A 60,948-nucleotide genomic window follows, 5' to 3' on the forward strand; every position below is an offset into this window, starting at 1 on the left:
CACCACATGTAACGAGATCCATTATAACTTTATAAAAATCTAAAATATCAATAATTTTTTAGCATAGTTGACGCATCAATAATGTGTTGGGTGTAAAAATAAGGCTTATAAATGGATCTTCTCAAATATTTTCCAAAATATTTAGAAACAATATTTATGAATTCTACAAAATTTTCATCTCTCAATATATATTTTGTTAGGTCTTGTATGGTTTTACAAATAGTCCCAACTTATCTTATTTCATCTCATCTCAATATTCAAATACTATTCAAATACAAACACATCTCAATTTTTCAATTTTAATTTTTTTTAACTTTTTCTATCTAATCATTATAAAATTTCCAAACTTCCAACAAAATACAAAAAAAGTGTTCAACTTTTTCATATTGAAATAAAAGTTATATTTTAAGAATATTTTAATTTTATAATAATTTTATTCAAATTTTTTTCTCTAAATTTTCAAAACTCTATAAAACATTTTAAAAACAAGCATGAGAGTGTAATGTGATAAGAATTTTGTGAATAATAGTGAGATAGAGGTGTACATAAAACTGATCAACAGACCTAAATAGAACAGAACCGACCTTAGGACGCCGGAACCAGCTGAAACTGGAGAAGAACCAGTCAGCGGTCGAGAGAAATTTATATGAACCACAGTCGATCGGTTCGGTCTTCAGTTTATCTCTTAAAAAATCACTGAACTAACTGACCGAATCATTTATATAATTTTTTCCTTTATATATATATATATATATATAAAACGATGTCGTTTCATTTAAATGAGTGAAACGGCCTCATTTTGTGATCTTTAACTCTTAAAAAGAAATCTAAACGGTGCCATTTGGTGCCGTTTTGTATTAGGGTAAAACCTACCATTTCCCACTTCGATTTTAGTCCTTTCCTCTCGGCTCTCACATTTCCCTCATCAGCTCCTCTACCTCTGCCATTCTGCCTTGCCAGTTGCTGTTGCGATTCCTATTTTCCAGCCTCTGCTGTCCTCCCCTTCCTCAGTTTGAAGCCTCCATCTCGACTCTCCTTCCTCAACTCGATGCATGCCCCTTCCTCAGCATTTAGAAATGTAAATTTATTTATCTATTGATTTGAGATTTCATCATTTCATGTTCTGTATTGTAAGGAAAGATTGTATTTTATTTTTCTTAATTATTTAATTGGCAAAAATCATGTACTATTTCTCTATATTTGAATGTTTCAATTTTTATTTAAAAAAAAAAAAAGATCATAGGTCTCAAACTCTCCAAAATTTACTTTGCAGTTTGGTGTGTTTCATTGGTGTTGAGGATGGGTGCAGGGTCAGACTTGGTAGCCATGAGTGTTGTAGAACAGGAGGAAAAAAAAAAAGAGAGATGAAAATGGATCGGCTTAGACTACTTATACCATATCAGATTGAGAAAATCAATTCTACTTTTTGTATACATTTTGTAGCAGTTAAATACACATATGGGATAATAAACACTTGTTTGAAATCCTAAAATATAGAGCAGTTTGAAATTGCTTCCTAACTCTAAGGAACAACTATTTTGAATAAATTCAAAATAGAGAAACTAAGGGCTGTTACAATTTGTACAACTATTTGAATGAATTCAAAAATAGAGAAACTAAGGGACTGTTGATGTTGGCTGAGTTGGTTAAATTCTATTAACATAAACATTAAACATCGGATTCTGTTGATGTTGTCTGAGTGTTTTTACCTTAAATGTTAAATATGTTTGTTAATTAATTTTGAATTTAATTTTTCACATTTTAGATGGATTCCTTGTCAAATCCAATTGATCTTGATAATGATAATAAACCGTTAATTTGGAAGTGACCCAAACACCAAAACCTCAAGCGCCCCTAATAGTACTTGTCCACTTCCTAGGAAACGGAAGGGGAAGGACCCGTCAATTGTTTGGGATTATTTTACGAAAGTTGAGGGTTGTCCCGTAGACGATCCGAAGCCTAAGTGTAACTATTGTGGCAAGATTTACACTGGCTACTCAAAGAGGAATGAGACTTCGACTATGCAAAACTACCTATCTACATGTCAAAAAAATCTTTATAAACGCAGGCCTCCAGATAAATATCAACAAATATTGGCGAGTGAGACAAGACTCAAAGAGGGGATTGGAGAGAGTAATAGTAGCGCGGTAAGGAATCTTGTAACCCATAAATATAGTGAAGATGCAGTGAGGTTGGTTATTACAGAAATGATAATTATTGATGAATTGTCATTTAGAATTGTTGAAGGACAAGGATTTAGGAAGTTGGTTTGGTTGCTTGAACCAAAATTTAAAGTATCATGCCGTGTCAAAGTTGCAAGAGACTGTATGAAATTGTTTACATCTGAAAATGACAAGCTTAAAAAGTTGTTTAAAGAAGGGAATATGAGAATTTTATTGACTACCGATACATGGACATCAATACAAAATCTGAATTATATGTGCCTAATTGCCCATTTCATTGATAATGATTGGAAGTTAAAGAAAAAAATCATTAATTTTTGTTTAATCCATAATCATCAAGGGGATACAATTGGGAGATATATTGAATCGTGCATCCTTGATTGGGGCATTGATAAGATGTTTACTGTGATTGTCAATAATGCTAGCTCAAATTATACTGCAATTTCTTACTTGAAGTATTTCTTTACAAATAATGTTTTGGGTGGGAAGTATATGCACCTAAGATGTTGTGCTCATATTTTAAATCTTGGGTTTAAAGGAGAGTAGTGACACCATCACAATGGTTAGAAATGCAGTTAGATATGTGCGCTCCTCCCCTGCTAGATTAGACAAGTTTAAGAAATGTGCAGAAAAAGAAAAAATTGATTGTAAAAAAATGTTGTGTCTTGATGTGCAAATCCGATGAAATTCAACTTACATGATGTTGGATGCGATTGAGAAATTTGAAAAGGATTTTAGGCGGATGGAGAGTGAGGATTACAATTTTCTATTTTACTTTAATGAGGGACATATAGGGCCTACTAGAGCTTATGAGTGGGAGACAGTGCAGGTTTTTGTAAACTTTTTGAAGATGTTCTATGATGTCACTTGTCGATTTTCTAGGTCCCTTCATGTCACGGCAAATACAAATTTTGTAAAGATTTGCATGCTCCAAAAAGAGTTAGTTAGGCCGAGTCAAAGTGACAATAGTTGTTTGACGAACATAACCATAAGCATGAGAATGAAATATGATAAGTATTGAGATTCATTGGATAAGATGAACTTGTAACGCCCATCCTTATGGTGGGACCTTTTCAGTTCGATTTTGATAAAAATCGACTGGAATTACGATTCATTTGAAATTTTTTTTCCATTCATGATAGGATACAAAACACTCAATGTCATAAATAAAATTCATTTTTCTTAATTAAAGATTTTAGTGGAAAACATTACATTTAATAATTAAAGTTTCCAATATAAAACATCTTGCCTAGGCCTTCGTGCTCTTCCTCTTTGGCTGTGCCCGTCTTGACCTGTCATACTCATCTTGTACCTAAGAGGGCACACATAAAAACTAAAATGAGTCAATGACTCGTAAGAATTACTTCATACAGTTAAAATATAATAACATAGATTTTCAGTCATGTATTTATCATTCCTTACATACATTTGTACTTAGCATGCATACGTCTTCTTTTCATTTTAAAAGTGTTGTGAGGTGAGATTTTTCTTTTAAAACATGCTTCATTCTTTAAAATAGTTCTCCACGCATTGCTACTTTCATTTCTTAAAGAGTCTTTTCATGCATTTATCTTTTACATACGTTCATACATACATACATACATTCATGCATTCATCTTTTTTAACTTACGTACATTCATGCATTCCGTTCATCCATACATATATGCATTCTTTCTTAACATGCATATGTTCATTCTTTTCACTTTCATTAGCCATGTAGCACACTGTTACGCCCCGTGTGCTGGGGTTAGCAGTATTTTGGACATGATTCCACCCGTGGCTACGGGTTGGGAATCCATTCCGTCAGGGTGCAGCACTGGATGCACTACCAGTACTACTTACTCGGCATTGCAATCTGTCCCGTCCAGTCCATTCATTTGGTACCATTTCCATTCCAGTCCATGTGGCTCTTACGTATTTTCATACATCATACATTCAGTCCATTTATTCCTTTACAATCTTTTCTTTTCCTTTACAGTCCATTCTCTCATTTAAGTCCTTACAGTTTTTACATTTTTTATAATTCTTACGATTCTTCAATTCTTACGGTTCATAAAAGTTTTAATTAAGAAAAATGGTTTTCTCTCCTTTATTTTGTAAAAGTCGTTTTAAAAGAAGTTTTCTCTTCTTTTAAGAGAGAGAAAATAGTTTTCTTTCCTTTACTTTAAGAAAATTGTTTAGAAAGAGTCATTTTTAGGAGAGAGAGTATTTTTAAAAAAGTCTGTTTTCTTTCTTTTCTTTTCAGTTTCAGTCCTTAAAGTTTCATTTCGTTCTTTTCATGAATATACAAACAATATGTACTACTTATAGCATCCATTCACATGCATACACGTACATACTTTGGGTGTGTAAAAAGGGGTTGACAAGAAGGGCCGCTATGTACTCATACTTGAAAATTTACGTTTTGTTTCTTCTTCTTTCGTAAAACATGTATTCGTGGAGAAAATAAAGTTTTTCCTTTTAAAGAAAAACTTTCGTCTTCTTCTTCGTTTGTATATAGAAAAACTCTAGAAAAGTATAAACGTAATACTTACTGAGTTTTACTATATATAATCAAAGTCGCGTACTAATCTGCATACCAATACTGATTCTTCCATACTCAAAATTTAAATTAACACTATTTTTAATAAAATCTACTTTTTGACCAATCACAATAAATTGGTACACATATTAGTGCATAATTGTGCTTGCAACTAGATTTTTCCATACTTACTTGGACTTCATGCCTTAGTCAATCAATGCAGTCCATTTGTGTGCGTGTCAGATGACAACCTACATGCATACACATAATCTTACATCATCATCTATCTAGTGTTGTGAAAAATGATGACAATAAATTGAAAAAGAATATGGAATGAGAAAAACAATCACACATGATACAAGATTTACGTGGTTCGGCAAATTGCCTACGTCCACGGGAGCTGCAGAGGATTTTATTATTGAGGAATATTACACTACAATGATGGATCAATCCCTGTATGTCTATAGTGTTTCCACCATACGACCATATGACATAATAATCATATCTATAATCAAACGGCAGAAAAAACCCTAGAGCTGTGTAAAATGCATGTTCACTCGAGCGGCGTGTCGAACGCGCGTCGAGCTCACTGTTGAGCTGACATCGAGCAATCAACTTTGCCTGATTTTGCTCGAGTAGCTAATGCCTCCGCTTGAGGGAAACTTCCTTCCGCCTCCGCTCGAGCTCACTATTGAGCTAACATTGAGCATTCGAATCTGTCTGATTTCGCTCGAGCGGCCAATGCCTCCTGGACCAGACTCTATAGTATTCAACAATTCTCCCACTTGGAGATTGGTATACTCGTTGTATCGCCGTCTTCCTCAAACATGATATCCTCCACCTCTGCAACTCACTGCCCCTGTCTTCGTGCTAAAAGACCAACTGAAGTTGTGCACAACTTTAGTTTCTCAAGTGTAACACCCTTTGTCAACATATCAGCAGGGTTCTTGCTTCCACAAATCTTCTCAAGTAACAACTGTTTGTCATCTAATAATGATCGTATGAAGTGATACCTGATATGAATATGCTTGGTCCTGAAATGAAATGCTAGATTCTTGGTAAGGAATATGGCACTCTGACTATCACTGTAGAGAGTGCCTTTCTGATTCTTTTTACCCAATTCCTCCAAGAAGCCTTATAGCCATATCATCTCCTTTGTAGCCTCTGACACTACAATATACTCAGGTTCTGTAGTAGGCAAAGAAATTGTTTTCTGTAGATTAGAACCCCATGACACTGCAGTACCACCAAGTGTATAAACAAAACCGTGGTACTCTTTCTGCTATCAATATCTCTAGCTAGATCAGCGTCAACATAGCCCTGCACCTCTAAGCTCTCTCCAGAGAAACATAAACAGGTTTCTGAGAAGCCCTTTAGGTACCTCAAAATCCATTTCACTGCTTCCTAATGTTGCTTTCCTGGGTTACTCATGTATCTACTAACAACTCCTACTGTATGGGCAATATCCGGTCTTATGCAAACCATAGCATACATAAGTGAACCAATAGCTGAGGCATAAACCTTACTCATGTAATCTTGTTCCTCCTCTGACTCAGGTGACTGATTCTTGCTGAGTCTGAAATGACTGTCCAAGGGTGTGCCAACTGGTTTGGCTTTGTCCATATTGAATCTGCTAAGTACCTTTTTCACATACTCAGCCTGTGAGAGTCTTAACGTACCTCTGACTCTATCTCTGACAATTCTCATGCCAAGGATTTGCTTTGCAGCTCCCAAATCTTTCATTGCAAAGTGCTCTGACATCTGCTTCTTCAGATTATTGATCTCATCAATACTAGCCCCTGCAATAAGAATGTCATCCACATACAACAGAAGAATAATATAAGAATTGTCAAAGTGCCTAACATAGCAACAGTGATCTGCCTGACATCTAATGTACCCTGCCTGACATCTAATGTACCCTGCACTGTGCATGAAGTTATCAAATTTTTTGTACCATTGTCTAGGAGCTTGCTTTAGGCCATACAAACTCTTCTTCAGTTTGCAAACTGAACCTTCCTTTCCCTGTACCATAAACCCCTCAGGCTGGTGCATGTAGATATCTTCTTCAAGGTCTCTATGAAGAAAAGCTGTCTTCACATGTAATTCAAAGTAGGTGAGAAATGCTGTGGAGGACGTATAGTCCTAACTGACCTGCGAACTACAACTGTAGGAGTGGACGGTTTTGAAACTGCCTGCAGAATAATAGGAATAGGTGCACTGGACCCATTCTCCTCGTCACTCACATCTCTGCACTGCACTGTGACCTCTGGTAGGTCATCCAATCTTACAAACTCGGACTCCTGAGGAGCTACTACAAAAGCTGTATTAGACTTATCCTTCTACATAAATTTCTTATTGAAAATCACATTCCTGCTTCTTATGATCTTCCGACCCCAATCATTCCAGAAACGATAGTCAAATGCCTCGTCTCCATAGCCAATGAAATAACATTTCTTTGACTTACTCTCAAGTTTACTACGAGCATCAGAATCAATAAGCACATAAAAAAGACAACCAAAAGTTTTAAGGTGAGAAAATTTGACATCTTTCTCACTCCAAACCTCTTCAGGCAATCCACAATCCAGTGGAACTGATGGCTCTCTGTTTATCAAGTAAATGGCAGTGCTGACTGCATCTGCCCAGAAAGTGGGTGGTAGTCCAGTGTACAACCTCATACTTCTAGCACGCTTATTAATGGTTCTGTTCATATGCTCAGCAACTCTATTTTGCTGTGGTGTCCCAGGAACGGTCTTCTCCATTCTGATACTCAGAGCTGCACAATACTCCTTGAACCCACCATAGACATACTCACCACCATTGTCAGACTTCAAACATTTTAGTTTCAAGTCTGTCTCTGTCTCAACCATGGCTTTCCAAATTTTGAACACATTAAATACATCAGATTTATGCTTCAAAAAATAAGCTCATACCTTCCTACTATGGTCATCAATGAACGTGACATAATAGCGAGAACCTCCAAGAGATGCCACTGGGGAAGGACCCCACATATCTGTGTGCACAAAATCCAGTCTTCCTGTCTTATACGTCCTGTCACTTTTCAAGAAGCTGACATTTTTTTATTTCCCAATAACACAACTCTCACACATACTGAGATCAACTGACTTAAGTTCTGGTAGCTTGCCTCTAGACAGAAGTTCTTTCATACCCTTCTGACTCATATGGCCAAGCCTGCAATGCCACAAATCTGTTATGCTCTCTGCAACGGTAGTAGCAATAGTGTCAATCAAACCAGTAGTCATATATAGTGTACTAGTTTTCTTACCCCGAGGCAGTACCAATGCCTCTTTTGTGACCTTTCAGGTGTTATCTGAGAACACTACTGAATGACCACACTCATCGAGCTGCCCAATAGAAATACGGTTCTTCTTCAACTCAGGAATGTGCCTAACCTTTTGCAAGGTCCATTTGTTCTTGCCAAGGAGTACAATATCAATGTCTCCCATCCCCACTACGTTCAAAACCTCTCCATCAGCCAAATACACCTTCCCAAAATCACCTGCAATATAGTTCCGCATTAGCTTCCGGTGGAAAGATGTATGGAAAGAAGCCCCTGAATCCAGTATCCAGTCATCAACTGAACTATGAACTGCAAGCATTAGTGCATCCTATACTTCTTCAATTACCACATTAGCACTATCATTCTCGGTCTTCTTAGGGTTTTTGTAGTTCTTCTTTATGTGGCCAGCTTTGCCACAATTTCAACCAGTTGCCTGCTGACTAGGTCTCGACTTGCTCTTGCCCCTGTACTTTAATTTTGATCTTCTTTTGTTTGAGTTCCTATTTTGTGATCTCCCTCGAGAATCAACATTTAAAGTTGAACTCAAACCTGAGGTCTCGCCTGAATCTTTCCTGCGCACCTCCTTGGCCAAAATCAAATCACGAATATATCATATTTCAATTTAGATTTACCAGCAGAATTACTGACAGCCATTCTCATGGCTTTCCAACTATTTGGCAGTGAAGCCAATAGTATCAGTGCACGTAATTTATCATCAAATTCAATTTCAACAGACGACAATTGATTTGTGATAGTATGAAAATCATTCAGATGTTGTGCAACAGACGTACCATCTGCCATCTTCAAATTGAATAACTTTTTCATCAAATGTACCTTGTTATTCACTGACGGCTTTTCATACATACCTGACAAAGCCGCCATGAGATCCGCAGTCGTCTTCTCCTTGATGACATTGCGTTGTGTGCAACGAATCTCGACAGGGTTAATCGAATAACCCCTAGAACTTGTTGATCCAATAAGTTTCAATTAACATCATCCATATTTTCCGGTTGCTTTCCCAATAATGGAAGATGAAGTTTCTTCCTATAGAGGTAGTCTTCTATTTGCATCCTCCAGTATCTAAAATCCGCGCCATCAAACTTCTCGATCCTTGATGCCTTCAATTCATCTCCAACCATTGTTTTTTCTTAGACCCGAACCTTGGCTCTTGATACCAATTGTTATGAAAAATGATGAGAATAAATTAAAAAAGAATATGGAACGAGAAAAATAATCACACATGACATAAGATTTACGTGGTTCGACAAATTGCTGACGTCCACAGAAGCTGCAGATGATTTTATTATTGAGGAATATCACATTACAATGATGGATCAATCAGTGTACGTCTATAGTGTTTCTATTGTACGGCCATATGATATAATAATCATATATATAATCAAACGGCAAAAGAAATCCTAGAGCTGTGTAAAATGCATGTTCACTCGAGCGGCGTGTCGAGCGCGCGTCGAGTGAACTTCCTTCCCGCATCCGCTCGAGCTGATATCGAGCGTTCAACTCTACCTGACTTCGCTCGAGTGGCCAATGCCTCTGCTCGAGGGAAACTTCCTTCCGCCTCCGCTTGAGCTCACTATCGAGCTAACATCGAGCATTCAAATCTGTCTGACTTTGCTCGAGCGGCCAATGCCTCCGCTCGAGCGGTGTGGACCAGACTCCACAATACTTAACATCTAGTGCATTAGTAACTATTCTAAAAATAGAACTATATCTCACTTGGAACACTCTCCATCCATCCCTGGGCTCTTATATGCCATTTATTATGCCAAAAATTTCCTAGTCTTATTCCGTAAAGTGAACCTTTATGATTCAGCTTAGGGTTAAGACACTAAGACCTCCGTCTCATTATTCTATTTCCACGATCCGATACATGATTCCAACCGACAGAGTCATGCATCCCAACCTTAAACTATACACTCATCACTACCTTCACGTATCCTAACCCATACTAAATCCTTATTCTCATCCAGACAGGCTACAGAAATTCAAGCCAACTCTGGGGTTAAAACACCATGTAACCATGCTGAGGACAAATTACCCATTTCATATAGTAAACTTATCTAGCACACATGTCTCGCCAGAGGCACATGTATCTCATACCCTTTTATCACCTAAGAATAACTTATAATTCCAATGAACGTCCGCTTGTATAAACAAGCTTCACTCTCCAATACCAACTTGCTCAGACTCGGTCAATATGACTCTTTCTACTTCCTGGCCCTATACAAGTTCATCCCAACACTTGATAGGAGAGGATTGTATCCACAAATGCACCTCTGTCACGTCATGTAGTTCGAGACTAATCCCGAGTCACGTCACGATACCCATCATGCTTCCGCTGCACGCACTGATACTTTTCCACCACTTCCTTATACTCTTAGTTATAGTCAACCACAAGGTGACACCCATCACCCCGGACTACATGCCATAACACCATTGTTTTGGGACACTGTTATACAATTCCCGTCACTTAACAAGAGGATTGCATCCAGAAATGCATTTCTGTCACATTATGCAGCTCAAGACAAATTCCTGAATAACAACACGATGCCCATCATGCTTCCGTTGCACTCTCTGGTACTTTTCACCACTTCACACTTACTTTCAACCACAAGTCAGCCTCAAAGCAACATCCGTTACCTTGGACTATAGCCACATCACCACTGCTTCGGGATACTATTACACAGTTTCCCGACGCTACACCATACACTCCATGCTTCTCTGCTACGTCATCCAACTCTTTGTGACACTCCATCCGGTGTATCACGACGTAATATAGAGTACACTCACGTGAACTCTCTTCCATCCATACTACAACACACCGCTACGATACACACCTCACGATGCATCGCTACGTGACATGGAGTACGCGCCACACGTACTCTCTTTGCTACAACACTTATTGTCATGATGCACACCACATGGTGCATCACCATACAACATGGAGTATGCTCCATGCGCACCCCTTACATTCTACGCCACACGTCACTACAGCGCACGTCACACCGCCCGTCGCTGCACTACATAGAGTACGTTCCACGCGTACTCTATTCACACATCACGCCGTATCACAACTACGACATCCATCTCATGCCCATACTTCACAGCACAGTCTACAATACTACACAATCAAGCTCAACACTTCACAACTGCACTTCACTTCACAACTACGCAGCGAACTCCCCAATACTAACTACATAGTTTACAGTCTAACCAATCAAATACTTTAAATGTAATAACTAGGGATACAGGGTTATACCATCGATGGGAGAACCCGTGAGTCGCTCGCTGCTCGTCACGATCAAGCATCGAAGGAGCGTATGTGGCGATAACATCGTGTACTGGCTGTCCACCACATAAAGTGGCGGTTTGGACTTGAGGATAGCTAGGCATGACCTTGGTGGTAAAAGGTGGCGGAGCACAGCGGCATCACACCGGGAACAATGAATCCAAAATGGTGGGAGTTTGCTTGAAGTGGAGGAAGGCCATAGAACTTCATGGGAAGTTAGGGAAAGGTAGAGGAAGATGTGGTGGAGTTGTGGTGGCGAGGTGGTGGCCATACGGTGGCTCACGGCGGCGGATCGACCACTTGAAGTGGATTTTGTGCTGTGGAAAGTAAGGGAGAGTGAGAGCTACGTTCATCTCTGTTGGCCATAAAATTTGTTGGAGAAGGTTGTGGTGATGAGAGGAACAAGGTGGTGGTGGTGAAACACCATAGGTAGCTGTGTACGGTGGTGCACGGCGGTGCACGGCGGTGCAACCGTACATATATGAGTGGAGACGTATTGGAGAAAGAGAGAGAGTTAGGGAGAAAGGAGGACATGGAGAGGAAGCCCATGATGTGGTGAATCTATTGGTGGTGCTTGGTGGCCGTTTTGGCCGTGTATGGTGGCTCAAGGAGGAGAAAATGAGTGTAAAACCCATTTTGAGGGTGGTGCCATGAAGGAAGGAGGAGGGCACGTGGGGGCTCACCGGTGGGGAGGAATGATGATTGGAGGGTGGTGGTCATTTGCTGACCAGAGGTGAGACCATAGCTGCCATGTACGGTAGCGTGGAGGTAGAGAATGGGTTATTACCCATTTCGGCTAGTGGAGAGATAGAGAGAGCGTATGGCTTGGCCGACGGAAGGAAGTGTTGGCCGGCATGTGGGGAGTGATCGGTGGCCGGAGGTGGCTGGCTGGAGGTGCAACCCGTACAATGAAGGAGAAGAATATGTGTATGTCGAGCATGGGAAGAGAGAGAGGAAAGAGGAGAGAAAAGGAGAAAGGAAAAAGTGAAGGGAAAATGGTAGGGGTTTGGGTATTTAATCTCAGTCCTATGCTTCGGGATCCTCAAAATGATTTAACGATAAGTTTAAATACTGATTTGAAAATGCGTCAATGTTTTATTTTATAAGATACAGAGAGGAATTAAGATATAATATTATTTTATAAACTAAAATTTATAAAATAATATTTCTTCATTATTATTTAAAATGATAAAGTATCGTTAATTACTCAAAGATGATAAAACTATTTAAATTAATTTTAGAGTTTTCAATTTCAAGTTAAACCTCTCAATATTTTAAAACAACTAAAATATTTAATTTACGTAATTATCCACAATTATAATATTTTTAGAGCTCATTAAAATATTATAATTGTGTTACTTTAAAAACAAGCTTATCTAATAATACTGGAAATATTTCCATTATATTTAAAATATCCGTAAGTTTTAAAATATCTATCTTACTTTGAAATCCGCTGGATAACTTTTGGAACACGCCATCGAGGTATAGCGCTCAGGATAAGGTTCAGCACGTAAATCGAAACTCGGCACATAAAACGAGACTCAACGCATAGACCAAAATTTGACATGTAAATCGAGGCTCATAAATAAAGAGAAGAAAAAATGAGTGGATATTACAAAACTTTTTGTTGTTGGTTGCCGTTGTGCTCGATCCTCGAAATAAGTTAGGGTTTCTCACCCGCAACTTGAAAAAAATTTATGATGAGACCCGAGGATTATATTTGGTGTCTAGTGTGAGATAGTTACTATTCGACTTATGCGATAAGTATAATGCTACGTTTGGTTTTACTTCGAGTAGCTGAGAATATGTGCCCAATTCGACATCTATACCTACAAGAGAAAGTGAAAACTATCAAGAGTCACAATTGTACATGGATTGGTATGAGCTAGATAACGAGATTGAATTTGCTGCTTCTAAAACAGAGGTGGACCGATATTTATCAGATGGTTGTAAAACACTCAGTTTATCTTTTGATTTGTTGATCTGGTGGAGACAAAATGAGGTTAATTATCATATACTTACAATGATTGTACTAGATTTGTTAGCCATGCCTATTTCCATTGTTGCCTCAGAATCAGCATTTAGTACAAGAGGGCGTGTACTCAATTAGTTTTGGAGTTCATTAGCTCTGAAAACAGTTGATACACTTATTTGTGATCAGAATTGGTTACGACATTTGTCGGCACCAATTGATCTTTGAGAAGCCATGGATAATGTAGAGAGTTTTGTGGTAGAATCTGGTAATGTTTTTTTCATTCAATATTCATTTATTTTTATAAGTTAATTTAATTTATTTTTTCATTATCCAAATTTATTAATATTTGATGTTTAATCTTAATTTTTTTCTATATTTATATGGAGTTGGAAGCACTATCAGGCGTCACAACTATTGAAGATTGAAGATTGTTTTTGAATATGGAATGAAGAATTGAAGATCTAATATTTTAATTTTGGCATAATTTAATTTTAATTTGTGTTAGTTGCTTGCTTATTGCTTAAAACAAATTGTGTTGATTTATATTTGTATTAAACATCTACTCATTTAGTGGATATTTTTATTGATTACTTAGTAGTTAGTAGTTAATGGTTATTAACTTATTAGATTTTAGAGTATTATTTAGTAATTACTAGTAGGTCTGTTCATCCGGGTTCCAACCTAGAAATCCGGGTATACCTAACCTGGAACCCGGATTTCAAATCCGGGTCGGAACCCAGACCGAGTTAACCCGGGTTAGAAACGGGCCGAAACCCATATGAATCCGGGTTTTCCGGGTCCTGGATTGAACCCGGATCGTTTTTTTTTTTTAAATGCACAAAGGGAAATGGTAACAGGAAGACAACGCGAAATCAGGCTCACTGTCTCGCAAGACCTGAAAATAATTCTATACATGCTCTTCACACAAGGTTCCAGAGGATATGTAAGAAATTTTAAAATTATAAAAATAATAAAGACAAGGTGAAACCCGAAAATCTATGGGCTTTCCCCTATCTATCCCTAGGTAAGAACCAAAACACAAATAAAAGACCATTCAGAATCCAGCAAGTTCTTTCGTTTTATTTTCCAGGCAACCAAACACAACATAATAGACCAGAAAAATACCTAAAAAAGACATATGGGTTCTTTGAAGAAAGAATACAAAGAGTAGATTGTCTTCTGAAAATCGCAAATCTCAATCTCAAGGCATCGATCAAAGAAGAAACAATCGTGAAAAGAACCGAACCTGAGAGTCCTGATCTTGGATAGAAAGGCTGCGAAGACCGTTGACTAAGTGCTCACCGTCGATCTAGATAACCGAAGAAGCCATGGAGCAGAATAAATAGAATTTAAAATCGGAGGACGCTAAGGCAAAATGGGAATGAGAGAGAATGCCGACAAGAAAATTTCTTGATCTAAAGTAACAAAACGTTATTTGCAAACGCAGAAGCAGAAAGTAACAAGCGCAATTTGCAAACCGATCTTTCCTTTTAAAACCCGGGTACCGGGTTCCGGATTTAAAATCCGATACCCGGTTTGGATTAATCCGGTTTTCTAACATCGGGATTTCAGACCGGATTTGATTCGGTTCGATAACCGGAAATCCGGTTATCCGGGTTCCGGGCTAATCCGGCCCGTATGAACAGTCCTACTTACTAGTTACTATTACTAATTACTTAAGTAGTAATTAGTTTTATTGTTTTTAGTAATGAATTTTAAAAATACAAGAAGAAAAGTCTAAAATATTGTGAATATTGACTAATATATTCACTAGATTGAGTAAAAAAGTCCAAAAAATAATTGAAGTGGATCAAAAAAATATTCTCAAAAGGGTCTCAAAAGAGGCCCAAAACTGCGGAACTGACCGTAATCCAGTCGGTTCGACCCCCATTAAATGGTCGGTTTCAGTCGGCAAAACTAGTGTTTTTTGGCTATCGGTTGGTCTCAATTCGGTGTCAAAATCGAACTGGCATGGTTGGTTTTCAGGCCTACATAGTTTAGGAGTTTGTTTTCGCAGATGAGATTAGTTGAGATAAAAGTTGAAAATTGAGTAAAATATCGTTAAAATATTTTTTTAATATTATTTTTATTTTGAGATTTGAAAAAATTGAATTATTTATTTTATTTTTTGTCAGGATTTAGGAAAATTGTAATGATTAGATTAGATGAGATGAAAAATTTTGTAAAAGTGAACAAGAATGTTTTATAGGGTTTTAGAAAATGAGAGAAAAAAATTTTAATAACAAATATTATAAAGTTAAAATACTGTTAGAATATAGGTTTTTAATATTATTTTTGTTTAGAGATTTAAAAAAGTTAAATTATTTTTTATTTTTTTGTTTAAAAATTTGAAAAAGTTGTAATGATGAGTTTGAAAGTATTTATATTTGAGTGGTATTTGAGAAAGAAATGAGATGAGATAAGATGAGATGGGAGAACCTGTGAGTCGCTCGCTGCTCGTCACGATCAAGCGTCGAAGGAGCGTATGTGGCGATAACATCGTGTACTGGCTGTCCACCACATAAAGTGGCGGTTTGGACTTGAGGATAACTAGGCATGACCTTGGTGGTCAAAGGTGGCGGAGCACAGCGGCATCACACCGAGAACAATGAATCCAAAATGGTGAGAGTTTGCTTGAAGTGGAGGAAGGCCATAGAACTTCATGGGAAGCTAGGGAAAGGTAGAGGAAGATATGGTGGAGCTGTGGTGGCCACACGGTGGCTCACGGCGGCAGATCGACCACTTGAAGTGGATTTCGTGCTGTGGAGAGTAAGGGAGAGTGAGAGCTATGTACATCTCTGTTGGCTATGAAATTTGTTGGAGAAGATTGTGGTGATGAGAGGAACAAGATGGTGTTGGTGAAACACCATAGGTAGCTGTGTACGGTGGTGCAACCGTACGTGTATGAGTGGAGACGCATTGGAGAAAGAGAGAGAGTTAGGGAGAAAGGAGGACATGGGGAGGAAGCCCATGATGTGGTGAATCCATTGGTGGTACTTGGTGGCCATTTTGGCCGTGTATGGTGGCTCAAGGAGAAGAAAATGGGTGTAAAACCCATTTTGAGGGTGGTGCATGAAGGAAGGAGGAGGGCACGTGGGGGCCCACCGGTGGGAAGGAATGATGACTGGAGGGTGGTGGTCATTTGCTGACCGGAGGTGAGACCATAGCTGCCATGTACGGCAGCGTGGAGGTAGAGAATGGGTTATTACCCATTTCGGCTAGTGGAATCGTGGAAGAGGAGAGAGAGAGAGAGAGAGAGAGAGAGAGAGAGAGAGAGAGAGAGAGAGAGAGAGAGAGAGAGAGAGAGAGAGAGAGAGAGCATATGGCTTGGCCGACGGAAGGAAGTGTTGGCCTGCATGTGGGGAGTAATCGGTGGCCGGTGGTGGCTGGCTGGAGGTGTAACCCGTACGATGAAGGAGAAGAACATGTGTACGTCAGGCATAGGAAGAGAGAGAGGAAAGAGGATAGAAAAGGAGAAAGGAAAAAGTGAAGGGAAAATGGTAGGGGTTTGGGTATTTAATCTTAGTCCTATACTTCGGGATCCTCAAAATGATTTAACGATAAGTTTAAACACTGATTTGAAAATACGTCATTGTGTTATTTTATAAAACACTGAGAGGAATTAAGATATAATATTATTTTATAAAATAAAATTTATAAAATAATATTTTTTCATTATTATTTAAAATGATAAAGTATCGTTAATTACTCAAAGATGATAAAATTATTTAAATTAATTTTAGAGTTTTCAATTTCAAGTTAAACCTCTCAATATTTTAAAACAACTAAAATATTTAATTTACGTAATTATCCACAATTATAATATTTTTAGAGCTCATTAAAATATTATAATTGTGTTACTTTAAAAACAAGCTTATCTAATAACACTGGAAATATCTCCTATATATATTTCCATAATATTTAAAATATCCGTAATTTTTAAAATATCTATCTTACTTTGAAATCCGCTAGATAACTTTTGGAAGACGCCATCGAGATATAGCGCTCAGGATAAGGTTCAGCACGTAAAACGAGACTCAACGCATAGAACAAAATTTGACATGTAAATCGAGACTCATAAATAAAGAAGAAGAAAGAATGAGTGGATATTACAGAATTTTTTGTTGTTGATTGCCGTTGTGCTCGATCCTCGAAATAAGTTAGGGTTTCTCACCCGCAACTTGAAAAAAATTTATGATGAGACCCGAGGATTATATTTGGTGTCTAGTGTGAGATAGTTACTATTCAACTTATGCGATGAGTATAATGCTACATTTGGTTTTACTTCGAGTAGCCGAGAATATGTACCCCCTTCGACATCTATACCTACAAGAGAAAGTGAAAACTATCAAGAGTCACAATTGTACATGGATTGGTATGAGCTAGATAACGAGATTGAATTTGCTGCTTCTAAAACAGAGGTGGACCGATATTTATCAGATGGTTATAAAACACTCAATTTATCTTTTGATTTGTTGATCTGGTAGAGACAAAATGAGGTTAATTATCATATACTTGCAATGATTGTACGAGATTTGTTAGCCATGCCTATTTCCATTGTTGCCTCAGAATCAGCATTTAGTACAAGAGAGCGTGTACTGGATTAGTCTCGGAGTTCATTAGTTCCGAAAATAGTTGATACACTTATTTGTAATCAAAATTGGTTGCGACATTTGTCGGTGCCAATTGATCTTCAAGAAGCCATGGATAATGTGAAGAGTTTTGTGGTAGAATCTGGTAATGTTTTTTTCATTCAATATTCATTTATTTTTATAAGTTAATTTAATTTATTTTTTCATTATCCAAATTTATTAATATTTGATGTTTAATCTTAATTTTTTTCCATATTTATATAGAGTTGGAAGCACAATCAGGCGTCACAACTATTGAAGATTGAAGACTGTTTTTGAATATGAAATGAAGAATTGAAGATCTAATATTTTAATTTTGGCATAATTTAATTTTAATTTATGTTAGTTGCTTGCTTATTGCTTAAAACAAATTGTGTTGATTTGTATTTGTATTAAACATCTACTCATTTAGTGGATATTTTATTGGTTACTTAGTAGTTAGTAGTTAATGGTTATTAACTTATTAGATTTTAGAGTATTATTTAGTAATTACTAGTAGGTCTGTTCATCCAGGTTCCAACTCGGAAATTCGGGTATACCTAACACGGAACCCGAATTTCAAATCCGAGCCGGAACCCGGATCGGGTTAACCCGGGTTAGAAACGGGCTGAAACCCGGATGAATCTGGGTTTTGAAAACCCGGATTCTGGGTCCTAGATTGAACCCGGATCCTTTTTTTTTTTTAAAATGGACAAAGGGAAATGGTAATAGGAAGACAACCCGAAATCAGGCTCACTGTGTTGCAAGACCTGAAAATAATTCTAAACATGCTCTTCACACAAGGTTCCAGAGGATATGTAAGAAATTTTAAAATTATAAAAATAATAAAGACAAGGTGAAACCCGAAAATCTATGGGCTTTCCCCTATCTATCCCTAGGTAAGAACCAAAACACAAACAAAAGACCATTCAGAATCCAGCAAGTTCTTTCATTTTATTTTTCGGGCAACCAAACACAACGTAATAGACCAGAAAAATACCTAAAAAAGACATCTAGGTTCTTTGAAGAAAGAATACAAAGAGTAGATTGTCTTCTGAAATCGCGAATCTCAATCTCAAGGCACCAATCAAAGGAGAAACAATTGTGAAAAGAACCGAACCTGGGAGTCCTGATCTTGGATAGAAAGGCTGCGAAGACCGTTGACTAAGTGCTCACCGTCGATCTTGATAACCGAAGAAGCCATGGAGCGGAATAAATAGAATTTAAAATCGGAGGACGCTAAGGCAAAATGGGAATGAGAGAGAACGCCGACAAGAAAATTTCTTGATCTAAAGTAACAAAACGTTATTTGCAAACACAATTTGCAAACGCAGAAGCAGAAAGTAATAAACGTAATTTGCAAACCCTAGTCCCTGGTGTCAACTGATCTTTCTTTTTAAAACCCGAGTACCGGATTAATCCGGTTTTCTAACATCCGGATTTCAGACCGCGTTTGATCCGGTCCGATAATTGAAACTGGAAATCCGGTTATTCGGGTTCCGGATCCGGCCCGTATGAACAGTCCTAATTACTAGTTACTATTACTAATTACTTAAGTAATAATTAGTTTTATTGTTTTTAGTAATGAATTTTAAAAATACAAGAAGAAAAGTCTAAAATATTGTGAATATTGACTAATATATTCACTAGATTGAGTAAAAAAGTCCAAAAAATAATTGAAGTTGATCAAAAAAATATTCTCAAAAGGGTCTCAAAAGAGGCCCAAAACTGCAGAACTGACCGTAATCCAGTCGGTTCGACCCCCATTAAACGGTCGGTTTCAATCGACAAAACTAGTGTTTTCTGGCTATCGGTTGGTCTCGATTCGGTGTCAAAACCGAACCGGCATGGTTGGTTTTCAGGCCTGCATAGTTTAGGAGTTTGTTTTCGCAGATGAGATAAGTTGAGATAAAAGTTGAAAATTGAATAAAATATTGTTAAAATATTTTTTTAATATTATTTTTATTTTGAGATTTGAAAAAATTGAATTATTTATTTTATTTTTCGTGAGGATTTAGGAAAATTGTAATTATTAGATTAGATGAGATGAAAATTTTTGTAAAAGTGAACAAGAATGTTTTATAGGGTTTTAGAAAATGAGAGAAAAAATTTGAATAACAAATATTATAAAGTTAAAATACTGTTAGAATGTAGTTTTTTAATATTATTTTTGTTTAGAGATTTAAAAAAGTTAAATTGTTTGTTATTTTTTTGTTTAAAAGTTTAAAAAAATTGTAATGATTAACTTGAAAGTATTTATATTTGAGTAGTATTTGAGAAAGAAACGAGATGAGATAAGATAAAAATTTTGATATAAAAACTTTTTTCAAACAAGCCCTAAATCAACAATTTCACTATTGTTCACATATTTTTCATATAATCTTACATGATCTCATATGTGTAACTAAATAAGGCTTTAATCATTTATCCCACCCTTTTTCTTTTTTCTTTTCATCCCACTTTTAATGACGAAAGAAAACAAAGTAACTTTCTTGAAATTTAATACAACACTAAAAACTTTTCATTTTCACAACACCTAATATGAAAATACATCTTTATTTTTTTTAAGGATTATAAAACATTATAAGAATTTTAACTAATCAAATATGCTCCCATTTCTAAAGGGATAATAAAAGACTGAAATGTTATGTATTTTATTAATTTGTTCAAAATTTTACATAATCCATTTATTGAAAACAATATTAAAGGTATAATAAAAATATGAGAAATGCATAGTCTATGTAAAGATATTTTAAAATAAATTCATAAATTAACATTTTTTAACATAATATATTATATCTATTTTACAAAAATAAAAAATTACAATTCAACCTATCGTATTAACTCGTATCAATTTATAAATTTATAATAGTACTTTGCCGTTTATTATGTATTATTGGGCGTACCCTTAATGTATTTTCAGTTTTTTTTTTCATAATTTTTTAAAATTTTAAAAAATATAAAAAAATCATCAATAGTCAATTTCTTATCTATTAAGAACAAAAAAAATGAGCGATCAAAGTATCAAACCCGGAAGTCAAAAGCATGTGACAATCTAGCATTTTCCTTTATAAATGTAATTATGTAGGCTTAGTTTTGGATTTAATATCATACCTTCTCATTATTATAATTTTTTTAAATTTTTATATAAAATATAATAAATAATTTAAATTTATTAAATTTTAAAATAATAATATTAAAAAATAATATTCTAAAAATATTTTATTTAACTTTAAATTTTTATATAAAATAATGTCATCTTATTTCCCTATGCAAAATACACCCGCTCAAATATTTGGCCGACTTGAGTTGGAGGCACCGAGTATGAAACCGGGTCTGTACACGCGTCCCAAATCCGCTTCTCCTTGCTAGGCTGCGTGGCGCAATGTAGAGCGACCATATTTGGGTCGTCCCGCCAGGACACACCAAAATCCAAAAGAAATCAAAAAAATCAACGGAACAAAAATCAAATTCCCTCCAACACTATTTTGCACCATCCCACTCTTCCTCTGCAAGTTTATATGACAAAACACAAAACAAAACCTTCCTTTTTGTTCGCTCTTCTCATTTCACCTCAATCTCCCATTACTAGTCCTCCCGTCCATTTGGTATTTACTACCACACCCTCTTCTATTATCGGGAATTAAATCTCCTTGCTGAAATTCGATTCACCGATGGAAACCAATTCTTCATCCAGTGTTTTTCTCGGTGTCCGTTTCGTTCTCTTCGGATTCAATCCAGCCACCGAAAACAAGGTCTCTCCCTCTCTCTCTCTCTCTGTCTCTCTTTATCTGAAGTTTGTGACTTTGGATATTTGATTATGTTGATCTGATTGCTAATTGTTGGACTTAAAACTGTAACTATTGTAGGTTAGATGCAAGCTTGTTTATGGCGGTGGAGTCGATGCTGGTCAGTATAGCCCAAGTTGTACTCATGTAATCGTGGATAAGCTTGTTTATGTAAGCCCCAATTTATGTTTTCCCTTATTTTGCCTTTTATTATTATTATTATTATTATTTATTTATTTATTTTCAAATTTATTTTCCCTCTTTCTTAAGTTTATATTTTGTTGCTGGGGTGGTGTTTATGTATGCTTATTGTTACCATGCATGTTGTGCAGGACGATCCTGTATGTATTGCTGCTCGAAACGACGCCAAGACTCTTGTCACGGCCTTATGGGTTGATCATAGTTTTGATGTTGGAATGCCTGTTGATGCCACTTCGGTGTGTTTCTTATCCGGTTTCCTTCATATATCGATTGATAAAGGACTTATTTTATTTATATTAGCATAGGCATGGCAGATAATTGAACATATTTTGTTTACAACGAGATTCCCTTGTAAACCACTTAAAATAATAGTATAAAATAGAGGTTCCTACAGGTTGCTTTATTTTGCTTATCGGGTTTGGAAAATACTTTCCGTCTCTCTTAATTCGCTTCTTGTTGCACACACCACGCCCCCCCACAAAAAAAACCACACACACACACACACATTCATGTTCATGTCACAATGTAACACTTGAGGGTGATTAGATATCAGCAACAAGTGCATGCCGCACAAATTTTTCTGATATATTTTGAACTTGATAAGTAACTTAAATGTTTCTCCTACATATTTTGTTTACAACGAGATTTCCTTGTAAACCACTTAAAATAATAGTATAAAATAGAGGTTCCTACAGGTTGCTTTATTTTGCTTATCGGGTTTGGAAAATACTTTCCGTCTCTCTTAATTCGCTTCTTGTTGCACACCACACCCCCCCCCCCCCCCCCCCCCCCCCCCCCCCCCCCCCAAAAAAAAACCACACACACACACATTCATGTTCATGTCACAATGTAACACTTGAGGGTGATTAGATATCAGCAACAAGTGCATGCCGCACAATTTTTTCTGATATATTTTGAACTTGATAAGTAACTTAAATGTTTCTCCTAAATTGTGTGGACCTGTGACTTCAGAAATCATTAGCCAAACCCTAGTTTGTAATCTGTGTTTTCTTTTGGAGATCTGTGTTTTAATTCTTGTAACACCGTTTACATATCATTGGAAATTCATGTTTGCTTTTTAACAGATTATGTACAGGCCACTCAAAGATATGAATGGAATACGAGGTGCAAAAAGTTTAGTAATATGCTTAACCGGTTATCAGCGGCAAGATCGAGAGGACATTATGGTATGCATTTCTCAGACTTTTGCTATTCAGCACTTAGTAGGGATCCTACTGGAACTTACTTGGGAGAGTAGTTCAATGAAAGGACAATGTATTATGAAATGTTTTCTTCTCAGGCAATGGTTGGCTTGATGGGTGCTGAATTCTCTAAGCCGTTGGTGGCAAACAAGGTTACTCATCTGATTTGCTACAAATTTGAGGGTGCGTTTTCATGACCTCATTGAAAAAATGTATTAAAATGAGATATGATTACTGATCTTATACATATGCTGCTTTTATTTGCTGTAATCTACTCCCCTGTAATAAACTTTCTTCATGCATGGCTTATTTGGGTAGCATTTATAATGCATTTTTATTGAGGAGTTATTTATTGCTTCCTGAGATGAAGGCACTCATCTTTTGATTTTTCAGAACAAAGTAATCATCCTCTAATTTGTGGAATTTTAGTCTCTCTCAGTCATTATTGTGGTTTCTTTCTGGCCACAATCAGTTCATGTTGTATTGAAAGTTCATTATGGACCATATAACCCGAGATGAGAGAGAGATCGATGATTACTAGTGGTAAAATGCATAAATTTGCTGGTATTATTTTTGTATGCAGGGGAGAAGTATGAACTGGCCAAAAGGATAAATACAATAAAGCTTGTCAATCACCGATGGCTGGAAGATTGGTATGTTGACATTCTACTTGTAATTTCATGTTTTGGAATTCTGAGGTATATTTTGATGAAATATATTATTGTCTCAGAACCTTCATAAAAAATGAGACTCTGGATTTTTGTAGAACTGAAAAGATTTTATTTTCTCTATTCTCCCTTTATTCTTTCGCAGCTTAAGGGATTGGGAGCTTCTTCCTGAAGAAAACTATAACAAAAGGTGAGGCATTTGAATCGAAGTTTGTGTTATGTTTTTGTGAGGTGCATCTAAGAATCTATTACATCAAGGCTGCATTGGAAAGAAGGGATTAGAGCAGGGGGTTTGGCCTTTTTTTATTTATTTTTATTTTAGCATTGGTGAGAAGCTAATTACATCCCATGCCTATATGCATGAGTAAACATAATTGTTTCTTATTCTCTATTTTTTTTATTCCTATGTGGTTTTAATTGGAAATTGGGTATGCTTGGTTGCAAAAATATTTCAGTATAAATTTTAGAAAAAATTTTAATAATTTTTTAGGAAAAATTGTTTACCTGCCCACTTCTACAAAGTCTAAGAAAACATATCTCAAATTTTTTCCCATGAATTCTTAAAAATTACATTCTAGACATGCCCTTATACTTTTCGTATCCATACCGGCCCTTGAAGCCTGACCTTGGGACCAACAGTTAATGCATTTGCCCATAAATCTACAAGTTAGATTGAAATTGGGAAATAGAGAGTTTATGATCATTGAATTATATCCAACCATTAAGAGTATGATCATTTTCTTTCAATTAAGTGAAGAAGCATAGATTTGTGAAATTACCATTTGTCCCAAAAGTTTAAATTGATGAAAAGAGGTAAATTTTATTATTTAATTTAGGTCTTAACACTCCCCTTTACGTGTTGGACAGACTTCTCAATGAGTGGGTTAATTATGTGGAATATTTAATTAAATGGGATAGAGTATAGAGTTAGGGTTCAAACTTAGGATCTTTGTTATGATACTATGTGAAATCATTACTTGTTTCAAAAGCTTAAACTGATGAGAAGATGTAGATTTTATTATTTAATTTATATCTTAACAATATTTAGGCAACTTTGTCGGTTCATGCAATATAGATGGAACATGTAGTGATGTGCTAATATTGTTGACTTTTCACTGTTGAATAACACTGCTACTGATATTTTAATTTCTCTTAATTATTATTTATGGATTTGGGAGGAACTGCTGAATTTTGTGTTGTTTGTATTTGCACCATCACATGATGCCAATTTATCTTCTGAACCACCATTCCTTCTTAACAGTGGATATGAGTTGGAGATGATGGAAGCAGAAGCTAAGGATTCTGAAGAAGAGGCTGAAGACACAACCCCGATGCGCTCTGTGGGGAGAAACATAAATAAGAGCCCTCATAATTCAAAGATTGGGCTACCAACAACAAGTAAATTTCCCAAAACAGTAGGTGAAGGTTCACCTTCAAATGGTCCTTTAAACAAGTTACTAATCCCTGGAGAAGAAAAGTCATCTGTTCAGGCCTCAGGTTTTGGTAATGTTGATGTTTCTAAAGCACTCGACCATCACACTACTGGTTCTGGTGAGCTACCTTACCCTCTTGACCAAAATCCATATCCTACAGGAGTAGGAAATAGCTTGACATCTACCTCTGGAAATGCCCAGAGGACTGTTCATTCTGGTGCCAAAGTTAGTCCTTTCAGTTACTCACTGAAAATGTATAGGACATCCTCACTTCCTATGGACTCTCAAGAAATATCAGGCAATTTCAGCAACCGTTCTAAAACTCCTTTGGGTAAAGTCCATGATGATTTTGACACCTCTCCCTTCAAGGTTGAACAAGTGAAGGACAGATTTGGCTCTGGTTGCCTTCAAAATTATCGGGAAGGAACTGAGTTAGTACACAGAGAAGACTCGAGTGGTTTGTTGCCTCAGAAGAGAATGGCAAATGCTGCTTATGCTAGCCTTAAGTCACCAAAGTTGAGTATTGATGCAGCACCCTGCCTGGATCCTGTGTCAGGTGATAAAACCCTGGGGGTGGAACCAATAACTTTGATTGATGGCCCTGGTAGTCTTCCTGTGGATGAGACTGCTAATCTAAATGCTGCACAGCAATCAGATGGTAATAAATCAGCAACTAAAACATGTAGCAAGAATTCATTAACATGTGATGTGTCTTCCTCGAAAACTGTGAGTGGAAAGACTGGGCAAGATAACAATGCTGCTGAGAAGACACCTCAATCATCTTTTCAGAGATTAAATAAGTCTGCCTTATCAACTAAGCCTGACATTTTAGGTTTAGGTATGGGGAGATCTGCACAAGAAGTTACAGAAAAAGGGGAGCAAGAGAATCAGCAGCAAGATGCGGAGTCATCTCCCAGTAAAAATAAGTTGGAGACTGAGAAATCTGGTGGGCCTGGCAATTTGAACTTGCCTGAAGGAGGAAATGATAACTTGATCACAAAACCTCCTAGGAAGAAGATGTTGGCCAAGAAGACTTTGGTTTCAAGACCCAAGTCAACTACTGTTAATATCCAAAAGGGTCCTTTATACTTAAATAAAACTATCTCCCAAAATGATGATGTAATTCATTCATTTGAAGTGAAAGAGGCAGCGGATCATGAGAAGTCTTCCGGTTCTATGAAACTTGAGATATGTCCTCCAACTGTTAATCTTGAAGCACCAAAGGAGATGCAGACAACAAATGTGATAGCTGGTGACAATATGGAGAATAAAAATGAATCAATGGATGCTGAAACTGAGGCTCCAGAAGACAAACTTGAAGATGAATTGGAGAAACCACTTGATGAAAAGAAGTCTGGAGTGGTTATATTGACAGATACAACAGATACAATCATGGGAGAGAATTGGGAAAGGGTGCAGCATATTGCAAACACAAGAATGTATGGTAATGCAATGGCTTCAGTGGAAGACACCAATGAAACTAAACCAGAAAAGACTCTTTGTGACGAGAATTCTAAGCTTGTTGAAGCGAGCTTACGCGGGGATGGTGTCAAAGGGAAGATGAATAAAGGGCGAAGATGCCCAACAGGTGAAGCCAAAAAGAAGAGAGATATATTGAAATCTAAGAAAGGTGTGGGTCGTGAAAAAAGTGGGGCTGAGAACAATGAGGGGACAGGGGTGGAAAAGAAGAAAAGAGTGCTGTTTCCTTCTGGTAAACCTAGTAGATGCCCTAGTGCAACAAATAAGTCAGAGAACAGTACTGAAGTGGAGAAAGAGAACAGGCCAGTTCAGATCAAAGAGGACGATGGGAAAATATCTATTAATTCTAAAATAATGCCAAGGAAGATCAATCAAAAGGCAGGGAAAGTTAATCCAAATTCTCTAACGACTTCAGCGGGAGGGTTTCCAAACAGTGAGAAAACAGAACCTGCGTGGTTCATATTTAGTGCACATCGACTACAAAGAAAGGAGTTTCAACAAGTTATTAGGCGTTTGAAAGGAAGGCTTTGTCGAGATTCTCATCAATGGTCATACCAGGCCACACACTTTATATCCACAGATCCAATTCGAAGGACAGAGAAGTTCTTTGCTGCTGCTGCATCTGGGAGGTATGTTACCTCCAAGCATACTTCAAAAATTTGGATTATGGTGTCAAATTGTTTGCCATTTCCAACTGGATTTCTATTTGCCCAGAGAAAAGCAAACATTTTTACAGCAGGCCTCACTTTCTAGTTGATCCTGCAAACACACATTCTAAAACTTGACTCATTCTTGTCAGAAGTTTGGAATATATGTTATACGCCACTAATCACGTGTAGGAACTGTTTCAATATCAAATGTAGGTGGATTCTCAAGACTGATTATCTAAGTGCCTGTGGTCAGGCAGGAAGATTCTTGGCAGAGGAGCCTTATGAATGGCACAACAATGGCTTGAGTGAAGATGGTGCAATAAATTTGGAGGCTCCAAGAAAGTGGCGACTCTTGAGGAAGAGAACCGGCCATGGTGCATTTTATGGAATGCGCATCATCATTTATGGAGAATGCATTGCACCACCTTTGGTATGCTTGTCAAAATCTCATTTTACATTTTCCCCAGGCAAATTCTGCCATATATTCTACCAAATGTTATATCTTTTACAAACGGCCTTATGATGAACAGTAACGATTGGTTTCCTATGGGTTGCATATCCTAAGCTGTTGTTGATTTTGATACGTCTTTTCATTTCTGTCATCGAACAGGATACCCTGAAGCGTGTTGTGAAAGCTGGTGATGGGACTATATTGGCAACTTCTCCTCCTTATACCCGCTTTCTTAACTCCGGAGTTGATTTTGCCATTATCAGCCCTGGCATGCCACGTGTTGATTTGTGGGTCCAGGAGTTCTTAAAAAATGAGATACCTTGTATTCTAGCTGATTATTTGGTCGAGTATGTTTGCAAACCTGGGTATTCTCTTGAGAAGCATGTGCTATACAATACTAATGTTTGGGCGGAGAGGTCATTTGCTCACCTGCAGGCCAGGGCAGAAGAGATTGTCGAGGACCTGATGACACCACCAGATGATAATAGTAATGACATAGCCTGCCAAGTGTGTGGGTCTCGCGATAGAGCGGAGGTGATGCTGATGTGCGGTGATGAAAGTGGTTCTGTTGGTTGTGGGACTGGTACCCATATTGACTGCTGTGATCCTCCACTTGAAGATGTTCCTGAGGACGATTGGTTTTGTCATAAGTGTAGTGAAAGCAGGCGTAGCACAAACTCAGGCCAGAAACAGAAAAAGGGAACCTCATTATTGGAAAGCAAATGAATTTTACTCTCTCGTTTGCAACCCTTTTAGTTTTAGAAAGGTGTCAAATAATTTGTGCCTTTAGTTGTGGCAAGAGCAGTATAATTCATTATAAATGTTTGTAATATACTTTGTACAAATTAGTTACTAAAATTGTATCATGGTGACTTAGAAAATGAGGCGCCAATCTGACTAGGCAGCTGTATGCAAGTGTTCTTCGAAAATTAATTTGTGGGGTCTACCAAGGTAGCGGTGTTTTTGATTGGTATCTAGTTTCCCTCAGAGAACCTCTCAAGCTTCGATTCTGGGTGTAGCTGATGTGGACATTATCCTTGATTTTCTGATGGTCTACTAGCTTAGCGGTGCTGGCAGAATTAACCTGACGTGCAAATTCAACATATGCCACAGGTTGAGGCTCAATAACACGAAGTCTTGTATTTAATTAGTCTTCAATACACTAAAGAGGATGGAAGGTTTGGGGCGATTCAAGAGCAGCGTCAAGAGGCCTCAAATAAGGCCCTTTCAAACCACTGAATGAATCACAAACTTTCTAAAGCCCATCCTTTAAAAAACTTCCCCAGCTTTGTAAAAACTTGGGCCTGTGAATGAGAATCATTCAAGTGAAAGAACGGACGGACTCGGATCTCAACAAACGCAATTTTGAAACCTGAAACCCAACCACTCAGATGCGCACTAATTATTTGTATTTTTCCTTGAACGTTTCACATAAAAAAATCAACTGTCGGACTTTTCTTGCACCATTAGTGAATATGACACTATAACCCCGTCCAGTCCAGAGCCCTATTCTCATCGTGGGCGTGTATGTGAGAGAGAGAGAGAGAAATGCACATGCTGTCACTGACATCATCATATCTGGCCACGACTTCACCTCTTTCCAATGTTCCCAACATTCAAACATCACGTGTTATTTCCCCCAACCCCCGTTTCTCCTTATTCAAATCTCAACCCACCTCCCCCCGGATTATTACTCTGTACTCGCATTTCTTCCTTGGATGTATACTCTTTAACCTTTCAACACATGGGCATTACAGTCATTATATTTTTTTAATAGATTTAAGTATTTTTAAAAAATAAAAATATATATAAATACATTTAAAATCACTTTCCTAACCATTAAATAAAAAAACAACTAATAAAAACTTTAAGTGGTCAGTAGGGGCCAAGGGTTTTCCTTTGTAGAATTTGAAAAAGTGGCTTCAGACTTGAGACTTCAGAGAGATGCTCCAAAGCCTCTGACCACAGAATAAAGTAAGACAAAAAAAAAAAAAAAATGTGAGGTGCCCTCGTGAGCTACACCTTTTCTTTTGCCACAAGAAAATAAAATATGCTTTCAAAAGTGAAAAAAAAATAAATAATAATTTAGTGTAATCCACTGCATTAACCTAATTAAAAACAGCAAGTGGAAAGCAGTATTTTGTCAGAATCCCAATTGAAAATTACCACAAATTATTGCAGACTATAATTCACACTTCTTCATGTCCAGATTCTTTAAGTTGAAGGATGGGGACGTGCGAGGCATGTTTTCCACTTCTCACCAATGGTTTTCACCACTCTTAAAATTTTTGTGTGTTTTCCAAGTCTTGTAGTATAGTCAGCAGCCGTGCATGCATGGTCACGCGAACTAAAAATAAAATACAATAATTCCAGCCAGCTAGTCAGTCTTGCTTTGGTTTGAAAAATGGATCCCAGATAATTCAGCTAGCTAGCAGAAGTCATATGTTCGACAAAATATTGTAGTGAAAAGTGAGCTGTGAGACACATACAAAGGAAGCTAGCATGGGTTGTCGTATTGAGAACATGGGATGTATATATATTGCATTTCATTTTCATACATCACTGGGCCAAATAATTATATACATGTTCTCATCAATAAATCATTTACATGAACAAGGAGGTTCAAATGCTTATCGACAACTGAACAACAACAACAACAACAACTCATATATATATATATATATAATAAAGCCAATCTCGGTTTGCAAAACAAAACCTCATATATAGTTCTTATATATATGTTTTTTTTCTCATGAATGGAAGATTTTGGTCATTAAAGTTTACTCAAAAGGAGTCTGGGAAGGGGAAAAAAGAAGAAGAAGCAAACATAATCATTGAGTGGCGTGGAAGCATGATCATGGAAATCACTTGCAAAAACAGAAAAGTAAAAAATATTTTTAGGGTTTAAGATAGCTACTATTGAGTGAATCATACGATTAGGGGCCCCTTTTTTTAGAATAATAAAAAAAAAAAACAAGTTGGTTTGGGGATTGCAATCAAAATAGTTGGTTATCCTCCCTGCAGGACAAATGTCTTTGAGCTAGCCTTCAAGAAAATTCCATTCTGATGTCTCCAAGTTCGTATTACGTTGTCTCTTATTTTAGGATGGAGAACCCCAGCCACCTATTATTATTATAGAAATTTCTTTATTTCTCAAAGCATAACATATTTAAAACAGACTATTCTTCCATGTTAATTATATTAATAAAAAATTAAAATTTTTATATACAGTTATTTTTATATATTTTATTAATATAATTTAATAATATTTTAATATAAAATAATTATTTTGATAAATTATATTAATAGAATATATAAAAATATATCAAAATGACTGTATATATGAGAATTATAATAAAATTATCTTGCAAAACTAATTAGCTGCCACAAAAGGTAAGAAGAAGGAGAGAACGTTGATGCCACATTGACATTGTATGGCTAAAACTATTCCAATCCATTCATTATAATAAAAAGAAAATGGAAATATAAAAGCCAAAGAATATCAACGTAAATGCATGGACTCATAAAGGATGCAGTTGTATTTTACAAGCAGTTCTAAGTTTCTAACAAGTGGTCCGAGATATGATGTAGCTTTCTAAAGCAAAGCAAACCAGCCCTACACCTAAAAATGGTCCTAAAAACAGTCAACATTTTCTGGCAACAAAACCAATCCATCAAGCAAAGGTGACAACCTGTACCAGCTAAACAAGGATGCGACCTTTTTTCTGTAGGGCTGACTGCTGAGAACGCAGGCTTTCCCTTCCCCGATACCTTTGAACAGAAGCCAAGCCCTAAAAAATCATTTGAAGGCTAGGCTTTGGGAGGTTGAATTGAAAACCTCATTGATTCTCCCCCCAACAACCCCCTCTATAAAGGTCCTCATATCCACCCGTCTTGATAAAAAAATTATTTTTTGCGTTCTTGTAATGCTGGTGGTGAGTGCAGTACTACTGGTTTTATTCCACGTCTAGTTCAAAAATCAACAATGGTGGCAAACAGTCTTGCAGGAAAGAAACCGAAGCCCAAAGCATTTAGGATGTAAAAGTAAATCTGGATTTGACATTTCCTTTCCAAACTATTCTTGTATTGAGTGGAGGATTAGACCTTTCACTTGCCTGTATATTAACCGGACCTGAAAATTTTTTTAAAAAAGAAAGAAAAAGAACTGACAAGGCCTTTTTCCTGTCTTTGGGTGACCTCACATTGTCCTTTGAGGACCAGTACAATCCTGCCACATCTTCATAGCCAGGTGCACTCAAAGCCATAAAACCTTGAAGGGAAGTACTCCTATAACAGGGGACCATCCATGGCTGTTCTTTTCTTCCAACTGATGCACTCTCACCAGCCAATCATTCAAGAACAAAGAAGCAAAACTTTAGGGGGTCGGAGTAGAAAACAAAATAAAATACTGTGGAATGTCCCCAATGCCAGTTTCATGGATGAACATAATCTATCCAGATGAAAATGAAATGCACCCGTGTAGGGCTTGGAAGAAAAAACAGCCAAGGACAACTTCGACGTTGTAAAAATTAAATGCATGGCATGAGAAATGTACCGCACAATGGCCTATGTTTCCATTGCCAAACAGGCAACCATTGACGGATATTTTACAGCCTACGAAATTACTGAAGTAAGGGGAAAGAGGAGGAGAATTAAATTTAAATTTAAACTAAAATAATTAAAAGCCTGGGAAGCTGCTGCATGATTAAAGAGTAGAAACTTGGTACTGAAAATTCTGTACATGTAGTAGCAGTAGTAGTAGGATAAGGAAATTAAAGAAAAGAAAAAGGGTGACAAAATTTTCCGGCAGTCCTAAAATTATCTTTTTGTACAAATAGAGAAAAATGAACCAGAGATTCCCCTGCCGGTAACATCTCATAGAACTTGAATTTTCTAGACCCACCCACCAATCAATCCAATCAACAGCTCAATGCCTCGTACTTCACTGGGATTTGACGGTTAAACCCAACTTGTGAAAGCAGACTCCCAACCACAGCAAGGTCCCGGCAAAACACCCCTTGGAAAACCGACGTATTCGAAGAAGTAGAAGTCGACGCCGTCATTTTTTTGGAACCAGGAACCTCGGCTGATGAATTCTTAAAAGATGAGGAATTGGTTTCCGATTCCAATTTGGATGCTTGGGTTTGCTGCACTGGTATTGCCGTTGCTTGTGCCGTTTGCAGTGCAGCAGCAGCTTTCTTTCTCTGCTTCTCGGCCGCTTCCTCGTCCATAATCGTAGCCATTACGCTCGAGTAACCCTTTTGGAGCAATCTGTACAGCAACAATGCAGACATCCTCGCTCGGTCTTTAAGCGAATCAAGATCGCGATCATCCGCAAGCTCACACTTATCAATAAAGCTGATGGCCTTATCCGGCTTATGCTTCAAACACAGCAACAAATGCGCTCTCTCTAACTCGGACCTCGAACACCCACGTCTCAACCCAATTAAAGCGTAGTAATCCACGTCCCCAGTCTCCCCAGAAGCAACCCTCTGCTTCAGGAGTTGGATCTTGGTCGTGAGCGCACAGAGCTTCCCAGGAATCTCCCTGTACCTTACGTTGTGTCGCTTCCAAACAGGCCCAGGGAGCTTCCTATCACGCAGGATGGAGTTGTACAAAAGCTTCAGATGCTCTAGATCGTGCAGACAGTCGGGCAAGCACCGAATCGATTCCAAAAGAGAGGCTCTTGTATCGAGAGCCTGAATGCAAGTCGGATCCAGTGCCAAAGTCCTGTTGCAATCAGCAATGGACTCCGCTATTCGACCAGCTGATCGATACGCTGAGGCCCGGTGCATGTAACACTCGGCCAAGAAGCCTTGCGGGGCGCCACGGCGGCCATCGACAATCTTGCTGAAGTGTCGGATGGCCTCGGAGTATAGGCCGGCGTCGAGGGCTGCGAGCGCAGCGGTCTTGCGACGGAGGAGCAGCTTTATGTGGCTGATGAGTTGGTTTACGCTCTCTAAATCGGTGGGGTCACGGGGTGGAGTGGTGGGAGGGGTTGTGGTGGAGATTGTGACGGTTGAGGAGACGGAGAAGCTGTCATCAGACCAGCATATACTCTCTTGGCGGAATGCGGCGGTGGCGAGGCGCTTCCCAGTCTGAAGGAGAGCCATGGCGTCCTCCATTAGCCCCAGATGGCAACAAGCTTGCCCCAGAACCAAGTACCTGTATCGATTGCTTGCAGAGAGAAGTTGAGTTAACTCGAACAAGGATGGACAATGGCAATCAAAAAATTATTTATATATATATATATATATTTCTAATTTTAATAAAAGTGTTGCGTTTCATGCAGTGAATAAATTCGAGAAATTAAGTCTCAATTTCGTAATGGGCTGGCTGTGCATTTACGAGAACATGCCTCGATATTTAATAAACTCATCAAAAGAAGAACCAAAATGCAGCAATTCAATTCAAAGCCAATAGAACAGAAAAATAAATTTAAGGCACCCCCAGAAAAGAAGATTTCGTTTTACCTCCATTGCCCATCTTTGTCGCAGTTTTTGTACAGCCCTGCCATGACTTTCTTCTTCAAGTCCGAGACAGAGAAGCACTTGAAACTAGGATCCCGACCCAGCGAGTCAGATGACAAGTTACCGGACCCAAGGAGCTTGACTCGCTCCCTCGAGAAATGCTGGGACGAGTTCTCCGACGAGAGAGACCCCGAGTCATCGTTTGCCATTTTGAGGCTCGGAATGTAGTCTTGGAGCATATCGGTCACGTCTTTGAACCGCCGCAGATGTAGCAGAGCCTTGGCTTTGAGCTCCATGGCTTTCTCAAGCCGCGGGGAGAGGGCCAGAGCCGCGTCGAGAAGGCTCAGTGCTGAAGCAACTTCGCTCTGTTCTTGGGTCGCTACGAGATTGCGAGCATCCTTAATGTACTTATCCACCATCTGCATATTTAGAAGAACAGCTCCATGGATTGAAGTTGTGCATAACAATAAATCGAATGAAAATATTTAGAAGTAAAGTTTTCATCTTTGAAAATGAATGCAATTAAAGTTTACAAATCAGGTATATTCATATGAAGAACCGAAGGTTTACCTTTCTGTTGGTAAGCCACCAGCGCTTCTTTTCACTACCATTCGGGCGAGGAGAAGTAGCAACCATTGTGATTCTTGCTGGCTATCTCGTTCTTAGATAAAAGGAATGAGTCCCAGGAATGAATCCCCCACTCCAGCTCTTCCTCTCTCTCTCTCAAAGGAAATACATTTTGCTCTGCTCTGACGAAGGAGGAAAGCTTAAATGGAAAGACACAAAGAGAGGGAAAATTGGAAGCGGGGTTTGAGAAACAGAGAGAGAAGAACATGGGGATTTAAAATGATTGTAGAAGAATTTTCTAGTGAAAATAGGAAAGTTGTGGAGACAAACAATTCACTAGGAAAGTTGTGGAGACAAACAAAGCCTAAAAGAAAAGCAAATTGCCAGCTTTGACCCTCAAACAAAGCTTTGAGCCTTCACCTTCATTTTAGCTGGCACCACAACATAGATTCTCTCTCTCCTCCCCTAACCTATGACCTATGTTATTGCCTATGGGACAATATTACATTACATTACGTTACCTAGGCTAGCCACTACTGCCCCAACTATAAATGGGGGTATAAAAAAATAAAAACACCCAGGGTCTGATATAATGATATGGATCAACGATTGTACGCTACTAAAATCATGTTCAAAACCGCAAAAATAAAATATTAAAACTTTTAATTACTTATATTTTTATGTTTGTATTTTTAATTGTTTTAAATAAAATATATGTCATAATGATACTACATTATAAAAAAAAAAATGAATATTTGACAAGGTAAAACCGGTGAGTGCGTGATTGTGACCGGGTATAGGCGGTGACTCATCACGGGTCCTCGGGTTCAACTACCGGAGAGAAGAGATAAGAGTCAAGACGCCAGCAGGCTGCAGGTTGGCCGCAAAGCAAAGCAAGTAAAGGATCAATGCGAGGAAAAAAGAAAGAAAAAAAAAAAAAAAAAACAACTCCAAGGCGAGGCAATAGCCTATTTATTTCGGGTAAGCAGATTTGCAATTACTTCCGCTTTGCCCTTGCAGTCAGCCCTTGGGTTCTTAACATTGTCTCAATTTACTCTCTCATTAATGTATGCATCATCATTGAATATTACCATATATCAGATATTTACTCATTCAACTCTTCACTACTGTTGCTAAAGATGAAATATCAATTCTAGTCACTGTTCAGATTTTACTCTATAAATGATCTTCATTATTTTGGGTTCATACAACTTTATAAACATATTTCTGGTAATTATATCAAGTTACGTTAATTTATTAAATAAATTTTATGGAATAATTCTCTCTCTATATTCATGAATGAATCATGGAGAATATTAGAGTCTTGACCTTTTGGACGTATGAATTATTGAGGATGCATTATTGACTTTGGTAAGGTCGGCAACTGTGAGAGTAAGTTGGTTTTGTTAATGCTGTGCGTTAGATTTCAAACATGTGGTCAATTGTTTGTATGGTTAGTGAATTTTTTTCTGTTATATATTTATGTTATGTCACTCGACATCATTAAGAATATGGTTGAAGAATTAGGCAGCTGTATTAATGGAATAATGGCATATCATGCTTACAATCTTTACAAGTCAACTGCATGGTTATCACGATATATAACTCTAAAAGAAGATTGGTGAAAGGGTAGTAGCTAAGCATAAATGCTTCAATCAAGGAGGCACCATGCATGCACCCTTTTTATTTATTTTTTTTGGACAACTTTATGGTGAAAATTAAAGCGAATATATAAGAAAATTAAATGGTGGCCGAAATCTTGTGTCTAACAGCTCTGCGCGCATGAGTCCTTACGAGTTTACTTATATCCCAAGGAGGAGGCTTGCTGCAGGCAAAATAATAAACACTGTACAGGAAGGACATGGGGGTCAATAAAGAAGTGGTTTAAGGAGGGATTAGTAAAATCGTGAAAGCATATTTAAGGGAGAGGGGGCAAGAGAGAAAGGGACTCTTCTCTGGTAAGCCACAAGAATCATGCATGCCTTTTCCTTTTGGGGTTTTGCTTTGCTTTTTATTTTCACCCACAATTGATTTAATGAATGCACATGAATATGGATGGATGAAAGATGATGGCCAGATGGGTTTGTCTTAAAGGCTCTCTAACTTCCCTTTCCCTCTGTCCCCACAAAACCCTACCTTTCCTCTTTATAAAAAGGAACACTTCCTTCCTACAATCTGGTTCATACAGTATAAACCCGCCCCCCCCCCCCCCCCCGGGGCAACAAAAAAAAAAAAAACTATCTTGCCACGTCACCGTGTGTAACCCTAACCTGTCTCCACGGTGTCATTTTTGGATGTTGGGGGTCCCACATTACAGGGACTACTCCAATTTCCAGATCAGCAACAGTTTTTTGGTACAATGACATCCTTTTGTGATGAAAACATTATTACATGATATATATAGTCATAATTGACTTATCAGTGTACCATTATGCAGGGATAGATCATTCAAGTGTTGCATATGATGACAAATCAAGCAATCACTATTCGAAATTTAATACAAGAATTTTCATTAACCACGTACTTGGTATGGCTTTCTTCCCATAATTGTTGTTCGCGCGTTAATCCTAAAACAATTACATGCATGCAACAAGTATATATACGAAGACAAAAAGAAAGAAAAAGCTAAAACAAATTGATTTGTTCTTGGGAGTTTGCACCACACCATGATCTTAATTCAACTATTTTTTCTTATTATGAGTAGAACAATCTCGATCGTGAAACAATTAATTATCTGCTAACTAATAATATTCTATCACGATCATTTGGTTTGAATTATTACATGTAATAGGTATATATCGAATTCATTTCAAAATATATAGTTGCCTCATTATACCTTTTTCCTACTCAGATTTGTGAGGGTTTTCTTTTATTTTCTTTTCTTTTTTCCATCACGTAATGCTTCAACCGGCCGTTATGAGCCGAAGAACGAGAATCCAGACCAGGCTTTTGTACCCACTGAGTGCTTTGACAAGACGAATGCTTTGGTTCCACACACACACACATATATATTTTTATCACCAAAACGAAGACAACATGCATGGATTTTTTGCCCATTTTTTTCAGGGAGCAGGACTTAAGTTTGAAAACAAACAAAACCATGTTAACCATGTTTTCTTCCCCGGCCCCCAGCCTGCACTGAGTACCTAAAGTTTGAGTAGTCCCATTATTGAAAAATGAATGTGATCATTGACTCTCTCTCTTCCATACTAGCGTAGAGCCTATGTCTCTGTTTATTCTTGTTCCCATAGGTTTGGGACCGTGGTGGGAAGAATGGCCCCATGCACGGACAAGCCAGGGTCTACCAGGGTTGGCTTCTACCAGAAACATGGCTGCAACGCCTGTACAGCTAATTAAGGAATCCAGGTTGTAAAAACTGTGGCCCTTATTTTGAAGAAGACGACCCATTTTCTAGGTAGAAATAATCAATGACATGAACCAGTTATAGCATGCCCTAGATGATCCACTTGTATTGTTTTAATATAGCTAGCTAGCTTATGATTAATAACCTCCATACATTTCATGCGTACTATTTCTTAGGTGTCTCATTTGTATGGGGATGAGTCTCTCCTTTTTGTGCCCTCCATCAAACAGGACCCCCTACCATTTAAGACCTTTTGCACTCTCTTATCATAAGCACTCTCTCACGATCACTTTTTCTCTGTTTTTTCTTTTTTCTTTTTAACGGGTGGAGGAGATAACATTGGAGGTGTGCCCATTTTATCAGGTAGGTATCTTCTGATGTTTCATGCATGAGAATGGATCCAACAGGAAGAACGTCATTATTGTTATATAAATAAAGAAAACTTACAAGCTAGATATATATATCTATATAATCGTTAGCCTTTCATATATATATATATATATATATATTAATATATATATATATATATATGCAGGTCATGTGATCTTAACCGTTATCTGACCTTAAATTCTTAAAAAAATAGATTGTTATTATTTAGTAAATTACATGTTAACGTTAGGGAATGATCGATCATATTACATGATAATTCAAAAGCAGCTAGCTTGTAGCTCTAGATACGATATTTATTATTATTTTTAGACATTGCTTGGATAATTGGTGGTTTTCTTCCACATTAATATTCTAATATTGGATCTACACAGCTCCCATTGTTGTCATTCCTTGATATTATTGCCAACTGTTAGGTTGCATGCACAAGGCGGACAACACATTGATGCATGCAACTGAACTAACAGCTAGTCGGGTGTTTTTATTTTTTATTTTTTAAAATTTAATTTCGTAGCTCAGGTGTGAATTATTGGCCAGTTGACTTCAAATAAAGCGAATAAAAAAGAAACCCATTTAACTAATCAGCCAATAATTGTATACGTACAAGAGGGAAGAAAATAAATTACATAGAGGAAATTAAGAAATCTAGGCGGCGTTGGTGTCCTATTTATTGAGTTCTTTTTTTTTTCGCTGGCGTGATCTATTACTGATAGATGCGATGAATTCATTAGTTTGCTTCTGAAGCATTTTCCTTATCTACTATTTATTTGCTCAGTTCGTATATATTATAACATGGTACGTATTGATGATAGTTGTGATACCTTATTAAGTGATACGTCGGAAGTTGTATGTGGTGAATGAGATTTTACATTATTTAGATCGAAAAGAAAAATTATTATTCTTTACAATAATTTTGATAAAGTTCTAATTATATTATTGATTAGTCTTTTTTAAATATAGATCAATGTCATTTCCTTGAGGCATTAATATTGTACTCTTGAATTTTTTTATTTTTATTTTTTCAATCTAATTAAGAGATTGTTTGATTTGAGAAACTATCGATCATCCCATCTCATTATTATAACTTTTTTAAATTTTCATACAAAATTTGATAAACAATTCAATTTTTCCAAATTTCAAAATAATAATAATATTAAAATTTTTTTATTATAACAATATTTTATTCAATTTTAAGAGATACTACTTATTATTCCGCACCACATATTTTATATATTAAAAATTTATTTTTTATTATTTATTTTATTTTTATTAAATTAATTGAATTGTTTTATTTATTATTTATATATTATATATTTGTTATAAAAAAAATTAAATATAATTTGTAAAGATAATAAGTAGAATTATTAGGTTAGAATATATGGTACTACTCTTGTATTTAAAGCTGCGAAATTCTAAAAGGAGTAATCTGGACAGAATCTTATCTATCTATAAATTTCATGAGCTAGCTGATAAATTTATCTATCTATAAATCTAGCCAATCACATGGCCAAATTATATTGAAGAGAGACAGTAATAAATTGGGGGCAGTTATTAGGTATACCATTAATAATGAACCTAATGATCTGCCTGCGCGCAGCAAATATTTATTATAATTTCAAAGCTCTTCATCAAGTACTAGTACTGGAGAATATCATAGGATACCCACCAAATAGCCAGGGTTCTGCAGGCTGCAGCCTGCTTATGCCTGCCTAGCTAGCTAAAACAGTATCCTTATTTAAAGCTGGTATGTATACTTGGGGAATCAGCATCAATATGCGTATATATATCTCTCTCTCTCTCCTCTCCAATCTTAATTAGTTTTCTAAAATTTTCTTTTAAATTAATAAACTAATTAATGATTATTTATATGTTTTTGGTGTATGGGAAACGCTCCCACTCTTCAGGACATGTTTGTACCCAAGGGGGCAGTACGCGACGTGAAGCCCTAAAGATTCTCTTATCAAAAAAATCATATACATAGATAGATAAGGTTTTTTGAACACAACACACGATAAATATAAGCTCGATCCATATATCTCTTTCTGACGGCATATATATATATATATATATAAGAATGCATTGTTATTCATGCTGGTTTAACCCAATCATGTTGCTTAATTAAACTCATATATATTCCAATTGATCTTATATGCCATTTTTTTCCCGAAGCTCTGCAAAATGCTCAGGGAAACTCTGAGGAGCGCACGTGTCTAGTGGATCGAAATTCACGTGGGGATCATGACCCATCATGTGCAACGATCAATGTGCGCGCAGCTTTTGTTAGTGCTGTGCATGCATGCATGCAGCATTCTTGCTTTTTAGCTTAAAATGGCCAACAAGGCCGGCCAGCTTAAACGGCTAGCTGTTAATTATGGTTCTTTGCTGAAAAGCTGCTGATAATAATGCACCTAATTAATATTAATGCAATGAAACTTTGGTATTTTCTTTTTTGAATCTTCTGTTTTAGACCCCCAAAAAAAAAAGGTGATGGGATTTGAAATAATAGTGCTTCCACATGGCAATTAATAAAAGAGATTGAATAAATTAAAAGCCCTCAAACATTAAACTGTCAGCTTGATGATCTGCCTCTCCCAACAGCATGCATCATGATGACTTATGATGAATACAAACACATGGAAAAGAAAAAGCTTTGAGAATCAGATCAAAAGAATAAGAATAGGAATTTTGGGTGGGTGGAGCTAAATAAATTAGATGCATGATTATTATTACTACTTTTTTCTTTTAAATGAACGTACAGAATATTACTATTTTATTAATTTTTGTTTCTAAGTCGAATATTAGTACCAATTAATTGGATCGGAAAGTTAAATGCTATGGAATAATTTACCTAACCTAATTATGAGTTGACCAAATGGTTCAAAAAGCTAAGCTAAGGTTCTTCGTTATTTGTAATTAAAACATCTTTATTATAAGATACCCGACATTTTAAAAAAAGGTTTTACCTGTCAAATATTCCCCCGGCTAATTTCTTCATTACAAGACATGACATTTAACGTGTCTAAGTTAATAGAACATTAACAAAAATATATAAAAATAAAAAACGAAGATATCTAGCATCGATCGACCAGTCGGCCTGTACTTATCTTTTCCTGATCGACTACCTCAGCTAGCAACGTCGTTGATCAGAAATTAAAATTGGGTCAACCCCATCATGGGGCGGGCAAGTTGCATGGTCATTATGCTCGCCGTTGCTGATCATGATCGCCAGATCGATATTCTATTGTCAATTTGATTTTAGAAATTGACATGGATGCATGTCAATGGATCCAATCAAAATATCTTAATTTTTTTTTTTAAAATTAAAAGAAGACGACAATATTATAATTTTATTGATAAATTCATATGCCGAGTCAACTGTAATTTTAGAGCCATTGAGAATTCTATGCACGCAAACAGTGTCTCTGTGCGTTTTTTTTTTTTTAATTTTTATTTTTTGTGCATACACTCTGATCACAGTTGACATGACAAAGAAATAGTTTGTAATAAAAATTCAAAGGGTTTTTTTTACATCGCTAGTTGATCGATCGGCCTCCAAAATAGAACTATATATCCCTGATTAAAGGTAAAAGTATTATTGCTCCAAAGGTAAAACAGGCACACGCTCTTGCAATGATTGGGGAACAAGGTATATAGAAAGTGGTTATGGAAGCTTTTGAGCAAAGCCATTCACGCCGGAGGGTTGAGAGAGGGAATTTTTATTTTTTCTTTTGGACATTTTCTGGAGCCCACTCCCTCTGTACGTACTGAAACAGCCTTTGCTAAAGTTTTAAGTAAGTTCCAAACAAAAAGTATCAATTCTTTGCTCTACGCACTGTGTTTTCCTTTTGTTTAGGGATAAAAGAAACAGGAAAATTAATGAAGACTTTTTTAAGTTGATCATCAAGATCATGATGATCAAATTACTTAAAGGTACTTATAAAAATGAAAAATTCATATAATTCATAATTAAACTTGAAGAAGAAGATAACTTCAAACATCTAGATCGACAAGATAAAATTTTATTTTTTCTTTAGTAATGACAGATTTGCAAGGATTATATATATATATATATATATAGCCACTTGATGCACGTGGCATCTACCCGAACGTGCCATAAAAATACCACCCACGACCACCTCTTATAGCAATATTTGTTCCATTTTTGTTGTCTATTTCTTTTAGTGCATGGTGAAATAGTAATTAATAGGAAATAGAGGATTTGACATTCTCTTATATATTTTTCTGGGCTAAAAGAATTTGATCATGTCATGCACGGATTAGATATCACATGATGGCTGGCTACTCATTACCACTAAGTCAAAACGCTAATGCTTTCGATCGTTAATGCAGATTTGATTAAGACCTACTTGATCAAGATTCTCTTTTCTAGGATAATATTAGGTGCTTAATGTATAGTAATTTGTAAGTTATATAGTAAATGTATACTGTGTTCAAATCAGGAACAACGGATATATTATAGAAACGAGCTTTTTATTCTTCCTTTTTACTCTTTAAGATTTCCACACACACATATATATGTACTTGTTTATAGAAAGATTTGTATTATATTATTAACACTGGCCAGACTCCCATTCAACGGGTGATGAGCCTAACATGTAGAATATATAATTAAATGTGGGTAGATTGTAGAGTTAAGTTTCGACCTCAAGATCTCTGCTTTGATATTATATGCAATTATTATTTATCTCAAAAGTTTAAATTGTTGAGAAGATATATATTTAATTTATTTGTGTTATATTCTTAACACTTTCACAATAATTTCCAAGGTATAGTATTTTCAAGGAGATTCTTCAAAAACCTAGATTATGACTACGTACACAAGAAGAATAAAATGAAGTGTAGCATGACCCAAGCCATAGGTAAGCAAAGTGAACGAACTTATGTTTAATAAGATCATCACGATGCTTGGAGTTCTGAAATTTTATGATCATTGGGGTTCGATTTTCACAGAGTTCATATCAATTCTTCTTGTTCACATATTTCCAAATCATGAGTGCCATACTGCTGCTCTATAATTTTCTTGTCTTGGCCTTGGCGTGCATGCCAGCCAGCTTCAGTCATGAGTATGATGCACATGCATGGCACGAATATAATTATATATGTGCAGGGTTGGCCAATAATTTGCTATGGCCGTGGTACTTGGCCCTTTCCTATTCCGGTCATAGTTTCCCATTTTGGAAATCTAAAACCATCTTTAGTTTTTCCATGAAGAAAATTGTATATACTGGACAGAGTCTGGACCTTATACTCCATAAATTACTTCCCACAGCTTTCCCGCCTAATATAATGATGATGACCCAGTAGTGACTCAAATAGTCACGGGGCAAAATTATGGGCAAGACTTGAATAGGGGTCCAAAGCTGCAAAATCAACCTTTCTTGCAGTTTGGTTTAACATCTGCAATAAACTTAAATTGCATTATTGTAAATGGGTTGTGTTTTGCCATTTTGGGGACCATAACCATTAAGGGATTGAGAATTAAGTTAGAAAGTATGGAGATAGCTAGCTAGCGGGCAAGATAAGAAAGTTTCTGTGGCTAATTTGCAGCCCATATGCAGTGGATAAGCCAACTGGTCCCTTGATCAGTAGGCCCTATAATGCGTTTGACAGAAGGGCCAATGTTATCATTGGCACCTTTTGACAAAAAGGCATTCATCCAGTCGATCTTGTGTCTCTGCATGATGAGGTTAATTTCATGCCTCTCAAAGGACATGTGGAATTCCTAGAAAACATAAAAATTTTGAGATTGAGAGGGACCGACCCACAATCAGGATGATTTGAAAAACCATATTGGCATGAGAGGAATATGATTAATAATTGTTTCATTCCATAGAAGTTTTTTAGTCCATAAGAAGCAGAAGTCATGTAGGAATGGTTTGGGTCTTGGCTCAGTTTGGCCTGCTGTCTCTAACTCAAGAGTCTGGGCGCAAAGTCCGCTCTAGTCCCCCAAGGAAAGCCTTCAAGAGATCTGTCCATCCAAGTTCACACTAAAAGTTGGATTCTGATTAAGAACGATAGATTCTTTTGAATGGTAATTGTGGTTGAGACTAGTTGATGCAATGAATGTTGTTGCGCCTCTGGTCTGTTAAAAAAATACACAAGATAATAGAGAGACAATATTTAAATGGTTTGGTAACTTGCCTACGTCCACTGAAGCGAAATCTCAGTATTTTCAATATGTTTGTACAAAATTAAAAACATTCATAAACAAGCTTTCTATCTCTCAAATGACCTTTGTTCTGGGTTTACCCATAACCTAAATTTTGCCCACAACCCTGCCTTGATCTCTCACCGCAGTGAGGATGACTTATCTTTAGGAAATGATCTCCTTTTATAGGAGAAGCCATAGGGAACAAAATTTCCACGTTTCTTGACCAAGATACAGCTTTCTTTCGGTGCACAAATATTGGTCAATATTTGCTGCTAGAAACTTTTGGTAGGTGGCTTGGTTGGCTGCATATTCAAATGACATTTTCACACTTGGGGGGTTTTTCAACAAATGCTATGAAATGGAAAAAGGCCTTGCGCGCAAATAACTGATATACATGTGGAGCTTTAAATTGCATAACAATTGATATACATGGTTTGACGATCTTGCATGGGGATGGGAAATCAAGACACCTTGAATGATATGAAAGTGAAGCAAACTGGAAGGAATTTAAGCTAAATCGTTGGAATTTACATATATAGCTCACTCCTCACTGAATCGTTTTACATCATGAACATCTGTTTTAATGGAAAGTTCAAAATCTCACACGAATACAACTCCAATCCATAGCCACACAGGTAGAATTCCTTTGTCAATCAATTCCTAAACCCAATTATGATTTATTCACTTAAGTTCAAATTAGATGTTAAACAAGAAAAAAAAAAGACTTGGCAACAATCTTTCAGCTTGCGCTCTTGTTTGTGAATTTTGAGTAGTATGCTGTATCCATGGTATCCCTTATTACATTATCATGGCAAAATGGGCATACCGGCAAACCCGTCTTTCCGCCAAGAAATCTATGATTTGATCACTCCAAGTGTTGCTGCTTGAAGGGATATAGAGTGTTTGGTATCCCCTATATGAAGACTATGTTCACCCATTGGAATTCTTCGAATTCCAGATCTATCCACCACACTAAGGAACTTGCACACATGGATGTCAATTCGGACTCGCCGCTGAGCCTTTACCGGTACATGAACTTTTTCAAAAGCCACCAGTTGTTTGTGTGGAGCCCAGTGCCCAGCAGGTGGTTTGGAAAATACAAGCAATGTGTGAGAACCATCCTTGGACCCTACATTTTTCACGTCTAGATCAACCCCGAGAGAGATCCTGCCACACTTAGCATGTGTCACCCTGATTGCCTTGCCTGAGATGGTAGTGTTGCCATGAGCATGGCGGCCGGCAAGAGGGATAGCCACCATGGTGGGAGCACTAGCTACGGTGTGCACAAATTTTGTGTAACTCAAACCGTGCCCAAATGGGTACACCACTGGACCTTTGTAAAATCTGTAGGTTCTTCCGGGATAGCCTCTTGATCGGCTTGACCTCATATCCATGGATGTCATGGGCAAATTTGAAAGGTAGTCTTGTGGGTACCATGTCATAGGCAACTTGCCCTCTGAAAGGCACCGAAAAAGTTATTCATATTTGGGAAAATTTGTATTAATTCTCATAATAATAACTACTGTCAAGAAAAAAGAAAGCAAACCTGGATTAAATGTTCCGAACAAGACATCAGCAATGGCAGCTCCACCAGCTTGGCCAGGGTAACCGGCCCATAAGATGCCGCCAATGCGTGGATCATTTTGAGCAAAAGACACATCAATAGGCCCACCTGACATCAAGACCAATATGGTTGGACCCCTTGAAGCTGCGGCTACCTTGGACACAAGATCTTGTTGGCGCCCTGGTAAAAGGAGCCCAGTCCTGTCCCTGAATTCTGCCTCGATACTTTGGTCAAGCCCTACCACTAAAACTGTTGCATCGGCGTTACGGGCAGCACCGACAGCCGCACTGAAGAGCTTGTCATCGGTGCAGGCGACGTTAGTGCAACCCTGTTGGTGAATCGTTCTTGCATATCTCCCAATTCCTTGCATCGGAGTGATGTATCCACATGCAACACCTTGCGTTCCAAGCATAAAAATAGATTCATTTCATCATACAAATGGGGTTTTTTTTTTAATGGGTCTTAGAGGAGGAATAAAGGTTTACCAGCGTAGTTGCCAATCATGGTATCTGTGACATTCGAATTAGGCCCGATGACAGCAATAGTACGGTGGCGACGAGGAGACAGAGGCAGCGAAGGTCCACGGTTCTTGAGAAGAACAATGCCTTGCCTGGCGGCTTCAAGCGCGAGCTCTTGGTGAGCCGGAGTGCACACATCTTTGGGGCCAAGGTTCCCAAATGGCTGCTTGGAGGGTTCCCCATCAAACATGCCCAACCTCATTTGGACATTGAGTGTGTTTGCCAAAGCGCCGTTGACATCAATCTCCTTCAATAGGCCTCTTTTCAGTGCCGCCTCTGTGTGCAAAGCCAGGAAAGGCCCGCAGTCCAAATCCAAACCTGAACATAACCAAATTTACGTGTATTAATTTTTAAGAATCTCTCCATTTTATGCTATTCATTTATTAGAGTAAAATATAAGATATTTTTATCATTTGGCATTATGTCAAAAAGAATATCCAATATCTTAACTTAAATCAATACGGTACATTTTATTTGAAATTGGAAGATTTCATTGCCATAGTTGTTGAATACTTTTATGACTCTGAAAAAGAAAACTAGGAAGCAAATTGTAAAACAAGTAACTTCGCAATGAAGGTTCCATCCATCCAACTTGCCAGGATCAAATGTGCATGTGAATCATGAGGATCCCATATAGTTGTCCTTATATATATGGGTCCCTACATGATGAATGACCTTCATATGTTGTCTGCATTTTGAATAGTACTTCCCACAAAATAATTTTAAACATCTATGTTTTAATTCCATGCAATCGTATGTTTGGTAAAAACAAGACCTTGAAATTTAGGAACATTTATATATATATATATAGGACGAAAATGGTGCTTAATCCAACCTGCTTTAATCGCATCAGCAGCCGCTTCCTCTGGTGTTGACGTGTAATGTTGTGTATCATAATAAACCCCCACCGAATCACAATCCGAGACAATATACCTACGGGGTCCACCCAATTAAACAAGATAGACATTAGATAGCATCAAAGCGTAAAAAGAGTTGACCATGAGTAGTTGTTGAAGTCATCCAATCGTGTGGTGATTAACGATGCAGAAAGCAACTAAGCATACCCATCAAGATGCCAAACGCCGCGAATTGTTTTGCGTAGGAGATTGGGGTCAGCGCAGGTGGGGACACCATTGACCTGATTGTAGGAGCACATGACACTGGCCACCTTACCTTCTTTCACGCACATTTTGAATGGCACATCGAATGTATCCTCAATGTCCTGTTTGCTAACCTGCGTACAATTGTGAGTCCCCCGCCATCAGATGCCACTCATACAAGTGAGCTGTTAATACATTATGGGTTTCATTACTTTAGTTTGGGTTGGGCGGCAAAATGTCAGCAACTGTAAGAGAAAACACACAAACACGAGTTGTTTGATGTATGAGGCATGTTTCAATGGAACTTTAAGGATTTGGCTTGTTTGATGCATGTTAAGGGAATTGATTAAGAAACGATTTCATCTCATCAATTATAATTTCTTTAAATTTTTAGATAAAATATAATAAATAATTCAATATTTTTAAATTAAATTAAATTAAATTATTTTAAATTTTTAAAAAATAATAATATTAAAAAAATAATATTTTCTTTTAACTTTTAAATTTCATTTAGAACTATCCATTCTCATCTTCTTATCTAAATAAGCACTGAGATTAGATCAAGGATGCTAATAAGTTAATAACAGAGAGGATGTCTGCTTCACGTGACATTTTAAGTGAAATTCAAGTGATTCTCGTAATGCCTTGAATTTCAACGTGTGGGCCACCAACACAGACTGTGAGTTTCCTGACTGAACACACAATGTCTCTAAATTCATAAAGATGATCATATCAGACATCTACCAAATCATCTTTTCCACAAGCATTTAAATATCCTACAGCACCGTAATTTCATTACTTCTCTGAAAACCGAACCTAGCACTGAGATTGAGATTGAGAATTTATTATTTTACCTTAGCATTAAAGTGAAAGCGATCGACCCCATTCCAATTATCGAGGTCATAAGCCGTGAAGTGCTTGCAACAAGCCGCAACCTTCAACCGGTGGCCGGCGTTCCCCTGCAAGCCACGGACGTAGCTGGCCGCGTACCTTCCGGCCACCACGGGGTCCTCGCCGGGAGTCTCCTGCCCACGTCCCCACCTCGGGTCTCTGAAAATGTTCACGTTTGGACTCCAGTACGTGAGTCCGGCCGCACCCCCATTGTACATCGCTCGGGCTTCGTCTGACACAACCTGCACCACCACCGACACACGTTAGATCCAGTTTCGTAGCTCGGCTGTAACCCCCAGATCAACTTGCCCGCGAAGCCCAACTTCTGCAATAATGGCGGGGGCAAGTTGACGAGAGCATTCAAGCAATTATGAGTCTGGTTGAAACCTGCAGCTGCCACCTACTTCTTGATTAAAACGCAAAAATGATAAAAAAGAAAGTACACAGCTTTAATTTGAGTACTAGTGTACTGTTACTTCTTCCTTCTTTCAAATCTTAATTAATGGCCAATTAGCTAAAGCAAAAGCTTGGATTATTGAGATAAAAACATGAATAATAATTAGAATAATTCTATCATTATGTTATAAATATGAAGCAAATAAGTTATATGATCATCTCGACTCTCATCAATTAGTACCAATAATTTTTTGTGTTGCCCATTATTATTATCCTTTTCAAAAGAAAGTTCTTTATTTTTTCGATGGATGAGTGTGTTTTATGTAGAAAAACATTCCGGTGAGTTATATTCTTTGATATGTCTGTGATTCTGTCTGCCTTTTGGAATTTATCAAGAAAAAATATAGTTACAAGCATAATTGTGTACTAATCTGTGCACTAATATAATGTGATTGGTCAAAAAGTAGATTTTATTAAAAACAGTATTAATTTAAATTTTAAGTATGAATAAATCAGTATTAGTACACAGATTAGTGAGCGACTGTGCTTGTATGTAGCAAAACTCATTTATCAACATCGATTTGCACAAGATATATTATTGACCCCACGTCTGTCTACCCATGATTCCAATACCCACCGGGCATAATATAAGTCGATATCCTCCGGAAACCGAATGAAATGTACAACATCTATAAGGAAAAATGCACTTGAAATTCATTTGGCATTAGAAATGCATGCATGTAAATTCCAACTTAAAAGGGAAACATTAACCCCACCAACTTATATTTAAGTAATTTGTATAAAAAAATGCAATCTATACTACAAATTTTACTTACATAATTATACATGTTTGTGTGTCAATTACAAAAACTAAGAAAAACTTAAGAATTCAAAATTTAAGTTTCAAATTAAAATTGAAAACACTTAAAAATATTATTACTGCCAATATAATATTATCATAATACGTACACTTTCAACGAACTGTCCATTATCAAACCAAAACCACCCACTTCCCATAAACTATCCATTATCCCAATAAAAAACTGCATGCCCACAGGCCACAACGCAGGCTAGTTAACTCCCACTGCACACTCACGTGGTATATAGTCTTTGATCAGAACATGCAAGCATTTTGATGTTTCTTCTTTCTTTCTTTAGAAAAATGTAACCCGATATTCTTAATTTCTAAGTTGTCGAAACTAATCAAATTTTCTATTCCAAGCAACACTCTGTGCACACAAAAGTACAAGAAGAGTTCAACCGAAAGCTGCGCTTTGGTTCTTAATAATTGAGGACTCATAGCATTACCTTTGCTAACATTCATAATGATATCAGATATAATTGATGATAGACAGTCTTCATTCTTCAACCAAAAACACAAAAAGAGAGAAGTCTTACCCGTCCGATTGCCTCCCACAGAGATGCATTGAAAGAAGCAGCAGTGGTGATAACCTGAGGGAAGCTAGTGGCCCCAGGGAAGGCCCCACCAAACTTAGTCCCGGGACCCACATTTGAGACCCCATGAAGAGCCTCGGACCACCACTCATACCCTTTGATTCCCAGCCGTGGCACGGCTGCGGCATTGTTTACTAGCAGGCGAATCTTCTCCTGCAGTGTCAATCTTCCAATGAGGTCTTTTACTCTGTCTGCTACTGCCAAAGAATCCCTGCAAAACGGCAACCCTGTCGTCCTTGCATCTTTTGGGTCACAAGCGAAGGGCTCACGGGCCTCGCAGCTGTGCCAAGAAACAATACCCACCAGGAGGAGGAGAAAGATAACAAATGGCGATAAGGATATGGTGGCGGAAGCCATTTTTTGGGAAGAGAAGTGAAAAACTTTGGGTGAAGGTGTATGCTAAAGGTCGTGAAAGCTCGATATATATAGATGAGGGATTCGTGCTGGAACAGCAGTGATGATGTAAGAAGATAACAGCTTTCATGATTGAATCTCCATTATGAATATATACATAAATGTATATATATTTCTTTATCTCTGTAAAAGAAAAAGCGCATTGGAGGGTGGAATGTAAAAGTTTGGCGTCGAGTACATTTCAGAAGTGAAAATTTACCTGCCATTTTTAAGTTGTAAGAATTAAGTATTGTAATAAAATAATCTTTTTAATTAAAAAAGAGAGGGAGAGAGAGAGAGAGAGAGAGGATAGTCAAAAAGTACACTCACGGGGCGGTGATAATCAGGTTTACAGGTTGCAGATGTTGGTAGGTTCAAGTTTGGGCATTGGGAGCGCTATTTCCAAGAGATTGCAGTTCCAATAATTAATCAGGTGGAGTTATATATCATCTGATTGACTTCGATCCATGCATGAGTTCCGAAAAACTCTTCAATTTTTATTATTTATTTATTTTCAATTTAAAAAAAAAAATCTGGAGAGATTTGATTGCATAAAAAATGTAATGGGAAAACTAATAATAAAAACCACCAAATTGCATGCCCCCATTTTTTTATTTTTTTGGTGTCAATAAAATGTCAGAAATAGTAGTGCAAGTTTGGAGTAGCTTCGCTTGGAAGATCAGTCGAGACTTGCAGAAGGGTCAGAAAACCGATCTTTAAAATTAATCCAAGTCATGACATGATTGCATTACCGAAAGGATACAAAAGCATTACTTCTCAAAATCAACCGATCGCAGCCAGCAGCTTTAATTTGATCCAAGTTAAAAGCAACTACGTACCCATTTTGGTTCGTGGGCACCATATTGTCTTTATGGGCGACAATATTTCAGGCCTTTACTTATTAAATTCTCTAGAATAAAGGGTCTCCAACAGTGGAAACCATGCGTACAACTTACTCCTACAAAACTAAAGTACTATATATAGCATACTAAAAACGTAATCATAAACGGCGTTGGATCAAGATCCAATATTCATACGACGTTGGATAATTATCATAAAATACATGATTGATTAAGGTAACATCATCGGACTTAAACCTATTCCTAATGTTGGGTTAGGTACTATGATAATCAAAATTCTACGTTCCAATTGCTAGAGTTTGGTAAATATATAGACTGATATTGTCTTCGTTATAATAACAGAAAGTATTTCATTTTATCTCATACTTATAATTTTTTTAAATTTTAATAAAATATAATAAATAATATAATTTAAAAAATTTTAAAATAATAATAATATTAAACAATTTATCCCTTCTTAAAATCTAAACAAATGCATTGTTTTTTAAAGTGATTCGTATTGCAAAAGATGGCCTACTGGCATAAAAAAAGGCTTCACCCTTTGTATGGGTACTGGGAGTATTAGCTTTTTGTATTCGGCACATACTCTGATGTTGGGCAATGGAGCAAGAGATGAAGGGATGCGAGCCACTTGTTTTGCTAGTTTTCCTTGGGAATGTGCCCGTAATTTGCAGTAGAAAGTTTGTCTGTTAAATGCACTTTCCATTTTCAGATTTTTGGATCGATATTATTACCAATAGGTAGGGTTTTGGTATGTACTGATGATAAATACCAATAATTTTTGTTAGTTGTTGATGTGAGAATCAACCATTTTTTTCTTTTTGGGTAGTTTATATCATGGATGCGTGTTGCTTTGGCAAGCCTAGAATACAACGACTTAGGTTCAGCTACGACTTTATGTACAACTGTCTCTCTACCTTGATTGTCCATGTCAGGCTCCTCAACTAGCTGTATGTCATGAGGTGTGAATGGATAGGCCTGTAGGCTATACTGGACCTACTGGTAGATGTGAGTATACATACATATATACATATTATTTATGTATGTGTATGTATGTATGATATAAGGATACTACTACTCAACCCCCTCAAGTTGACCTCTAGTCTATTTTAATTTTTTTAATGTAAAAAATAAAAATACTTAATAGTAATTTTTGAAATAAAAAATAAAATATTAATAGTAATTTTTTAAAATACTTAATAAAAATTAAAATACAGTAAGAACAACTTGAGAAGGCCACTTAACATTTTCCAAGCAAAGCGATGAGGGAGGGGTTATGGATTTGCGTGTGGTCGTACCCTTAATGCCCATAAAAAGGACCCCCCTATAAAAGGCACCGTTATCTTAGTTGGAGTAATGTTCCATACAACTTCTCTTTTTATTTGGATTGGTGCTAAATTGCTAGTTGCAAAGAGGTAGGATGTGCTTAACATTAGTGCACATTATGTACTCCTTTTCATAAAGCTGCTTTTGTAAATATGCCCATAAAATATAAATAACGGCTTCCTTTGGCATTTTTTCGCCAAATGCTTGCTTGCCTGTTTTCTTTCGAATCTTTGAAATATCTCGTAAATGATATAAAATATATAATAAAATTTACTTTTCTTTTATAACTTTAAAATTTTAAGATAAGCGATAATTTAACATTATATCAAAATAGTAATCTTGAATTCGAATCTTGACTCTATATTTTATCTCATTTAATTAAATATTCTACTTGTTAGGCCATTTATTGATGGGGAGTCTGACCAATATGACTGTAGTCGAGCTAAGCCAAGCCAGTTTTTGACTTGCTGAGCTCGGTTTAACTCAAAATACTCGAGTTTGAACTCGTCTCACAAATAAGTTCGAGTCAAGCTTGAATTGTTTATTTTTTAATTTTTTGAATAAGATTTAATAATTAATAAATTAAAAAAAGTTCTAATATTGAATTTATACAACTAATAAGTAGAATCTCTATTAAATTATAAAATTTTAAAAAAATTATAAATAATTAATATCTAACTAGTTAGTATTTATCGAAAATAACAATATATTATATGCTTACATATATTATTAATACATACATTTAATATGATAGTATATATCTATTTTATAGATGGTTTCCACGTATGTATATGAAATTATTAAATTTTATCGAATAATTATTATATAAATTATAATCGAATTGAACTAACGAGTCGACTCGAATATAAACAAGCGGGCCTTAACGAATCTTAGCCAAGTTGAGTCAAGTTTTGTCGGGTATGTATCATTTAAAAATCAAGCAGGTATTTGCTTTCACGAAGAGTTTTTTTTTTTTTTTCCTTCACGAGTCGAGTTCAATTCGAATTTAACTGAGGGAGTACCGAGTGAGCTATCAAACAGACTGGTTCATTTACAATCATACTGACCAACACCCACCTTCACTTGTGGGCCAGACTTCTCCTCAATGAGTAGACTCAACAAGTGAAATATTTAATCAAATAAGATAGAGTGTAGAGAGTTAGGATTCGATCTCATGACTTCTATTTTGATATTTTGTAAAATCATCACTTATCCAAAAAATTTAAATTTATAGAAAGATATATAGAGTTTATTATTTATTTTAGATGAGTTTTAGGTTACATTTTGGATAGAAGGTTTTCCGATATGTTTAAGGAAACTTTTAGATATTAGGTTTTATGAAATTTTGTGAGGATGGCCGTGATATCAATAGATAGGATTTACGTAGAAAATCATCCAATGCCCAAATCTTCTCTTTGAAATTCGGTTGTTCCCTCTCTTTTCCTTTTCCTCCTTTGTCGTGTTTATAAAATTTGAAAAATTTTAATTATAAATACAATTACATTAATTTAATATGATTAGTTAAAAAGTAAATTTATTGAAAACAATACTAATTTAAATTTTAAATATAAAAAAATCAATATTAATATATAAATTAATACGTAACTTTACTTATACGTAATAAAACTCATAACTTGTCCTCCGTTTTAAGAGATTTTTTGTCTTTAGCTAAAAAATGGCTGAATCTAGTCTTTTGACTCACATACCATGCAATTTCCCAATCGACAACCCTTCGGTTTCACCCGTGAGTGCCACCAAAATTGCACATGAAACTTACACACCACAATATAATCATCAGTTTCATATATTTCAAACAGACTAATGTAATATATAGTCACTTTTACATATTCTCTATATAATTTTATTTTAATATATAATCAATTATATCAATAAAATATACAAAAAATATATATATAAAATTGAGTGTACATTTGAGATGTTATCCTTAGCACAGTATTTTATACTATCCTCCTAGATTATCGTTTTCTGCAACGAAAAGGCAAATGGAATAAAGTGGAAGCGTGTTTAGTCCAAAATTGTGAAGTGTGGCATGATACAACTCCCCGTGACAACACTATCATTTTTTGGACTCTTATCAAAACTAATACTTAAGGCAGCTTCTCTCTTATGGTGTGTGTGGATAGAACTCAGTCTATATTATTATTATTTATAAATTATTTATTATTTTTTAATTTTATTATTATTTAATAATTTTTTATTTCTATTCACAAATCATTAAAGATCGTATGATATAAGGATACTACTACTCAACCCCATCCCTCTTGTCTATTTTAATTTTTTCTTAATGTAAAAAATAAACAAACATATTAATACTAATTTTTTAAAATACTCAATCGAAACTAAAATACAGTAAGAACAACTTGAGAAGACCACCTAACATTTTCCAAGCAAAGCGATGAGTGAGGGGTTATGGATTTGCGTGTGGTCGAACCCTTATTGCCCATAAAAGGGAGTCGGGACCCCCTTCTTATAAAAGGCACCGTTATCTTAGTTGGAGTAATGTTCCATACAACTTCTCTTTTTATTTGGATTGGTGCTAAATTGCTAGTTGCAAAGAGGTAGGATGTGCTTAACATTAGTGCACATTACGTACTCCTTTTCATAAATCTGCTTTTGAAAGTATGCCCTTAAATAACGGCTTCCTAGCTTTGGCATTTTTTCGCCGAATGCTTGCTTGCCTGCTTTCTTTCGAATGTTTGAAATATCTCATATCTATCCGATATAAAATATATAATAAAATATACATTTTTTTTTTAAATTTATATTTTTTAGATAAGTGATAATTTAACACGATATCAAAGCAGAAGTCCTGAGTTCGAACAATGAATCTTCATATACTTTATCTTATTTAATTAAATATTCTACATGTTGGGCCATCTATTGAACGGAAGTTTGATCGACACTTAATTATATATCTTAACACTCCTCCTCACTTGTGTGTTAGATTTCCCTTCAATGAGTAGACTCAATAAGTGAAATATTTAATTAAATAAAATAGAGTGTAGAGAGCCAGAGTTTAAATTCAAAACTTCTACTTTGATACTATGTGAAATGACAATTTGTTCAAAAAAGTTAAACTTATAAAAAGTGTTAAATTTTATTATTTATTTTTACATGAATTTTAGGTTACATATTGGATCGAAGGTTTTCCGATACGTTGATTGAAACTTTCAGATATTAGTTGTTATGAGATTTTGTAAAGATGGTGATATCAATATATATATAGGAATTACGTAGAAAATCATCCAATGCCCAAATCCTCTCTTTTAAACTCGGTTGCTCCCTCCCTTTTCCTTTCACCTTCGTCGTGTTCATATAATTTTTATTCCGTTTTTGAAGATTTTTTTTTGTCTTTAGCTGAAAAATGGCTCAATCTAGTCTTTCAACTCACATACCATGCGCACAATTTCCCAAGAGTCGACCCTTCGGTTTCACCCGTGAGTGCTACCAAAATATTAGGGTGTGAGGCTTTTGGGCAATCTAGCCAGCAAGTGAAAATCACATGCATGACTTGCACACGAAACTTGCACGCCACAATGTAATCAACAGTTTCATATATTCCAGATATATATAATCAGAGGCGCTCTTAAGTCTCCTTAGCATAGTATTTTATGCTGTCCTCCTATATTATCGTTTTCTGCAACGTACGCAAAAGCAAATGGAATAGGGTGGAAGTGTGTTTAGTCCAAAATAGTAAAGTGTGGCATGACACAACTCACCGTGACTACACTATCATTTTTTATCAAAACTAATACTTAAAGGCGGCTTCCCTCTTATGATGTGTTTGGTTAGTGAAATCAGACTATTTAATTACTATTTATTATTATTAATAAATTATTTATTATTTATTTATTATTATTCATATTTTTTTATTACTATTCACAAATTATTAGAGATCACCTCAACATTTAAACGTAACCTTAACCTCACCAAGATTTGTGAAGACAAATTAGACTCAAATTAGTGTTTGCTTGAAGGAAAAAAAAAAAAAAAAACTTCTAGCAATACTTACATGTCCTTACATAGCATTAGAAAACTAACCACTTTCACGAATAAAGCCCTGTTTGGATACTCAATTGGTCTTATCTCATCCCACTTTAATGTTTAAATAACAAATACTAGAAATTAAGAAGCATAAGAACCTGAATATAAAACAAAGTAAGATTCTCCCCGCAACTCTTTTTTCTTTTCTTTTCTCTCTCTCTCTCTCTCTCTCAGATGAAAGCGACCCTTCCCCCACGGCCAACAGATTTATTCCCTCTTTCTAGCCAAATTTTTTAACCTCGATGTGTTTATTTTCAGTTTATTAGTTTTGTTTATCTAGTCAATAAAAAGGAAGGTCACATTTTTGTCTAACTCGTCCAACCTTCTGTCCGTTTCTATGCTTCCATGCATGCACTCGTGACCTTCGTGTGAACAGCGCACCAGCCACCACGAGTGTGCATAGATTTCACATGTCGCCCAATTAAATTAAACTATTTTTCTACTCCTTGTAATTAATCTCCTCTAGATGGGTTTGCATGCCTAGAGTTTTCCTTAGCGCCTATGTGCTCCGAGAGAGGGCTAGCTAGATTTCTCCTTCAATCACCTCAATTTTTCAGTACACTCATCTTTAGTAGGACGGCCTTCACTCCTCGTGATTGTAGTAGTAGATGTCATTTGGTAGTCTCCTAGCTTAAGATTATCCGCCAAACTAACTCCTATTTTCTCCCCTATATTTATTTTTCTTTTTTAATTTCTGGATGCCATCATTGTATTTGTACTTTTGGGAAGGACAACAACAGCCTAATGATCAAAGCTCCTAATAAGAAGTAATTAGAATTGAGTAATCTCGTCTTTGTCCCCTTTTATTTCATCTTATCAATCTACCACCCAATTTCTAATTCCTTTATTTTAACCAATAGTACTTATCCACCCCATGCACCAAACTTTTCTGCTAATTTCTTCTTGTGCCTTTTGCTTCCCTTTGGATCTTCGATGCCCCAGCCGGCCTTCTGAATGTTAGAATCCAATTTTTTTCCCCATATCAGTGCTACTCGACAACCCAACATGATGTTAGCTAAGCTAGCTGTTGATATTCATATTGATATTCATTCTGGTCTTTCTTCAATTCTACTCTTTTTTATATTCTGTTCATGATATAAATCCAGGAAGCAAGGCTGTCCAATCTAAGATAATGACATTTCACTAGTCTTCACGGGGAAGGAGGTTGTTAGCACTAGAAATCCATCACATTGTTGGGGGTTGGGCAGTTGGGATGATAATGAGGTTTATGACCCTTACTAAACACAGTAATCATTAAAATTAAGCTGGAGATGATGCACCGGAAAACCACCTACCGGCAGGTCATGATCGAAGAGTCAAAGACTGTGGGCCTTCTAGTTATCGCAACAGATCGAATTACTTGATTGGATAAGGATTCCATCAGAAAACAAAAACACAACAAAACAAAAAAAAGAAACATGCCAGCCAAATGGGATCCATTCACGTTATTAATGTTCAACTCTGGAATTATTTCATATTATGCTTTCCAAAGAGAGAGAGAGAGAGAGAGAGAGGTCAGAAACAACCAAACATGTGTGAAATGACAGATTCCAAGCTTTAGAAGATGAGTAGACGACAGATCGATCGAATGGAATTAGTGAATGGGGTTCGCATGAGTGGATGGATGATCAGGTAGTGGGATAGGCAGAGTTCGAAGATTTAAATGCTCCTCATGATGTGTGTGTGCATGCCATGGAAACCCAAGAACATTTTTGTATTTTTCTATCGATTCGGGTGTAAGATAATGAGATGCTCAAACTTGTATATATATACACACACTCTAAGAAGAGCTTGATTTGTGAGTTTGTTCATTTTCTAGCTCATGCTTCATTTGTTGATGTGTTTGGCTCTTTGTGTAGACACTTTGAGTTTAAGACTCATCTATACTTGAATTCATTTGTTATCATCAAAATCCATAGGTAGATATATAATTATATGAAACTTGGTTCAAGGTTACTAATAAAGCTTTTAAAATAATTTTGTAAATCTCTTGAAAAATTTGAAATTGAATCAAGGCTAAAAAAGAATCTTTTCTCATAAAGCATCAAATTGTATTTTTCATGGATATGATTTATTTGAAAATTAAAAGTTTGAATTTTGAGTTTTTAAAAGATAATTGATTGTTATCTTTTAAATATGCATGACATGATTAAAAGTTTAAATTTTAAAAATTTGAAAAATGATTAATTATCATATTTCACATGTGCATGTGCATGTTTTAAAAAATGTTAAAAATTGATTAATGCTCTTTTTGACATATGCAAAAGGTAGATAATTTTGTTTAAAAATTTTAAAAAGTAAATAATGCTCATTTTGTCATATGTGAAAAATAAAATATTAAATTTGAAAATTTTAAAAAGTGAATGATGTTATCTTTAACAAATGCAAAAAGAATGAATTTTTATTTGAAAATTTTGAAAAGTAAGCGGTGCTCCTTTTTGATATATGAATCTTTTTAAATTTAAAAATGAAGTATCATATGTCTATAAATAGCTCAATTGAGACCTTCAAATTCACAACAAGAGCATACATATAACAATTGCAAGTTTACAACATTCATTCAAAACTTTCAATCTTTTTTCTCTAAGTATTGAGCTTTAAGTCATGTTCATTTTTAAATAGATATAGTTTGTGCAGTATTGTTCTTATTTCACTCATTGAGAAGTGTTTTTTGATAACCTACCAACTATCAGCTCTTGTATCAATAAAAAAGTATGTATAACCCTTGTGCGTGGAGAATGTGTTCTACACAGAAAATAGTTGAATTACCAAAAATAAGGTGATTGTAAATGTAGAGGATGTTCTACATGGATTCTTTGTAATGATGTTGTTCAAAGCTGTAATATGTTTTATCTTCAACTGAAAGAGGCTAAATAGTGAATTTTGAAATTCTCAAGGAGTAACTTAAGATGAAGACGTAGACAGTGAGACTGAACCTCGTTAAAATACTTAGTTTATTTTTTTCTTACCCTTACTTTTTATATTTATTGCTGCTTCATATTTTATATTGTGTACTTGATTTATAATTGTTAATTTTTAAATACAACTCAATTCGCCCATATTATGTTAGTCGTCTGAGTAACAATCGATATCAGAGTAATAGCCCTTTTGTAAAATTAACTAACTTTTAAGTTAAGATCTTATGGCTAATATTGTAGCTACATTTGTTAGAGGCCAATCTAGCAGTTAGCTTCTACTATTTTGAGTAGACAATTCACATTCTGGAAAGATAGAATGAGAATTTTTTTTCAGACTCAAGGTCGAGAAGTTTGAAAATGCGTTGTAAACGGATCTTATATCCCAACAAAAGTTGTTGAATGAGTAAATGTCAAAATGGAAGAAGAAGAGTTGGATTGTGAAGATGAAAGAATTCTAACGTTGAATTCAACCGCTATAAATCTGTTATATAATGCTCTCAACAAGAATGAGTCCAATAGAATAATGACTTGCAAGACAACAAAAGAAATTTGGGATAACTGGGAAGTTCCTTCATAAGGGTGAAAAAGGTTTGGTCCGATTGGGTTTAGTTCGGTCTAATTCGGTCCATCATTTTTCCCAGAATGAACATCTAGTCGGTCCATTCGGTCTGGTCCGCATTCGGTCTAGTCCCGTTTGGTCGGTCCATTCGGTCCGATCCAATTATTTTTTTATTCT

General features: G+C 36.4%; 3 protein-coding genes across 3 annotated transcripts; 1 reads left to right on the forward strand and 2 right to left on the reverse strand.

Moving 5' to 3' along the window:
• Positions 1 to 21,341: 21,341 nt before the first annotated feature.
• Positions 21,342 to 28,712, forward strand: LOC122317422 (BRCT domain-containing protein At4g02110). The gene is made up of 10 exons (XM_043134516.1): positions 21,342 to 21,649; positions 21,764 to 21,853; positions 22,015 to 22,119; positions 22,969 to 23,070; positions 23,184 to 23,268; positions 23,669 to 23,738; positions 23,899 to 23,943; positions 25,015 to 27,294; positions 27,529 to 27,745; positions 27,926 to 28,712. Exons 1-10 carry the CDS (start codon positions 21,569 to 21,571, stop codon positions 28,490 to 28,492), a joined length of 3,642 nt encoding a protein of 1,213 aa, XP_042990450.1. The 5' UTR covers positions 21,342 to 21,568; the 3' UTR covers positions 28,493 to 28,712.
• A 3,756-nt stretch (positions 28,713 to 32,468) lies between these two features.
• On the reverse strand, positions 32,469 to 35,146 carry LOC122317006. Its single transcript, XM_043133886.1, has 3 exons — positions 34,807 to 35,146; positions 34,240 to 34,655; positions 32,469 to 33,931 (listed from the first exon to the last, which is right to left on the reverse strand). Exons 1-3 carry the CDS (start codon positions 34,870 to 34,872, stop codon positions 32,686 to 32,688), a joined length of 1,728 nt encoding a protein of 575 aa, XP_042989820.1. The 5' UTR covers positions 34,873 to 35,146; the 3' UTR covers positions 32,469 to 32,685.
• Positions 35,147 to 45,304: 10,158 nt separating this feature from the next.
• Positions 45,305 to 51,133, reverse strand: LOC122316013 (probable beta-D-xylosidase 2). Its single transcript, XM_043132428.1, has 7 exons — positions 50,594 to 51,133; positions 48,763 to 49,041; positions 47,873 to 48,042; positions 47,644 to 47,741; positions 46,776 to 47,126; positions 46,273 to 46,686; positions 45,305 to 46,182 (listed from the first exon to the last, which is right to left on the reverse strand). The coding sequence occupies exons 1-7, from the start codon at positions 51,005 to 51,007 to the stop codon at positions 45,581 to 45,583; spliced, it is 2,328 nt and encodes a 775-aa protein (XP_042988362.1). The 5' UTR covers positions 51,008 to 51,133; the 3' UTR covers positions 45,305 to 45,580.
• Positions 51,134 to 60,948: the final 9,815 nt, after the last annotated feature.

This window comes from Carya illinoinensis, chromosome 7 (assembly GCF_018687715.1).
Source record: "Carya illinoinensis cultivar Pawnee chromosome 7, C.illinoinensisPawnee_v1, whole genome shotgun sequence".
Taxonomy (NCBI): Eukaryota; Viridiplantae; Streptophyta; class Magnoliopsida; order Fagales; family Juglandaceae; genus Carya; species Carya illinoinensis.

Coding starts and splice junctions, on each gene's coding strand:
- LOC122316013 (XM_043132428.1), bottom strand. CDS start 51,007: ATGGCTTCCGCCACCATATCCTTATCGCCATTTGTTATCTTTCTCCTC. Junction 47,742..47,872: donor GGCGTTTGGCATCTTGATGG/GTATGCTTAGTT, acceptor TGGACCCCGTAG/GTATATTGTCTCGGATTGTG. Junction 46,183..46,272: donor GTTCGGAACATTTAATCCAG/GTTTGCTTTCTT, acceptor GGTGCCTTTCAG/AGGGCAAGTTGCCTATGACA.
- LOC122317422 (XM_043134516.1), top strand. CDS start 21,569: ATGGAAACCAATTCTTCATCCAGTGTTTTTCTCGGTGTCCGTTTCGTT. Junction 21,650..21,763: donor ATCCAGCCACCGAAAACAAG/GTCTCTCCCTCT, acceptor TAACTATTGTAG/GTTAGATGCAAGCTTGTTTA. Junction 23,071..23,183: donor AAGATCGAGAGGACATTATG/GTATGCATTTCT, acceptor TTTTCTTCTCAG/GCAATGGTTGGCTTGATGGG.
- LOC122317006 (XM_043133886.1), bottom strand. CDS start 34,872: ATGGTTGCTACTTCTCCTCGCCCGAATGGTAGTGAAAAGAAGCGCTGG. Junction 34,656..34,806: donor GGTGGCTTACCAACAGAAAG/GTAAACCTTCGG, acceptor CTAAATATGCAG/ATGGTGGATAAGTACATTAA. Junction 33,932..34,239: donor GACAAAGATGGGCAATGGAG/GTAAAACGAAAT, acceptor CAATCGATACAG/GTACTTGGTTCTGGGGCAAG.